Source organism: Cricetulus griseus, chromosome 2 (assembly GCF_003668045.3).
Source record: "Cricetulus griseus strain 17A/GY chromosome 2, alternate assembly CriGri-PICRH-1.0, whole genome shotgun sequence".
Classification (NCBI taxonomy): Eukaryota; Metazoa; Chordata; class Mammalia; order Rodentia; family Cricetidae; genus Cricetulus; species Cricetulus griseus.
The window spans coordinates 390,492,894-390,564,982 of NC_048595.1; positions in this window are offsets into that span (position 1 = coordinate 390,492,894).

Here is a 72,089-nt window from a genome sequence, read left to right on the forward strand (position 1 = left end):
TATCTAGCATCCTAGACTCTTAATTGTCCCGAGAAAGCATTTGGAGGCAATATATTTGCTAACTGGGAGCTCTGCTTCCTTCACATGGTTGAAACCTATCCCTAGAAAGAACTCTCCTGTGTGCCATAGTGAACTGGCAATTTTGGTGATCAATGCTGTATTGTGCTGGAAAACCCTTTAAAGAGATGGTCCAACATAAGAATACTGCACTCTGGTGTTGCCTCTAATGGCAAGCATGCTTTGGAAGCTTCACAGTGTCAAAGGAAGCCAGATGCTATATTATGGGCCAAAGGTCTTCTCATATTTAAAAGCATTTGCCAACCTAAACCCATTAACTTTTAGGCCATCACTTTGAGACAGAAGCATCTAGTAAGAAAAAATTAACTGGTCACTATAAGGTCCTTTTAAAATAAACATGCTATTTAAATGCTACATACCAAATCACAAAAGGCAGATACATATTATTGTCTCTTTTATAGATTGTGAACTGAGTCATGGGTGTTAAGTAATTGCCAACTGGGGACAGTATAGCTAAAGGTGTAGATACTTTCATGATTAGTACTCAGCCTTCCTCTTCTCTACCATTCCTGTTGAAATTTAGATAAGATATATAAATATACATACACGTATATAGTTTGGAAAGCATGAAGAGCATAAGTAAAAGACCCAAAGGAGATTGTGTCAAACTGGGAAGTTTCTGTCTACACAACCAGGGAGCTCCCTAATGGAACAGAAAGACACATTTGTGAGTGAAAAATCAGATAAGTGGTTAATATGCAAAATACGCACGGGTTTTAGAGAGGCCAATAACAAGACAGCTTACTAAAGACAAAGCTCTTGAACAAACATTTTTTTTTTCAGAAGAAGATACATAAATGGACGATAGATACATAGGAAGTCTCAGCACTGCTAATCACTAGAGAGATATAAACTAAAGCACTGGAGATACTATCTCACACTTGTTTAAATCTCCATCATCAAACTAAGACAAAATATAACAAGTGCTTGTGAGCATGCCAAAAAGAGGGGCCACATGGAAATCCTCAGTGGAAACATAGCACTGAAGGAACTGGAAACTAGTGTGAAGGCTCCTCCAAATGTCAGAAACAGAATGTGTCAGATCCAGCAATCCTGCTTCTGGCTCCATGTACAACTGTAATATGTAGCCAGAACTCCATGTATGAAAGCAGTATGTTCAAGAAATATGTGCACACCCATGCTTTTGTGGCAGCTTTAATAACAGTCAAGAAACAGGAACAACTTAAAGTGAATACATAAAGAAACTGGTGGTGTGTGTGTGTGTGTGTGTGTGTGTGTGTGTGTGTGTGTGTGTGTGTGTTTGTGTGCATGTGCGCTCACATGTGTGTAAAAATGGAATATTATTGGGCCTCTAAAAAGAAGCACAATTTCAGATAATGGAATATAAACTGGGGAAAGGTATTCTGGGAGTTGTCAACATAAAGGACAAGTCTTTCATTGGCTCTTCAGTGGGACCCATGACTCACTATTAATAGAAATATATACTATATTTTCTGTGAAATATCAATTCTGTTGTTACCTCACTGAATGACCCAGGTAGAAATCCTCTATATTTAGGCTAAAGTGAAGAATTCTGATGGAGAAAGATGAGGGAGAGTTTGCAGACTTCCCTGTCAGTCTTCATCATGGTTTAAAAATGGAAACATTGGAACTCTACATTGTCAAAGGCCACATTCACAAGTTCAGTGTCTATTACGGTCATTTTATTGATTCCAATGCCCACCCAAGAACATCGTCGTACATAAATATAAATGGTATTGTGTGAAGGTTCATTGCTTCTACCACACTGTTTTCTTTTATTGTGGAATTATCTACCTTAACACTATGGAGCTTCCCATCCCATGCTAGATCCTGTCTTTCCTAGTCAGCTGAAGGGTCCAAGAGACAGAACTCATCTCTATCTTTCTTTCTTCCGTGCCCCCTCTCTATCCTTCATCTCCTCCCATTCTTTCCACATTTTCTCCTCCACATTCCTCTTCTTTTTTCTCCATTTCTTTCTTTTTAATGAAAGTTAAAAGCCCTACTTTATGATACAGAGCAGATCCGCAGACATCTGCCATTGAAAAGGTTGCTTCTTGCTCACAGTTTCCAGGAAAAAGGTATATATGCCATGCCGCACAGGCCCTGTGGGCACACAGGTCTTGGTCAGATGTTGGGAGGAGTAAAGAAGAAGCATGGGCCAGGGCTGGGCTTGGGTTTGGTGCAGAGAGGGGAAGGATGAGGAGAAAAAAATGGGCTGAGACTGGTCCAGCTTGAACACTTTCTAGGGCTCAGCTGTGTGGGTAGTCTCCAGCTGTTCAGACCCTAATCTTTGACATAATTGGGAGCAGAAAGATAGTATTTTAGTTCGGAATATGGTAAAAGAAATGCATGCAAAGCTCGTTTCAGAGAGGGAATTTACTCATGTCTAGGAATTAGCTAACCCCAGAAGAGTCAGCCCTACCCGGGATCTCAAAGCCCTAAGGAATGAAATCACCATAAGATGTTGGGAAAAAATAGGAAACATTACAGGTACACCCTCTGCTTCTCATCATGTCTATATCTTAGTTTCAGTCAGAGTAGAGCAGTGCTCCACACATCCCTCCTTTAGAACCCATAGCACAAAAGGAATAGGGTGCCATGCATAGCCTTCAAACTAAATATCTCACTAAAATGTTTCAAAGAAGAATTTAATTCAGGAAGTGATAATTAATTTCTATGAGATTTAAACTTGTATTTCACTATGCAAAAGAATGTGAAGACAAAGGAAAACCAATGACTGACCCACTGAGAAACAAAAGGGTACCTGGCTTTTCCGGTTAAAGGAGAAAAGAGATTTCCGGTTTGATTGGTCTCTCGAGTCCAGATGGATTTTAGTTTTTTTCTTTTACAAGAACAGGTGTGCAGGGCCAGGTGCCCAATGAACAACACTGAAGCTTTCCGACCTTACCCTCCTTCCTCACCATCAACCATCTCAGGACATTTATGATCCAGCACCATTTTGGGGTGCTAACACAAGCATATAATTAAACAAAGCAGGAGGTCTGGTTTTTCAGTCTGTTGAAAAAAATCCTTGAAAATGTTCATCCAATTCGAGGCTGAATGTATCTGTGTCAGCTTTCTACTCACAGAAAATGAATAATGAATGGATAAAGTTTAATCCATTGAGAAAATAAAATTTATTCCGTTTTCCTGTATAAACCATAACTATCACTCACTGATTAGATGTCTGATTACTTAGTGCATATTTTTATCACAGGTCAAAAGAATTCAGGAGGGACTGTCCATGATGGGAATAGCAGCTGCTTATAAAAGAGGGTTAAAGGAAAGAAAAAGGCTTTATACGAAATGAAGGCTTACCAGGGAGCAGGGTGGCTAATTTTAGTGAAGCTTCACATAACACTTTCTCTGAAATTATTATAAAATAAACTATCTCACTGAGTGCTGCTCTGTGAGGCAGAATCTCCCCAGTTAGGCTGAATAGTGCTCACCGAGGGTCGACACAGTTATTGGAACCAAAATGATACTGGCATCCTGTGGCTCTCTGCACTTACATCCTCTCACCAGATTCCAGAAGAGCTGTGTCAAAAAGCTACTGTTTTTAGATTGTAGATGGTGAATTGTAGGGTCAAAGGTTTATATGACAACCCAAGTACAGTGTAAATGCTTCATTGTAATTGGCTGACCTGGGATTCAAGTTCATGACTTACTCTTGACACGTCTCATGTTCTTTCGACTACACTGTTCTACATCTGTGTCCACTGTAGATGCAGGATTTGGTGTGCTTTCCGACCTTACCCTTCTCCTTCACCAACAACAGTCTCAGGACATTTATGATCCAGCACAATTTTGAGGTGCTAATACAAGCAGATAATTAAACAAAGCAGGAGGTCTGGTTTTTCAGTTTGTTGAAAACTCCTTGAAAATGTCCGTCCAACCCAGTATTGGGTTGGGTCTCAAAATCCAAAGGCATTCCAAAGTTGCATGATTTTGTTATTTCTTTTCTTTAACTGATTTTGAATTTTAAGACACATGAGCAAAAAGAGGAGTTGGCCCCCAAACAGTTTTAAGATTTAGTCGTAATTGGGAGAATTGATTGAATTTGCTGTGATCTGGTTCTCTACTGTCGAGTGATCTGAAGATTACATCAGAGACACTCCTTTTTGTATGGAGCTTTTCTGTTTGGGACTTAACACTAGTCTTGTTGTCAGCAGAAGAAGTGACTGTCTCTCCATCATAGGGACATGAAGGAAAAAGAGACAGAACAGGTGCTCTGTTATCTGCCTTTGTGAGTACACCATTCTCACTACTGTTAGATGTGGTCAGTAGTGATCACCATGGTGTTACCACTTCATCCTTACCTAATTTCTTCATTAGGGTTTCTACTGCTGTGAAGAGATACCATGACCACACTGCAACTCTTGTAAAGAAAAACTATTTAATTGAGGTGCCTTACAGCTTCAGAAGTTTAGTCCATTATCATCATGGTGTTACATAGTGGTATGCAGGCAGACATGGTGCTAGAGAAGGAGCTGAGAGTCCTACATCTTGACCCACAGACAACAGGAAGTGGTCTGAGACACTGGGCATGGCTTGAGCATATATGACACCTAAAAGCCCATTCCCACAGTGACACACTTCCTCCAACAAGGCCATACCTACTCCAACAAAGCCACACCTCCTAATAGGGCCACTCCCTATGAGCTTATGGGGGCCAGTTACATTCAAACTACTACACTTGTCTCCTTGCACAGCTCTCCATTTGATTAAACAAACAAACCAACAAACAAACTCAGTTATTCCATTGTATTCATCAAAGTGAGACAAACCTTCCCTCCCAATTGGGCAGTGGGCAGTGGGCAGTGGGCAGTGGCTGCTTCTCTCAATCTAGTTAGTTCCTTCCTTGGAAATGACTCTGTGAGGCAAGCTCGGTCAGGGAGACCTTTCTTTCTGCAACAACAGATAATTTGTTTTTCCTAGGGGAAAATATGTTCCAGACACATATTATTTCCTTTATCAAGATTATTACATTTGAAAGGAAAGTAGTTTGTATCTTTTTTTCTTTCTGATCCCCCAGTGCCAGGAAGGTTTCTGTTCCAAGCTATGCTTACTGACTGATGAACTAAGTATTGTCAACTTTTGGATATAGATCAGTGACTTTAGGTAACTACTAAACCATATAGACTGTTTTTATTCTGGAATGTTTAAGATGTAGGTAACACTTTCCTTTGTGATGTGTTATGAATTGTCCACGGCTAGAAAGTTGTTGGGCATTTCTTTGGAGAGAGCCCACGGGACATGGCAAATCAGAAGACCAGTCTTAATATGTTTCTTGGAGATACTACACCTTCACTTCTTGCCTTCAGTGGAGATTCACTCCTCATCTATTTACTCATCTACCCATCTACAAAAGAAGGAACAGACCCTCTCAGTGCTCTTTTTGATGCTGATCATGTGGCACTCAGCATGCATCTCCTGTCAGAAACAACGTTGTACACAGCTGTTCTTGATTATGTACGAACTCCCATTGATCTTGAATTTAGAGAGAGAGAGAGAGAAAAAAAGAGCTTTTCTAGCCTGCTTTAGAAGTAGCTCAATAAGCCCAAAGGCAGATCACCTCCCTAAAGGTCAAAGGCAGCATCACAATGCATGGCTTGAGCCCTGTGGGACTTCATTGTGGCAAACATCCCTAATGCTCTTTGGAGTAAAACCTTAGAGACCCTTGTAAGGGATGGATGCTGGGTTTTATGCCCTGAGAGGAGGTGCTGTTTGTTTTCTAACCAAAAATTGAAGGCAATATTTATTAATTGGTCCAAAGGGACACAGAACTAGTCAGAGAAAATGAAAAGATTAAATATGTCTTGATGGTATTCATGTCCAAGAAGGAAGTTTGTGCAGGGAAACAAAGAGTATTCCATTTAGCACTTTCTTCCCTAAGCAGTGAAATTCAAGTCAAGTAATGAGTGTAGCCTTGTCCCTATATATGTTATTGAACCATGCCAAGTATTTTGTAAGGCAGAGTCTACTTACTCACTTTTCTAGTTTCTTTTCTTTTGCAAACAACAACCTTTGACCAACAGCGATTTAGAGGAAGAAAGGATTTCCTTGACCGACCTTTCTAGGTTATAGTTCACTACTGAGAGAAGTCAGGACAGGAACTCAAGTAGGAATTTGAAAGCAGGAACTAGAGAGGAAAACTAGCTAGCTCAGACTCATGCTTAGCTACATTTTTTTTTTTTTTTTAAAATACAGCCCAGACCCACCTGTCTAGGAATGGTATTGCCCACAATAGGCTGAGCCCTTCTACATCAATTAACAAACAAGAGGGTCCTTCATGAATATACTCAAAGGTCAATCTGATCTGGGCAATTCTTTTATTGAGACTTCCTTCTCATGTGACTCTAGGCTGCATCTAGTTGATAGTGAAAGTTAACAAACAGAAATTGCAAATTTAGATTCCTAGCCTACAGACATGTATAGTTTCTTACCTAGTATCACTACATTTTCCTGTTGCACCTGGCACATATAATTTGAAGCCTTTCCCTTTAATTATGCTGATAGCATGACCTCAGTTTGAAAACGAGTAAAATATGCTAGTTCATTAGCTGTAAATTTTAACATGCAGATCTTTACTGAAAAACATAATAAAGAAATCGTGATGATAAAGTTGGAGTAGTGGTGGGGTTTATGGAACTCGTAGGTTCAACATAATCACATGATTATTTATAGAGAAGGAATAGATCCTCAATCCTCCTGAGGAGCTAGATAGAGTGCTTGGAATGAGCTCTGTTCTTTAGCATTGAGGTGTAGCATTGGTGCCTTGGGTGAAATAATGTTGATTATTCCAACATCAAACTTTTCCAACATCATCAAAGAAATTAGTAAGGCTGGGTGTCACACTTCCAATCCGACCACAGTATGTCAACAGAGTTAAAAATTAGATCTCATTAAATATTGCACAGTGTATATTTCCCTACTAATATGCTAAACCTATGCTAAATATGTTTTAATATATCTGTTTGGAGTTCATCCCATGGCAGTTAAGAACAATACAGCAGAAATTTGAAGGACCAGAGGGAGCAGCTTATACAGTTGATTTTTGAGGTGTTGCTGCCATCTCTTCAGCTGGATAGATACTTAAGATGTGCACACGAAGTTCCTGGATAAGAAGTTATACTGAAATGAAATTTTGATTATGTCTAGTCATCCCTTCATTTGACTGTTGGCACATTATGCTGACTGTTGACATTGGGAAGAATGCTCAGAATCATTCTTTTTGTTTTCATATATGAAAATAATTGGGTGTAAGATGTGGAAACTGAGAGCAGGACACCGGAACTCCTCACACTCTTGGCTTTGGGTCCATGTATCTCAATTTTACTAAATTACTAACCCAAGATGAAAGATGGTGAACCACAGCTTCAGTAAAGAAAACTCATGTCATGCAGAGCAGGCTATGCCCAGCTGGGAAGGTGGAACCCAAAATACTTGTTTAAAACCATAAAATTCTCAATGATTATAGCTCTGGATGTCAAAGGATTCAGGGCTGATATCATGAAACCCAGAGAAGCAGGTGTTCTGAATGTTAATCTAGGATGTAATTATAGTCTCTGAAGAAATCTATGAGGTGCAGTTAATTAAGAGACTACCTGGTTAATCATGGGGTGATTTATTAAAAATTAAAAATAGACTGACAAGCTATTTAAAAAAAAAACCTCCTATTTCTCAAATCTGTATTTTGGCTAAACATAGGGCTGAGATATGTTACTACTTTGATTAAAAATATAAACAACTTAGTCACTTTTTAAGATGCTATATAATTAGTTCACTTTTCAGGATATTATATCTCATTATTGACGTAATCTGTAGGTTGTTTCTGAGGTTCCAAAACCCACAGTAAGCATAGATTATAGGGATAAATGGGAGGGCAGCCCTTTAAATTCCACTTGGATTAAAGGATTTAAAATTTAGAATAAAACAGAGATTGAGCCTTCTCCTCTCGATAATTGTGAGGACTTTGGATTTTCATATTTAAATGATTGTAATCTCTATGTGTCTACCAGTAATTTAGTCATTTCTTTAATTTTTGCAAGTTTCCACAAATAACTCACCAAAAGCTCTATAATTATGAAGAAAATTTTAATGGGTGCTGGTGTGTTGAGTTAGAGCAAGAGTCATTCAGAGAGGAGGTGACAAGGGTCGTTGATAAGAAAAACTGAAAAATTAAAGCTGGAAAGAGCTTTTATGGCATCAGAGTGTACCTTTTTTTTATACAAGTAGTAAAATTGAGGCCCAGTGAGGTCAAGTGACTATTACAGTCTGAATATGCATCCTTCCCCTATTCTCATACTTAAATTTAATGGCCAGGGTGATAGTATTTAGGTCTGGGGCCTTTAAGAGGTGACTAATGGGATTAGAGCCCTCATGGCTGGGATGTCAGCCTTTAGAAAGGGGCTTGAGGAACTGGGTTCACTCTCTGCTACCCATTTACCAAGCATGGACACAGCTTGAATAAAGGGCAGCAGCCCTTGCCAGACAGTGCATCCATTTGAACCTTCACCTTGACCTGCAGTGTCTAGAGCTAAGGAAAATAAATTCCTGCTTATTAGTTCTCCAACTTTTTTAGGTAGTACAATAGACCAAAGAATCCCAATTTGGAATATTGAATTCTTGTCAGAATCAGATCAAAATTAGTTAGTTGGCATATGCATAAGAAAGGCATAAATTAAAAAAAAAAAGAAAGGCACAGACCAAATCCTGTGGGTTTCAAGAAGAAGGAGAGGATGACCATGTTCAGCCCAAGAGGCTACAAGTTACCCATGTAAATCATTTGAATTGTTCCATTGATGACACTGGACTGATGTGTAACTTTCATTTCGAGGTTACTTTTGCTACCCCTCTATGAAGTGAGACTCATGAAAGAAAGTCAGAGCCATATGAGAGAAAGAGAGAGGGGGAAAAAGGCTGCATTTTTTTCAGAACATGAAAGCAGAAACAGTAAACAACCTGCTTTTATATAGTCACAGCATGGTAGCATGGTAGAGTAGGCGGTCAAAATGGTCAGTCTTATTATAGTGCTGATAGCTGACTAGGATTGAAAGGAGCAAAACCAAGATTCTAATCTGAATAGTACGAGATGAGAGGCATGTGGTATTGAAGGAATGAGTTCATTTGGGGCAGATGCATGCAAATGGGAGGGCTGATGAGTTCTGCACTGTGCACTAAGAGCAATGAATGCTTCAACACCAAGTGCGCCTGTTTCTAATGCTAGACAGCAGGGGGCTTGAGTGCCAGGAACTGCTTATTTATAGGAACAACATCACCAAGGCTGAAGAAAGACTAATGAACATTTTGGTGATGAGTCACAGGTTTTATTCTTTGCTTGTAATTGCTAGCTCCAGAAAAGTAGCCTATACACGATCTTCTGTTGGCTTTTCTATAAGTGACCAAGTGGTGCAACAACTCCTACTTTTCATACTTTGTGACTGGAAAATCAGTAAACGAAAGTTATAATAATTATTTTTTATTTTAGAAACCACATCTTCTATTCCCATCAATGAGGAGTGGTTGCGGAGAGGCAGGAAGGCTGTAGTGTGTAAGTATTGTGCTCTCCCATCTCACTCTCATCCCTGCCCCTTGCTTGTTCCTTAGCAACACCACCCCTTAACACCAGTGGTGGAAGAACAGTCTGCTGGAAGCTCTGTTTCATCACTGGGAGGGATTAAAACCCTTAGGAGTGAGAATGGTTTGTGCAACTGAACCTCACTTCCTCTGTTGTCATTTTTTACCCTGTTTTGAGTTGACAGGCATCTTTCTCATCCAGCAGGCTGGAAGGATTCATGAATTTAGAAAACAAAAGACAAAGTTAGAACCAGAGAAACAGAATATTTTTTAAATGTGCACATTTATTTGTTATTTATCTATTAATTATTGTTTGTTTTAAAGACAGGACCATATCATGTAGCCCAGAGTAGCCTCAAATGCATGGCAACCTACCTGCCTCAGCCTCTGGGGTTATAGGCATGTGCCATTGTGCCTGGATGTATTTTGTTTGAAATCACTTGGTATAGTAATATGCAAGTACATAAGTAAGTAAAATTACCAGATAGAACTTTTACTAAGTGATTATAAAGTTACCATATGTTTACTGTTTCTTTTTATGTTAATTTTTCAGAAGAGCATACAAACTCATGGAATTCATCATGGTATTCTTCATCACATGCATCATTTTACTTTGTTCTCATGTTTATTGTTACATGCTAAAACAAAATAGGAAGGCAAGTTTATCTCCAAGTTACAAGATACTGCCCCCTCCCCAATTCTTCCCTTCCTATTTTCTTCGCCTTTCTTCCATTTCTCTCTCTCTGAAATGAAAGACTTTAAAACAGAATATTTAAGTGGCCATAAGTTGTTTCGCTAGACAGAATTTGTGTCAGATAAACATCTGCTTAAATGCAGGGAAGTGTTTCCCATCTTCGGTGCTCCAGGCCTTAAACAGAAGGTAACGCATTGCCTTCATGTCAGCAGCCAGCAATTCCATTTGTGCTTCCTTGCCTTTTGCCCTTGGGTTGAATAATTAATTTAACATCAATCTCTAGCCCTCCCTCTTCCTTCCCTCCCGCAAGCCCTTCCACACTCCTTCAATTTCTTCTCCCTCTGTACCTCTTCTGCCATCATCCTTCTTTCTCTTAAGGAACAAACCTATCGTGTACCAGGTAATTGAACACCATCAATAAACATGGCATCTACTTGCATAATATACAGGCACATTCAAGTCTCATGAACAAATTTTGTTGAATAGCATAATTCCTTACACAGTCCTCACTCTCTCTCTCTCTCCAATTCAGCTTTCACTCCTTCCTGCCCGAAACGGTTCCTGCTCAGGTCACAGATTCTTTTTTAGGCCCAATGGGAAGAGCACTGTCCAGCCTTCCCTTTGTTTGACTGTTCCGCAGATTTCTCAACAGCCATTCTTTCTGTTCCTGGAACAACTTGTCTTTTGTCTTGTGGGAGTGAGTGACTCTCATTTTCTTCCTCCTCCACTTTCCAGGATGATTTTGTTGTCTTATTTTCTTCACCCAACCCTCAAGTTCCAGAGTCCCTTAAGACTTCTTTCTAGAACCCATTCTCTTTTCATCTTTGACTTCTGATGATTGCAATTATGACCTGTACACCCATGATTCAAATGAGGCTAAATTGAAGACCCATGTGTCTGGCTTGCTAAACATCCTCCCCTGAAGTTCCGCCAAAGACACCAATACAGCATACCCAAACCTAATTTACGGTTTCTTTGCAACATCCAATAGAAAATGAAGTCAGTCTTCATGTATGCATACCACAAATATAGACATCACTCTAGGTACCACCTGATCCTGCCCACTGTCCATCTTGTCAACATTGTATTCAAAGCTCTCGTCATCTCCTATGTGGAAGAAGGTAGCTCCTGCTCAGATAGGTCCCAGACCCTCCTTTGCTCCCTGTAATCTGCCAACCCCATGACAACAGGTAAACTGTTAAAAATGTGAGTGTTGCCATCAATCTCCTGTCTCAGGCCCTTGGTGATGACATGCTACTTATTTACCTAGAGTCCCCACATGCACCTCTCTTGTGGGATAATCCTTCTGTAAGCTGTGAATACGCATACTCTCATTGGTTACTAAAAAGCTGTTTGGCCTATAGCAAGGCAGGATAAAATTAGGTGGGACAATCAATCTGAGGCCTGGAATAAAGAAGGGTAGAGTAAAGAGAAACAGAGCCAGTTGCTGGGGAAGCAAGATGCTAGAGGACAGGTAAAGCCATGAGCCATGTGGCAATATATAGATTAATAAAAATGGGTTAATTTAAAAGTAAAAGCTAGTTAGTAATGAGCCTAAGGTATTGGCCAAGCATTTTGTAATTAATATAAGCTTTTATGTGTTTATTTGGGACCTGGGGTTGGGACAAAATACTCTGTTTACACACCTCTCTTCCTTCTTTGTAGCCCTTTCCTCTCTGTTTGCTACTGAATTGATTTCTCCATCACCACCAAGTCTGCAGTACTGCAACCATCCTAAAGAGACCCCTCTCTGATGGCAATGCTGCAATGCCCCCAAATCCTGCTCTTCATCTTTGGGGAATCCACCACAGTTCACAAATCCATATGGAATTATTTGGCACCCTGTATTTCCCTCTCTAGACCACAAGACATATGTTCAAGTTCTCTAAGACTATTTCTGTTCTGCCTATTATTATATATTTGGCAATATTGAGGTGTTTGGTTTATAATATATGCCTAATATTGTTGAACCAAAGGAGGGGCTATTTTCTGTTTTATTTGTGACTTATGCCAGAGAAAACAAGCTGTGTAAATTATATTACAAAGTCTTTATACTCAAACAACTTTGTAAAAATGAAAACTTGTTAGGACATGTTGAAGCTGGGCATAGTGGTGCACACCTTTAATCCCAGCACTCAGGAAGCAGAGGCTGGTGGATGTCTGTGAGCTCTAGGGCACCGTGGTCTATGGAGTGAGTTCCAGGACAGCTAGGACTAGACAGAGAAACCCTGTCTAAAACAATAATCAATCAATCAATCAACACATACATAAAAGACATGTGCTGATATTCTTACCTCATGAAACAACACAGAACCTAGGTAGCTCCTATTCTAAACTTTTCTCTGAGACACAAGAAACTGACTATATCCTGTGCTCTGCGTTTTTGCCAATGACTGACTGCCTTGTGGGTGAAAGGGCTTTGACGGTTTGATCAGGGTAAGGGTATGAGCCATCACTGCATGACAGTTGTGTTCTCTATGTAGTGGCCACAAGAGCCATCTCCACAGAGGTGCCAGTGGCGAGTTCAGACCGGGAACTTGCTGGTGCTGGCAGTGACAGAAGGCTGAGTTGCTGCCGCTAGCGGAAAAGAACAGGTGGCTATTTAAAAAGCACTTCACAATTACGCTTTCACCCAAGCTGAAATGAAACTGTCCAAACTCCAGGTTTTGGATCGTATTTCCAGAGAAGTCAAAGACTCCAAGTCAGAATCTGCAGGTGTTTCCTTTCAGATTTTTGCCTTCAGGAAGAAACTAAAAGTAAATAAAAATTATGGCCATCTCACTGCACCAGAATATCATGTATGTATTTTTAGATTGTTGCAGTTTTAGTTAAAGCTATATGAGATACGAGCAAGAACAAAAACTGTTCTATAAGAGAACTCTCCTTTCTGCATTCCTGGCTTATTTTAATAGCTGTCTGTAATGTGCATTTAGGATTCAGGATTCTAATTCTTGTAACAGAAGTTGAGTGAAGAGGGAATAGACTCTAGTATTTCCGATAGATCTGCCATAACTAGACTTGAAATTCAGTATGATTCTTTCTTCTGTAAGAGATCTGTTTTATTCTGTTTATTTTGTTTTACTCATGCCATGAGGAAATGAGGTATATAAGTTAATTATTTTAATCCCAATAAAATAATAATGAGCTGGAACCACATGATGCCTATCCCAACTGTCAGTTATTTAAGCAGCATAGAAACTTGATGCTTTTTGTAAGCTGTAAATGAATAGCCTAAGATGTTGCTCATGGAATTAAATTATTTAAAAAAATCACACTATCCAAGAAAATATCTGAGTAAGACACAAAATCCCATTTTAAACTTTCCCGGAAGGCTTATGCACGTTACTATGATTTCAAAGATTTAAAACAGTTGCTGACACACAGAGAAATCTAAGCTACAGTATTCCCAGTATTACTCCTCAAGTTCTGCTCTTCACAAGCCTCACGTCTGCTTTCAAACCACTGGCGGTGTTAGAGAATACCTGTGAAATACTGTTGTCCTTTGGTAAAGTGGATACATATGAGGGAAGAGATGGGAGCCCCACCTAAGGTGAAGAGTCAGTTCATGTTTCAGGTGTGAAATGAATTCATGTCAAAAGAAGCTCAGAATGTGACCTTATTTATTAGAAGGGTATTTGCAGATGCAACCAGGTTATGATAAAGTCACAACATGCTACAGAAAGTGCTATACCCAGGAGCTGATGTGTTTGTGAGAGAAACCACCTATGATTCAGACCCAGTCACAGGCCCAGAGAAAGGCAGGTCATGGGGGCAGAGATGGACATGATTTTTCTCTGAGCTAAATGCCATTGTTTGGGTGCACTTTTCTCTCTAAAGAGTCATATGTTGGAGATTTGGACCTCAGTGTGGTGATGTAAGAGGTTGGATATATCATGATTCTCTAGAGAAATAGAACCCATAGACTGATATATGTGTGTATTATATATATATAATATATATATATATATATATATATATATATATATATAACAAAGGGTATTTTTAGGTTGGCTGACACAATAGGATCTAAGTAGTTCAATAATGGCTATTTCACAATGGAAAGGATGAAAGCCAGGAGGCAGAGAAGGAGGGCAGACAATACAGAGGGAAAAAAAGGAAGAAAGAAGGATAAATGACAGCTGAGGATGTTTGAAAATATCATAGAGAAACATTTTATATTTAATTAAAACATAATTTATGTATGTATGTGTATATATGAATGTATATGTTTTTTAGAAAGATAAAGCTATGTCAGTTGGGATGATGATTATCCCCTCAAGAACTATAAACTAATTTACAAGATCCTCAGTACCATGTTTGGAAAATTTCCCTTTGAATTGTTGGTCATGATTGTTCAAGAGAACCACAAAACAACATGAACTATTGTTATTGCCCTTGTTTACCTCTCAGAATTTGGAGGTAAAATGCCATATGTTTCAAATACAGGACTTGAAGGAATTCACCTGAATCTGACCTGGGAGGAGCCTTCCTAAGGACCCAGTTCTCATAGTATGGGAGGGTCTTATGCAAGCTGCCAAGGAAGAAAAGCAATCAGTAGTCCTACTCACTTGCAAAATGCAATAATGACCAGCACAAGATATCCCCAAAGGTATACCAATGGCACATATATCTTGGAGACAACCAATAGACAACCAATCTGACTTAAGAGCTGCTCAATAGGAGCGCATTCATGCCTAGTACTGTGAATCTAGCCAACCATCTGTCCCTGGTGAGGTCATGGATTCAAGAGGACAGCCTACTACTGTCACTGTTGGATACCAATATGGTTTCTGACAGCATTCTACATATACGCATAGGTAAGTATATCTTTCACCCTTCATCAAAGAAACTTCTTATAGCAGATGGAGACTGCTACAGAAATCACAACCCATTAAGATACATAGAGTTGATTGTGAATAACATCACAAATCCTACAGCAAAGGCTCAACATGGAACAGCGTAGAAGAGAGAGCAGAAAGATTGTAAGAGCTAGAGGACCAGGATGTCTGCTGAGAGATAGTGTCTCCTGTAGATGAGAGGAAAGCTGCACTAATGAAATCTCAACAATATGGTTTCCCAAATAAGATGTGAACAATGACAGCATCAGCTGACATGCTGATGTGGATAAGGAAAATCTCATAAGGCCCCACCTCTAGATGAAGAGCTATAGGCAATTGATGGCCTCTGAGAGGGGGAGAATCGGTCTTCTCCAGGCATGAGCCCCAAATAGGTTTTCCAAACCTAAGTGGTTAGTCCTAAATACAGTTACATACAAGCAACACTAAGTGGACTCTCTGAAGATCTTTATAAATTTACACACACACACACACACACACACACACACACACACACAACACACACACACACACACACACACACTCCACAAACCATATTCATTAATTACTATCGTTAAATACATATACATACACATACATACATATGCATACAAAATACATACATGTGTGTATATGTATTTAACAATAGTAACTAATGAATAGGAGAGGAAATGGGAGAAGGCATGGGAGGAATTGATGATGGAAAGGGAGAGATGGAGATGATATAAATACCGATTTCTCATAGGAAACTCAAAAATTTACATAAAAAGAGGCGAGGCATAGAGAGAGGGTCTTGGGTCCTTGGAGGGGACCTTATGCTCTTGGAAGGGATTGTGGAACCTCAATCTTTCTGACTTCCTGTTTTAAGACACGTGCTCTTCTTTCCACATCTACTTTTGTCATTACTAATCTGCTGGAAGGTGACACAGCCTAGGGGGCCCTCATCATGCTATTTGGATCTTCAGCCTCCATTAGCTTTTCTTCCTCACTTGGTGCCAGTCACTTCTTCACCAGCATCCTGAGCTCTTCCCATCATTCCTTAGATGGCACTTGGGTTGAGTTTACCAACAGCCCACCCTAATTGATTCTAGAAGATGTTTCTCAGCCTTTGTAGTATTTTATCCTCCACAGTTTTTACCTGCCGCATTTTGACTAGGGTTCTTGATTTCATACATCCCAGATCATGTGATCTCAGTGCACATCTCGAACTCATCCCTTCAATATTGACACTTGTCAGGATGCTGCCGTGAATCTTCTTTTGTTTCTTAGAGCTGGGCATGGTCTGGTTCACACACATCTATTTCACAATGTCCTCAAAGTCTGCCAGATCTCTATGCTGAACTTCAGACTTAGTATCAGCTCTTCAAGTTAAAAGAAATTTATCAAATGAAATGTCTCAAAATTAGTATATTCCAAAGGAAAAATATCAACAGTTTCTCTCATATCTGCTCCTCTTTTTCTGTCTGTCTCAGCTCCAGGTACCACATTTCTCCCAGTTATTAAACCAGAAACTTGGGAAGCATTTGCTTGTTTGTTTCTTTTCCATTTTTTTTCTGTATTTCTTTTATTTAAAGAAGTTTTTTTCATACAATGTTATGATTACAGTTTCTATTCCCCCAACTTTTCTCAGATCCTTCCTACCTCTCCTCCCTTTCATACCCACATTCTTTCTGTCTCTTCTTAGAAAACAAACAGGCACCTAAAGAATAGTAACATAACATAACATAACATAACATAACATAAAAAATGGCATAGGACAAAACAAACAAACAGATGAAAAGAACCAAAAGAAAAAGTACAAAAAACACACAGATGCAGAGACACATGCATTTGCACACACAGGAATTCCATAAAAATACAAAACTGGAAGCCATAATATATAAACAAAAGACCTGTAAAATTTAAAAAAAAAATACCCTGACAAAACATTATGATACAAAGAACCTCCAAAGATGCCAATGAGTTCATTTTGTGTTGAGCCATCTACTTCAGGGCACAGGGCTTGCCCTCAATAGTGGTTTGTATCCTCAGTAAGACTGTTTCAGAAAACAAATTCTTCATTTACAAGTGATTATCAGTTGGAGATAGCTTTTGGATAAGGGATGGGCACTGTGTTCACTTCCTCTCTCATTATTGGAACCTCATCTGGTACAGAACCAGGCAGGCCCTGTGTATGCTGCCCCAGTCTCTCTGTTATTATGTGTCTCTGTCTTGCTGTGTTTAGAAGACCTATTTTCCTTGGAGTCATTTATCATCTCTGGCTCTTATAGTCTCTCAGCCCCTTCTGCAGAGTTCTCTGAGCTCTAAGACAAGGGATTTGGTGGAGACATCATATTTAGAGTGTTGCAAGGTCTCTTACTCTCTGTACATTGTCTGTTGTGAGTCTCTGTGTTTGTTCCCTCTACCTCAGGAGGAAGCTTCTTGGATGATGGCAGAGCAAGGCACTAAACCATGAATACAGAAGAAAGTTGTCATGAGTCATTTTATTCCTATGTTCCTTTAGTAGAAGAGTGAGTAGTATTTGGTTTTCTCCTGGGTCCCTGGCCTATCTGGTCTCAAGTTCTTGGCTACCTGAACAGTGTCCAATATGGATTGCATCTCACGGAACGGGCCTTAAATTCAATCAGGTATTGCCAGAAAGCATATTTGATTCTCTTTCTTATCATGTTCAGAATTCCGTCTGTCCCTTTTTCCTCACAGACAAGACTGTCTGCCTCTTAGCCTGCCTGTCAGATTGCCATCATCCTTCCATCATCATTCTTCCTCACATACCTGCAATTATTTTGTTAAACTTAATTTTCCTCATGTGACACTCTTGGGCCTAACCTCCCCCACCCTCAAATACACAGGGTACACCTTGAACACAGATGTGATGCTACCCTGAGCCACCTCTGCCACCCCAGCTGCTCCTTTATCATGAGGCACCCTCAGCACACTGCCTTGTGCTTCCTCTTGTGTTCTTGTTTTTCAAAACACAGTTTCTCTTTGTTGTTATAGCCTTGGCTGTCCTGGAATGCATTCTGTAGACCAGGCTGGCTTCAGACTCACAAAGTTCCACCTGTCTCTGCCTTTGGGTGTTTGGATTAAAGGCATGTGCCACCACTGCCTGGCTCCTTTTGCGTTCATATAAATCTCCAAAACAAAACAAAACAAAACACCCCAAACCTTGCAGTATATAAAATTAGATCATAATCATTAAAAAAACTACTAAATTACCACATCTAAACTTTATTTAGAACAAAGGATTTTTCAAATGCTATCCTTTGTTAAGTTTCTTCTCATCACTCTTGCAGGGTTTGACTGTCCATCTTCAGCTTCTTCTGAGCTGTGGCTTAGACCACAGATGCCAGAGACTGCCTCTCCCCCTCTGTTCTCACTCTGAATTGGTGCCCCCAGATGCCCCCTGCTTATTCTCAGCTTAATCCACTCATTTGTGAGCTCAGACTGAGCTCTGAACTCTCACTCACCTCCCTTACCTCAGAGCTGCCTTTGAAGGGAAATGTGTGTCATGGTGCTGACTCTGGCCCAGCTGCTCCCAATTCTTTCATTCCTAAATGGCTCCTTCGGCAGAGCTGAGCCATACTGCTTCTCAAATGGAGAGCTGTGTTGGGGAGAAGAAAGCTCCTACACCCTCTCTCAGCCTGGATGTCTCTCCATCTGGTCCTCAGTGTGTAGCCTAATAATGCAATGGGTGTCTTTGCTTTGAGATTTGTTTCATCAAAGTAAAAAGTAGTCATGTGCGTTAAGGAAAATTTGACAATAGAAAACAGAAAAAAATCCAAAGCACATGTTGTTTGGTGACCACCTGAAGCTCCCTGTTGCTATTGCTTTTACTGAAACTGCGTTTGTCTTTTCACAATTAACTCACACCTTTCATTTCCACTCCATTATCATCTATTCTGAATGAGGTTTCATGAAATGGATATACCAGAGAACAGTGTTTGTAGTTATACTTCCAAGGGGTTTTCAGAGTCATTTTGAAAATAACTATGATTTAAGCAGACAGCAGAAAAACAAAACAAAAGCAAAAAAGAAATCTTCGAAGAATACCTTTAATCCTGGTATGTTTGTTTTTTTTCTTTTATTGAAGGAAGATTTTTTTCATACAATGTATTACAATTACAGTTTCTACTCCCCCAATTCTTCCCAGATCCTCCCCACCCTCCCTCCCCTTCAAATCCACACTCTTTCTGTCAGTTCTTAGAAAACAAACAGGCAACTAAAGAATAACAACATAACATAATAAAATAACATAACTTCTTAACATAAGAAGTCAAAGCCATTAGTGAACGGGAGTATTTCCCCAAGTTGTTTCCAGATATGTGCCATTCACACCACAGTACCTTGGTGTAGGCTCCATCCTTTCTGCCCACTATGCTGATGTCTTTCCTTTGATTTCATAGGCCATACTTCAAATCATTTCTACAATTCTTGGATAAGCATTTTCTCCCAACATCTATCTGTGTCTCTCCCTTCCCTTTCTTTTCATTTGCTCTGATCACTAATATGTTTGGGACTAAAAAGAAAAAAAAACATGATTTGCTGAAGGAGTTAAACTTGTATTTATTGCAAATGTTTCAACTTTGTTTGCTTAATGAGTTTTTAACCTAAAGATTTGAAGATTTTTTGTAACTGAATTGCTTACTTTTGAGATCAAAAAGGCCACGCATGGGTCAATAGAACACAAGAAATAATCCAACAATATATTTGAAAATTGATAATACAATTAACAAACAAGTCCTGGTAGTACAGGCTGTAATACCAATTATTTGGAATCTGAGGCAGGACGATGCAGAAGTCCAAGAGTAAATTCAAGGCCAAGCTGAGTCACTTTAGCTAGACTCTGTCTCAAACAAGAGCTGGGGCACTAGTTTGGTGTCATTGAGTACTTGGTTTGGATCTTTGGCACAAAGGAAAACAAACAAAACAAAACAAAACCCACATTGTTCTAGAAACTTAGTTAACTTGATTAAAAATTTAGGGAAAATACAGATTCTCACCTTAGTCCATATATCAAAATACATCTAAAATGCATTAAGGAGTTGTATGTAAAATCACTAAAGTTCAAGCCTTAGAGTCTAGAACAGAATATCATTAAATGTTTGGATAGAGTGGTGTGTGCATAAAAAACAAAAATGAGATTTTTTGTTTTTTGTTTTTGTTTTGTTTTTTTTCGAGACAGGGTTTCTCTGTGACTTTGGAGGCTGCCCTGGAACTAGCTCTTGTTTACCAGGCTGGTCTCAAACTCACAGAGATCCGCCTGCCTCTGCCTCCCGAGTGCTGGGATTAAAGGTGTGCGCCACCAACGCCCGGCCACGAGAGGAGATTTTTTAATGCTTCAACATAATAATAGTAACAGAGCTAGCTAGTCTTTGCCACCATAACGATATCTTTACTCATCTTTCCCATTCTTAATTTTTTTTTAAGCTCTACCTCCACTGAAGGTATACTCCAACTTTGTTCATTAATTGATTAGTTAAGTATAGCATGTCTGCTACACACCAACTTTGTGTTAGGCAATAAGGTGAAATTATATACAAAGCCCCTGTTGTATGTAATTTATGTTGGAGAAAAGTGAAAGCAGACATTCCAAATATATGGCACATCAAAATATGTTCAGAGACGTGGAATAGAATGTGTTGCTGGGAGTAGGGAGTGCAGAGTTGGGGTTATGGGTTACTGTTTTATTCGGAGGAGTGTCTGGGGCATCTTTCCTGAGGAAAGGACGTTTATTTGATTGATTTTAAAATTTCTTTAACTGATATTTAAAACATAAACTGTGCATATTTATGGGACATGGTGTGATGTTTTAACACCTGTGCTGTGTTTAATGTTTAAAATGGATTGAATGCCTATCTCCTCACCTATTATTTCTTTATGGTAAAACATTCAAAGTTCTTCTAGCTTTCCAAAAAAAATTACAATATATCATATTGTCCGTAGTCACTTTACTGTACAGTAGCACACCAGACCTTCTTACCTTTAAGTACCCATAACATACTAACCATGCATCAATATCTCCCTGCCTATCTCTTCTGCTCTTTCAGCTTCTAGTAGCCATGATGCTGCTGTGGGCATTTTAAGATTCCTGCTTTTAGATTTCACATATCAGCGAGCTCACCTGACATTTGTCTTTTTGAGCCTGACTTATTTCACTTAACATAATGATTTCCAATTTGATATATGTGGTCAGAAATGATAAGATTTCATTTATTTGGGGGCATGTATATGTATCATGCTTTCTTTGTTCATTGGTTGAGGAACATTCACATTGTCTCTATTTCTTGGCTTTTGTGACAAGTGTCACTACAGATGTGCAGAAACAGTTATCTTTTCAACATACTGATTTTATTACCTTTGTTATACATAAGCAGTAGGAGAATGGCTGGACCCTTTGTTCTATTTTTAGTTATTGGCACCCCTTTCATATTGTTTTCAATAATAGCTGTACTAAGTTAAACTAGAGCCCACCTTGTGCAAGAGTCCCTTGTTCTCTATGTCCTCAGTAGCACTTATTATGGTTGTTGGCCATTTCTATGCCTTGTTTAGAAAACTATCCATTTAGATCCATTGTTTAAGAGAGTGTTTTAGGGCATTTGAATTTATTAAATATTCTGGTGACATTCAAACAGAGACTCCAGAAGAAAGAGCCTCACTCAGCTATCCAGGAGGTGTGTCTCAGGAAGGCGAGAAACATATAAAGCTCCTGTGTGCCTGTGTTTTAATGCAGCAAGAAGATAACAAAAAAGCTGGCAGCTGTGTCCCTGGATTACATGGGGAGGTGAAAGCATGAAGGACTCGGAGGTGTTGTTGAAGTTCTTGTTGAGCAACTGAATGATCCAGTCACCATTTACAGAGGTGAAGGAGACTTTCTGTTTTTGTTTTAGGTATGCAATGGGGTGTGTCATTGACTTGTTTTGTGTACACACTCCTGGAATGTATTTCATCATTCACTTTGGATCCCTTAGAATGCATTCTTACCCAGTCCCCATCAGCCTAATTCTTGTGGCTTGTTCTGTCCTCAGCATAAGCACCTTCTCCTCCAAGTGCACCCCCATTTCTAACATCCTATGTTCTTCCTACCTATAGAACAGAAGGTTAGAGAAGACAGAAGTTATGTTCTATTTTTCTCCATACATCCTAGTCTAATATACTACTAGCTGCCAAGTGATAATAAAACTAAAAGGCAGAACGGCTGGATACATGGATGGAGTACATTGAATGATGGTGATAAAGTGAAGACTAAAGCAACTTTCCAGGGCTGAATGAATGATGGACTTGGTGAACGGAAGCGGTTAAAAATTGATGCAATGTGGGAGCAGGCCACTGTGTCAGGTTGTGAGAAGGTGGGAAGGCAAGATGGTGAGAGGAGGATGAGCCAGAAGGGTTGCACTCTGTGGTTGACTACTGTGCTGGGTCACTACCGGGCTGAGGATAGATGGTTCATCATGTTCCCAGGGCATAGCCTCTGGCTCTCACTAAGGAATAGTAGTTTTTCCCTATGTAAGTTATTTAAGAGGAAATCTTTCCACAGGTCTGCAGGTATTCCCTACATAGTTTGCTTGTGTATGGAATTTATTCGTTTGCTTCTATCATTTTGTGGTTGATTTTTATCATTAGAGAAGAAGGGCCAGGCTGTGGAAGTGCCTAACATTCATTTACTGTCCACCAGATTCCTAAGGAGAATAAAAATACTTAATAGTCACTTGAATATTTTCTATTTTTAAATTTTATTTTACATTCCAACCAAAGTTCTCCCTCACACCCTCCTCCCATGTCCCCCTTGCCTCCCACCACTTGAATTTTTAATGCCATTTAAAAAAAATATTGGTTCAGTTTTTTATGTCTGTGCTTATCATTCATTGATTACCAGATTTTTTTTCTGCATTAGGAGGGAAAGTTGCTTAGGTGCAATGACACATCATACATGTAATCTCAGCACACAGGAAGAGTCTAAATTCACGGCCAGTGTGAGCTACACAATCACACCTCATATCAAAGGAAAAAATGAAGCAAAGAAAAAAACCTGTAAAGGTATCTTTTTTGTGATTACATGTGACTGAATTACTTCTTTCATTATAGTCTCTGCTAAATTATCTGTTTTGCATATCATTATTCACTGTCTCCATCAAAGCTGTTGCCAGCACAGGTAAATCTTTTGGGACAATGAGATTTACATTTTTTCTGATAATTCTACTACTATGCTCTTATTTTTTTTCTAGAAAAGCCAGGGTATATGCAAATGTAATTGCTAGAGGTGAATGCTAGAGTGATCAGTGCAGTTCTCTTGCTCACCTTTTCACACTGACAACATTTTAAATGAGAAAGATCAAGTTGTAAAATAAATCCCTTCCTGTGGATTTCTTAGTGAAGCCCCATTGTATAGAATGCTACATGAGGATAGTTTAGTAAATAATGCACATTGAGAATTACAAACCATACTCTAGTCTTCAAGTTCGGTTTCTACATAAATGTTATCTCTTCCTGATAGCATGGATCTATTTGATAGGATAATCATGGAAATGATCCTCTAATGTAGGCATCCTTGTCCTTTCTTCTTTTTGTTTTCATTTTCCTATCTTCTCATGAAATAGATGTATATGCAATTACATTCTGGGATGCAGGGCCCTTTTGTCTTTGAACTATTTGTGTAAAGATAAGCACATGACCGAAAGAGCCATTGCTTTTAGTAACATTGAGCTTGCAATTAAATCTCAACAAATAGGATGCAGTAAGTCAGGGCAAGACCATTTGTTTCTAGGGATTCCAAAGGACAAATACATATACAAATCTGGCCTTTAGAATTTTTCACAATGTGCTATTGAAGCTGAGCGGTTGCCATGGACAAGTACAATCAGATGTGTACGTCGGGTGTGATGGGAGCTACTTCAGCTGCAAGTGTCCTGTGAGGCATCAGGTGACCTGGACCCTCTCCTATCAGCCGGCAAATCGAGGATGAAGGAATTGTTTTTGGAATTTTTCAGGGCCCCTAGTGGAGCAGGACGTACTGGGTGTGGCTACAGTGTCAGATCCAAAGTATGCAATGGATTATAATGATGAAGATAATGCAGATGAAAATAACATGGGTAGCAGAACTAATTCAGATGCAAAATGACAAAAACCAACATCTTAGCGATAGTTATCACAAAATTAAGACTGTTACTAAGTTGAGTGAGATGTTGTACACTTGTAATCCCAGCTACTTCAGAGGCTGAAGCAGGAGGATTGAAAAATTGGATGCTAGGTTGAGCTATACGTCAAGACCTTGCCTCAAAAAACAAACAAATAAAAAAACAAACACAAAAGAGCAGGAGCATTGGCATTTCATGATCATTCATTAGAACTTGCAGAAGACCTGGGCTTTAGTTAGTGAGCTCATTTATTTTCTTTCATTGGAACAAGTTTGTCCTTGCTTCTAACAAAGAAAAGTACAATGAACATTTGGGAACTAAGTCTTTTTTTTCCCTCATCCTAAAATAAAATGGAACCATTCATAATGGACAAAATCCAAGTTGCCAAATGAATTTTTGTGTTTGCTTTCTCTTTTAAAATGATCATTGAATCAAATGGTGTGTGTCTACATCTTTTAGCTTCTATAAAAACTACTTTTGATGGTTCATAGGCAGTTCTATTTGAAAGAATTGATAAGAGCAGTTTGATACTCTGTGACTATATGTATACATCTGTCCAAGTATACATGTGTGGAAGCCCAAGTCAATGTATTGATGGTGGAATCGGTCCCTGAGGACCCTGACTCTGCTGAGATCGCTGGACTATTCCGGCCCCCACAGAGTGCAGAGAGTACAGAGGTGAGCTGCTTCAGCCTCTGCCTTGGGCCCAACTTCTGCCTGCCCACCCTGGTAAATCCCGTCCAGGGATCTGCAGGCAGACTGAATTGGTCCCTGAGGACCCTGGGATCCTGACTCTGCTGAGATTGCTGGGCTATTTCAGGCCCCACAGAGTGCAGAGAATAGAGAGGTGAGCTGCTTCACCCCCTGCCTTGGGCCCAACTTCCGTCTGCCCACTCTGGGAACTCCTGCCCAAGGGTCTGTGACAAGACGACTTGACCCCTGAGGACCAAGCAACCCAGAGTCTGCTGACATCTCTATGCCAGTTCTGCTCTCATCCACCCAGAGAATGAGTGCCTCAGACCTGCCTGCACCAAACTTGAGACCCATCAGATATCAAAGTCAATTGCACACACCTGAAGAGAACACCGGACACCATACACACCAGGAAAGGAAGTGACACCAACAGTACCCACTGGAAGAAGAGATGGGAAGACGACAATATAAGAACACATCCAACAACAGGAAAACCAATATGACACCACCAGAGTCTAGGGACCATACACCAGCAAGACATGAACATCCCAACACAGAAGAAGCAGGAGAGAACAACCTTAAAAACAACTTCATGTAGTTGATAGAGAACCTAAGAGAGGAAATCAGAAAATCCTTCAGAGAAATGGAAGAAAAGATGAACCAAAAGATGCAAGAAATCAAGGAAAGCCAAAAAAGCCAAGGAAATACAATTAAACAGCTGAAGGAAACAGTTCAGGACCTGAAAACTGAATTAGAGACAATAAAGAAAACACAAACTGAGGGAATGCTGGAAGAAGAAAAGCTGAGTAAACAACCAAGAACCACAGATGCAAGCATAACCAACAGAATATAAGAGATGGAAGACAGAATCTCAGATGCTGAAGACAAACTAGAGGAATTAAACTCATCAAGCAAAGAAAATCTGAAGTCTAACAAATCCATAACACAAAATATCCAGGAAATATGGGACACCGTGAAAAGACCAAACCTAAGGATAATAGGTATAGAAGAAGGTGAAGAAACCCAACTCAAAGGTGCAGAAAACATATTCAACAAAATCACAGAAGAAAACTTTCCCAAGCTAAGAAAGACATGCCAATGAAAGTACAAGAAGCCTACAGAACGCCAAATAGAGTGGACCACAAAAGAAAGTCCCCTCATCACATAACAATTAAAACACCAAACGTACAGAATAAAGAAAAATATATTAAGAGCAGCAAGGGAAAAAGGCCAAGTAACATATAAAGGCAAAACTATCAGAATTACACCAGACTTCTCCATGGAAACTCTGAAAGATAGAAGGACCTGCATAGATATTCTACTAACTCTGAGAGAACTCCAATGCCAGACTACTATACCCAGCAAAGCTTTCAATCACTATAAATGGAGAAAACAAGATATTCCACGACAAAACCAGATTTAAACAATATGTAACCGCTAATCCAGCCCTACAGAAAGTACTGGAAGGAAAACTCCAACCTAAGGAAATTAACTACACTCACATAAACATAGGCAATAGATAATCCCACTCTACAAAAACATAAAATAAAAGACAGGGTAAATCCACATACAATACCAGTACCAACAACAAATCAAAAACAAACAAAAATAAACACTCAATGGACCTTAATTTCCCTCAATATTAATGATTTTAACTCGCCTATAGAAAGACACAGGCGAACAGATTGGATACGAAGACAGACTCCATCCTTCTGCTGCATACAAGAAACACACTTTGAATTCAAAGACAGACATTACCTCAGAGTAAAGGGTTGGGATAAGATCAATCAAATGGACCCAAGAAACAAGTTGGGGTAGCTATCCTAGTATCTAACAAGTTAGACTTCAAACGAAAATCAATCAAAAGATATTAAGAAGGTCATTTCATATTCATCACAGGAAAAATCCATCAGGAAGAAGTCTCAATTCTAAACATCTATGCCCCAAATACAAAGGCACCAACATTTGTAAAAGAAACATTATTAAAACTCAATTCACAAATAAAGCCTCACACAATTATAGTGGGAGACTTCAACACCCCACTCTCACCACCAGACAGAAACTTTACAAAGAGACAAAGGAACTAACAGAATTATGATCCAATTGGGATCAACAGACATTTATAGAACTTTCTATCCAAACAAAAAAGAATATACCTTCTTTTCAGCATCACATGGACCTTCTCAAAAATTGACCACATTCTCGGCAACATAGCAAACCTCAACAGGTACAAAAAATTGGAATAATCTCCTGCATCTTATCAGACCACCATACTTTAAAGTTAGAAATCAAAAACAAATCAAAGTGCAGAAAACCTACCAACTTATGGAAATTGAAGGACACGCAATTGCAACATTCCTGGGTCAATTGCAACATTCCTGGGTCAAGGAAGAAATAAAGAAAGAAATAAAAGACTTTCTAGAATTCAATGAAAATGTTGACACAAGATACCCAAACTTAGGGACGCTTTGAAAGCAGTACTAAGAGGAAAGTTCATAGCTCTAAGTGCTCACATGAAGAAACAAGAGAATAGGCACACCAGAGAGTTGACGTCGCAGCTGAAAGCTCTAGAACAAATGGAAGCAAATTCACCCTGGAGAAGCAGATGCCAGGAAATAATCAAGCTGAGGGCAGAAATCAATAAAGTCGAAACAAAGAAAACAATTCAAAGAATCAATGTAACAAAGAGTTGTTTCTTTGAGAAAATCAACAATATAGACAAACCGTTATGCAAACTAACCAAAAGGCAGAGAGAGATCATGCAAATTAACAAAATCAGAAATGAAAAGGGGGACATAACAACGGACACTGAGGAAATCCAGAGAATCTTCAGGTCATACTTTGAAAACCTGTACTTCATTGAAAATTAAAAGGAAATGGACAATTTTCTGGACAGTTATCACATACCAAAATTGAATCAAGAACAGATAAGCAACTTAAACAGACCTGTAACCTCTAAGGAAATAGAAGCAGTCATCAAAAGTCTCCCAACCAAAAAAAGGCCAGGGCCAGATGGATTCACTGCAGAATTCTATCAGAAATTCAAAGAAGTGCTAATACCGATACTCCTCAAATTGTTCCACACAATAGATGCAGAAGGGACATTGCCAAACTCTTTTTATGAGGCTACAATAACCTTGATACCCAAGCCACACAAAGACACAACTAAGAAAGAGAACTACAGACCAATATCCCTCATGAACATTGATGCAAAAATTCTCAATAAAATACTGGCAAATAGAATCCAAGAACACATAGAGAAATCATCCACCATGATCAAGTAGGCTTCATCCCAGGGATGAAAGGATGGTTCAACATACGAAAATCTATCAATGGAATCCACCATATAAACAGACTGAGGAAAAAAACCCACATGATCATCTCACTAGATGCTGAAAAAACCTTTGACAAAATCCAACACCCCTTCATGATAAAGGTCTTGGAGAAATCAGGGATAGCAGGAACATACCTCAACATAATAAAAGCAATATACAGCAAGCCAACAGCCAACATCAAATTAAATGGAGAGAAACTTGATCCAATTCCTCTAAAACTGGGGACAAGACAAGGCTGTCCACTCTCCCCATACCTCTTCAATATTGTCCTTGAAGTTCTAGTTAGAGCAATAAGACAACAAAAGGAGATTAAGGGACTACAAATCGGAATGGAAGAAGTCAAACTCTCACTATTTTCAGTTGATATGATAGTCTACATAGGTGACCCGAAAAACTCAACCAGAGAACTCCTACAGCTGATAAACACCTTCAGCAAAGTGGCAGGATACAAGATTAACTCAAAAAATTCCATAGCCCTACTACCCTACTATATACTGATGACACATTGGTGGAGAAAGAAATCAGAGAAACATCACCCTTTACAATTGCCACAAACAATATAAAACACCTTTGGGTAACACTAACCAAAATACATGAAAGACCTGTACCATATGAATTTTGAGTCTCTAAAGAAAGAAATTAAAGAAGATACCAGAAAATGGAACGATCTCCCATGCTCTTGGATAGGTAGGATCAACATAGTAAAAATGGCAATCTTGCCAAAAGCAATCTACAGATTCAATGCAATCCCCATCAAAATCCCAACACAATTCTTCACAGACTTTGAAAGAACAATTCTCAACTTTATATGGAGAAACAAAAGACCCAGGATAGCCAAAACATCCCTGTACCATAAAGGAACTTCTGGAGGCATCACCGTCCCTGACTTCAAGCTCTATTATAGAGCCATAGTCCTGAAAACAGCTTGGTATTGGCACAAAAATAGACAGGTAACCAATGGAATAGAGTTGAGAACCCTGATATTAACCCACACACCTATGAACACCTGATTTTTGACAAACAATACGAATTTATATGCTGGAACAAAGAGAACATCTTTAACAAATGGTGCTGGCATAATTGGTTGCAGATATGTAGAAGACTGCAGTTAGACCCAAGCCTATTGCCTTGCACAAAACTTAAGTCAAAATGGATCAAAGATCTCAACATAAATCCAGCTATACCATTATAGAACCCATTAGAAGACAAAGTGGGAAATACCCTTGAATTAATCGGTACAGGAGACTGCTTCCTGAACATTACACCAGTAGCACAGACACTGAGGTCAACAATTGATAAATGGGACCTCCTGAAACTGAGAAGTTTCTGTAAGGCAAAGGACACAGTCAGCAAGACAAAACAGCAGCCCACAGACTGGGAAAAGATATTCACCAACCCCACATCTGACAGAGGGCTGATCTCCAAAATATACAAAGAACTCAAGAAGCTAGTCTCCAAAACACCAAACAATCCAATTAAAAAGTGGGGTACAGAACTAAATAGACAATTCTCAATAGAGGAATCTAAAATGGCTGAAAGACACATAAGAAAGTGTTCAACATCCTTAGCCATCAGGGAAATGCAAATCAAAACAACTCTGAGATACCATCTTACTCCTGTCAGAATGGCCAAAATAAAAAACACCAATAACAATTCATGTTGGAGAGGATGAGGAGAAAGGGGAACACTTCTCCACTGCTGGTGGGAGTGTCAACTTGTACAGTCACTTTGGAAATCAGTATGGCAACTCCTCATAAAATGGGAATCAGTGTACTACAAAATCCAGCAATTCCACTCTTAGGCATATACCCAAAAGAAGCACATTCATATAACAAGGGCATCTGTTCAACGATGTTCATAGCAGCACTATTTGCAATAGCCAGAAACTGGAAGCAGCCTAGATGCCCCTCAAAGAATGGATAGAGAAAATGTGGTACATTTACACAACGGAGTACTACTCAGCAGAAAAAAACAATGGAATCTTGAAATTTGCAGGAAAATGGATGGATCTAGAAGAAACCATTCTGAGCGAGGTAACCCAATCGCAAAAAGACAAACATGGTATGTAGTCACTCATATGCGGATTTTAGACATCGAGTAAGATTACCAGCCTACAATCCACACTGCCAAAGAAGCTAATAAACAAGGAGGACTGTAAGAGAAACATACATGGTCCCCTGGAGAAGGGGAGAGGGTCAAGATCTGCTGAGCAAATTGGGAGCACCAGAAGACGGGGGAGGGAGCTAGGAGAATGAGAAGGGGAGAAGAAGAGGGATGCAGAGGACATGAGGGAGCAGAAAGTTTCAATCAGGGGAAGAATAGACGATAACAAGAATGGAGATATCATAATAGAGGGAGACATTTTTGGTTTACAGAGAAATCGGGCACTAGGGAAATGTCTGGAGATCTACAAAAATGACACCAGCTAACAATCTAAGCAACAGAAGAGAGGCTACCTTAAATGCCCTCCCTGATAATGAGATTGATGACTGACTTATATGCCATCCTATAGCCTTCATCCAGCAGCTGGTGGAAGTAGAAGGAGACACCCACAGCTAATCACCGAACTCAACTGGAACCCAGAGGCAGAGAAGGACAATAGAAGAGCACAGAGGTCCAGACCAGGCTGGTGAAACACACAGAAACAGCTGACCTGAACATCGGGGAACTCTTGCTCCCCAGACTGATAGCTGGGATACCAGTATGGCACTGATCCAGACCCCACAAACATGGGTTTCTGTGAGGAAACCTGGGAAATTACAGGACCTCCTGTAGAAGTTCAGTACTTATCCCTAGCATAGGTGTGGACTTTGAGCCAAGACACACAGGGGTTGGCCTAGGCCCTATCCCAAAGGATACAATAGACTCTGATGACACCCTATAGAAAGCCTCACCATCCAGGGGGAGCAGAAAGGATATGTGATAGATAGGGTTTTAGTTGGGGGGGGCAGTAGGGGAGGACAGGTGGGAGAAGGGAACTGGGATTGTCATATAAAACAATCCTGTTTCTAATTCAAATAAAAAAGTTGGAAAAAATATATATTTATGGCAACTTAAAAAAAAAAAAAACAACCGGGCTTCAGCTGTGGGTTTTTATTAATTGCTTTTTAAGAAAGGCACTCTTCATTTGTGCTGCTGTAACAGAGCACCTGAAGCTGTATAGTTTATGAATGGCATGTTTTCTCACACTTCTTCAGACTGAAAGAATCATAATGGAAGCCCAGGCAGGCTTGGTGGGTAAGGGCTATTTTTGACACCTTGGGGATGTGTACTGAGAGAACAGAAACACTATATCCTCATAGGCAGAGAATCAGAAAGAATTACCTTCCTCAAACTTCCTCCTGTCTACAAGGCATCTAGTTCTATTCAGAGAAGAGACACTGCACTGTTCTCACGCCCCTTGGGACCACCACATTGAACACAGAATTCTCAGCTTCTTTATTCTGAAGGGCACATATCAAACTGTGGTTCCTTGCAGGGGCTTGAGTCAGAAGGAACAGTGCAGCTTCAAATCCAAACCTTCTTACTGTCATCTTAGAAACTAATTTATCATAATACATTGAAATTGGTATAAAATTAAGCACTTTAGAGAAAAAATGAATGACATAAATCAAGTTAGAGTTGTTCCCCAGGAATTTGGTTTCCAAGAGAGATGTGATTTTTTTGTTTCTGCTGTGGCTTACATTGGAGCTTCCTTTTGGAATCCTGGAAAGCATGTGCTGGGACCCTTGAATTTCTGTGGTGGGCCAGCTTATGTGTCCTTTCTTATGGCACTCCCAACCTCATGAAGTTTTGAGAGAAAGAATAACAAGTCATACAGGAATGACTTTGACTTCCCCACAAAGTCCTGTCAGTACTCAAGCCAGTTTCACCAATACAAAGTCTTCACATTGTTTAGTTGAGTCTGAAACATTGGCAAGACCTCCTACCACAGAAATGAACACTTGCAATAGGGTGAGAGAGCATAGGGAGATAATTTGCCACAATGTGAGTCTTTATCACTGTTTACTTAGCTAATACCTTTTTTTTTTTTTTTTTTTTTTTTTTTTTTTTTTTTTTGCTCTAAGATTGCTTCTATGTGGGACACTTACTAAGCAGCGTGAGGGATGTAAAGATGAAGAAGAGATTGGTTGCCTTTCTACTTAGTGCTTTGTTTGCTCTTTCTGGACACCCTGAGAAGTGTGCCCAACTTTCATCATTATGGTTTTTGGAACACAGGGGAATCAGCAGGACTGGAGAGGAAATCATTGATTTGGCCACAGTCAAATAGCTAGTGAAGTCAAATAGCCAGTGTCTAGCCTAGGTATGTCCCACTGTCCCTGGCACTTGCCCTCTCTGGTCCTTGTGGGAATTAGCATCCATGAAGATAAGTACGTGTGCCACTGTATACAGTATAAGTGACTCTGTGAAGTCACTAAGGAGTCCTTTGAGAACTTTTATCTGGGGTAAATGAAGACACCTAATGTAGACCTTAAAAGTTCTTTTAAAATAATTTTTATTTGATGTGTATGGATGTTTTATCTACATGTGTCTGTTATTCTTTTGTTTAAAAAGAAGAAAAGAGAAATTTCCAAATGTTATTCTTTTGTTTAAAAAGAAGAAAAGAGAAATTTCTGAGACAGACATAAGATTATAAGTTTATTATAAGGCCCGGTAGAATGGGGAGACTAAGAAGAGGAACAGGGGTAAATGGCTGACTGCCATGGCCGGTCGCCATAGAGAGACAGCGGGGAAACAGAGAGAGGGGACAGAGAGCAGGAACAGGGGGAGAGAGAGAGAGAGAGAGGGCAGGGGCCTATCTTTTAAAGGGGTCCTCTGCACCTGCGTACAGACTTCTTTCCCATGGAACCTTGGGCTGACCAGGGTATTGCCTGAGTGGATTCCACCAGGTAACAGGGGCAGGCCAGCATAATGCCTGAACCTTTCAGTGTCTATATACCACATGTGTGCCTGGTGCTCGAGGACTGGAATTTTAGACAGTTAGGAGTCATGAAGACTGTGTTAAGAACTGACCAGAATTCTCTGCAAGAGCAACAAGTGCTCTTACCACTAGGCCATCCTTATAGCCCCCAAATTGCAAAGATACAGCATTTCAAACAGAAGTGTTTGAGAGAACACAAGGTTTTGTGAAAAGCAGGAGGTTGTTTGGGCGGGTCTTGACAAATGTATCTATAACGACTTCCAAGGCAATGGGGAACTGCTGCAGAATACCTTTACAAGCCTGGCATTTTCATTGTTTGACTCAGCAGGTATGCAAGTTCTAAGCTAAAGAACCATTCAAATTTCCAAGCACTTGATTCCTTGTTACTTGGTCATGTGCTTAAGGTGTTCACGCTGGTTTTACAGCCTTCTGTAGAGTGATGTGTGCTGCAGTAGTTCTGTGACAGCTCTTGTTCTCCGACTGAGATGCCTAGGATCAAAACTCAGTTCTTGCTCTCACCCCTTGTTTGTTCTTGCATTTTACCTGCCCTGTGGGTTTCTTCAAGAGAGAGAGAGAGAGAGAGAGAGAGAGAGAGAGAGAGAGAGAGAGAGAGAGAGAAAGTTTCCACTCCTAGTCATGGCATTAATGGAGGTGTATGAGATGTAGAAGTTGGTGTGAGGGCCAGTGAGGACCAGACCCGAGGTACCCAAGGTACCTCTTGTGAAAAATGTCAGATTTCAAGTACTATGAAACCTTCTATAGGTGAGGAAAAAGTGAAATATATGTTTTTTAGTGTCCCCAGAGGAAAGCTTCTCTTTCTTCATCCTTTGGCTTTAAAGGTCAAATTCGCAATGGTTTGTTCCACTCTAAAATTCTATAAATACACCAGATAATTCTGTCCTTTGCACCTGTCCAAACAGCAAGGAAGATAAAAGGGCCTAGTGGAGAGTCCAACCCTTTCCTTCCTTAATGAGGCTCTATTGATTTTTGAAAACAACTGAAAGACAGTAAATTGCCCCCAATGCTGCTTTTTCTGAGGCCAGGCTTGTCACTGGCCTGTGTGTTCCCAGCAGACTCAAGGTGCTAAGTTCACAGCTGGACCGTAAAATGCTTTGGCAGCTCTAAGAATATATATGGCCAATTTCCTTTGTTCCCACCGGAGCCTTGGGTGTTTGGGGTTATAGGCTGTTGGCTTCGGGACTAATTTGGTTTATTTATTTTGTAGGTAAATGATCAAAACTTCTAAACATTCACAAGGGTGCCCATGAGGAGGTCAGAAGCTGTCCACAGGCCTTAGGCTTAAGATAGGCCTGGGCTGGGGGAATTTTCAGGGGCTGGCTATTACCTCCAGCCTTACCGACTCAAGGAGAGTTGGCTTCCCTCCAGGGGCTTTTCTTCTCTGTGCTAGATTTTGCCCAGATCACCACAAGTTTCTGAAGATTGCTGATTGCTGCATTGTCTGCTGTGGGGCCCACAAGTGACTGCGGAGGGCTTGAAATGTGGCTAAAACTGAAAAGTGCCATAGATACAAAGCACTAGGTTTTCAAAGACATAATGCTAAAAAGAAGAAAGAAATGTGTCAACATTTAAAGTGTTGGTTGCAATTTGAAATGACAAGATTCATATGTACTAGGTTTAATTCAGATTAAGGGGCCAGGGAGTTGGCTCATTGGTCAAAAGCACATAGTGCTCTTCCAGGGGACCTGAGCTTGGTTCCCACTATCCATGTCAGGTGGCTCACAGCTGCTTGTGACTCCTGCATATCAGAGGACACCCCACACTCCCCTACACACAGATGCACACTTTATACATTTAATTGAGAGTGAAATAAATCATTAAAATAATCCAGGTTATTTAAAATAATAGGATTAAAACTGATTATTTCTGTTGGGATCCTCAAGTATGCTGACTGAATGACTTAAAATTCCATAGTTGACTCATGTTGTATTTTTATTGGGAAGCTTCAGAAAGAGACCTTCAATACACTTTCTTTCTCTCCTCTTCTTCTGTTTATCGTGAAGGTCTTGCCAGCCTGGCAAACCTTTAAGTCTATTGCCTCAGCCTTTCTAGTGCTGAGATTATAGGATTCTTCATGGCACTTGGACTCTCTTAACATCCATTACACTCCCCAAACCCACTCAAGGATACTGTTACTTCAGAAAACTTTTCCTCGAGGACTAATATACATGCTCTTGCTTAGGATAGACTCTAAGAGAATACTCAAGGAATTTGGGATCATGATTTACTGATGCTGGTTGGTGTAGCAAGGAAAAATTAAAGACCCAGAGACAGATATTGGGGTTCAAGCTTCAAGCTGAAGATCAGAGAAGTAAAGCAGCCATGCCAGTAGATCTTACCTCCACCCAGTTGAAATCCTATCTCCACAAATCCTCAGGGGCAAAAGCTTTCTGTTTCTGTCTCCTCCTGCCTTTTATTCCTTTCTACACCCAGCCATATCACTCCTGTCTCTACCACCCCAGTGCTGGGATTAAAGGTGCATGATCCCAGGTGCTGAGATAACTTTTGTGTGAGCTGTTTCTTTTAGGATTGGAACAATTTTATGTAGTCACTGTAGCCTCGAACTAACAGGGATCGGTCTACCTCTTAATTCTGAGTCCTGGGATTAAAGGTGTTTGCCACCTCTGCTCAGCTTCTATACCTAACTAGTACGGCTGGTGGGGTTAAAGGTGTGTATTACCACTGCCTGACCTCTATAGCTTGTGGTTGATTTTGCTTTCTGTACTCTCAGGCAAGCTTTAATAAATCAAAAGTAGTATATCACCACAGGTTGGCTACCACGGACTAGGATAGTTTCTCATTTCAACATTTAAATCTAAAGTTAAGAAGGAAGATGGTGATGCAGGGATAGAATTGAAAGCTTGCCATTTGTTGGTTAAGATATGACAGGAAATTGGTGGTGTGTGCAGGTGTTGGGGAGCTAAGCTGAAGTCAGGGCTCTTAGGCTCAGAGCTCTCCATCTAGGCAAACTGGCTCTCAGTATAGGAATGGGGACATTGTCTTAGTGGGTATTAACAATCAAAGAGGACAAAATGGCAGGGAAGCGCAGGACACCACTTGCTATGCATTTTACTGACCTATACTAAAACACATCTTCTCTTTTCCAAAATTAACCCAGGCAAAGATAGAATGTGATCAAATGACTATTCTTCAGTTCGATTTCTTTAATTTTAATTGCCACAAATTTTGGAATCTAAAATCTCATTATAGTCCTGTTTATGATATTGATGTGATATTTGTTTTAAATTAACACTCACACACACACACACACACACACACACACACACACACACACACAACCTTTTGTGTGTATCTTAATTGAACATTAACACACACAAATTAATTGTTAATTGTGTGTTAATAGAACATTGACCTGGAAATATTTTGAAACAAATTTATTTCATTATAAAGAGTTTAATCTTTAGAACTGAATTACTTACAGGTTCTTTTGTGGATTAAGTATGAGAGAATTTGACACAAGTTAGAATCATCGGGGAACAGGAACCTCAATTTAGAAAATGAATTCATCAGATTGACCTGTCAGCAAGTCTTCATGGTGTTTGCTTAATTAATGATCAATGTCAGAGAGCCCAGCTCACTGTGGGCTCTGCCAACTCTGGGCAGGTAGTCCTGGGTAGTATAAGAAAACAGGCTAAGGAAGTCAATGATGAAACCTTGTCAGTGGTACTCACTCCTCCATGGTCTCTGCTTCTGTTCCTGCCTCCAGTTTCTTGCTTTGATTTCCTGTTCTGATTTCCCCTCATGCTGGGACTGTTATCTAAATCTAAATAAAACAAACCCTTTCATCCCCAAGCTGTTTTTAGTCATGGTCTTTATCACAACAGTAGAAATTGAAGGAGCAAATATTTAATCTTTATAGTCATTGACTCCAAAGTGACAATCATGCAGAGGGTGATACCAGACTTTATAGGAAAATATTGAAGTACATCACCTGAGCCTGTAGCTACAGAACATCAACAAATCAACACTTTCTGCATTGTAGAGAAAATGTGAAAAAAAATATTCTCTAAGCTTTTTGGTCTCCAAATGTTTCATGGTGGTCTTAAAAGATAATAGAGCAGCTAAACTGTTATTTTTTAAATTTTCATATTAAGGCAAAAAAGTCTAATTCAATAGTTTTAAACGTGGTCTCTGAATTAAACCTTAATTCTTTAATTCAGAAAATATCATCAAGTGTTTGTACTGTTTCTAGACTCACAGTCAGCCATGCATGCCAAGTTTATAGATTTCCATGGCAAGAGAATGACCAGTCGGTGTGTACTAAGAATTCTTTCCCACTGCAGTTTTGCTAGCTAAGGCATATCATGTATTAGTTAGCAGGAAGGCATAAACAGAAAAGCTCTCAAGCACAAACTGTCCCCAAAATGAACTGGTTTTGCTACACATCTGCTATTTTAGTTGTGGCAATTTCAGCTACAAGTGATATATATTTAATTAAGGCTGGTTTTAGCAATGAAGATAATTTACAGTTTCACCAGACATGAGCTTTCCAGAAACTAAATTATGTTAATTCTTCATACTTCTCAGAAAACATGTGACCAAATTCTCCAAGGCACACATTTCAACTGCCTGGCTGGATGAATTTGATAAGAATGGATGTATTTGAGTTATTTTTGAAAAATTTAAGGCCAAATTTTCCTAACTATTTGAAAATGTTTGTGATTTTTATAATTGAGTTTGCTTATATATTCAGTAAAAAACTGATTCTTTTTGAGAGAATGTCTATTGTAATTTTTAAAAATATTTTGATCAAGAGATTCATTATGTGTCAAAATGATAAGCAAAAATTTCAAGATTATAGTAAATCATATTGTTTATTTATTATACACATGTAATATATAAATATATACATAATTACACACACACACACACACATATATATATATATATATATATATATATATATATATATATGTATATGCTTGGAGAATCAAAATGTAACAAAATTGTATTCAACAGATTATTGTCAGACATTTTACCTTTGTTGTTGGCCATAGAACACTTAATAGTCTTAATGCAAACTCTTATTAATATTACTAAATATTACCACATGCCAAAATGTAAAACATCAGTTAGCACTGTATTTAACTATAGGAATGCTGTATTAACTAACTCTATCCATAAGCTAAAGTATCATTTCAGGGGAATCATAACCCTAGGCATTGTTGGCATTAGTAACCTGCCAAATGCTAAATTGCCAACAAACTTTGCTGACTTGTAAATCTGGTTTGAATGATGCCAAATGCACAATGTTATGTATAGTATCAGAGAAACCTCATGGAGCTTCTGGGAAATGTCAAGACAACTCGAGAGATGTTTACAGTGATATAAACCTATACTAAAAAAAAGGAGACATCTCAAATTAACCCTGTATCTCAAGATACTAGAAAAGGAAAAAACTAAATCCAACATTTTAGAAAGAGGAAAGAAATAATGAAGATTAAGTTAGAACATAAATAGGAAAAAAATCAATCAAGCATGGCTAACAACCTCAAGTTTATGTGATATGCTACTTCAACTGAATTCAGGAGAACACCAAGTAATTGTCTCAATAAATGTAAAACAATATTTGACAGAATTTGACAACTTGTCATGAGAATAAAGACCCAGTGAAAATATAGATAGAAGTTACTTCAACAAAATAAAGACCAGACATGAAAAGAAAACACCAAACTAACAACATACTACATAATAAAAAGCTGATAGATTTTCTATGGAGACCAGTAAAAAGACAGGGATTTCCATTCTTCCAGTCTATGTAACACTAAAAGTCTTAGCTAAAACTAATACGTAAGAGAAAAAAATAAAATCCATCTGAGTTAGAAAGGAAGTAAAATGGCCCCTGTTAACACTCAGTATAGCATAAAGAAATTGCTAGAGTCCACAATATCTGTTAGAATTTAAAAATCATCAGATACACATACAGAATTAACACATGAAACCAGCTGCATTTCTATTCCCAAACAATGAATATTCAAATAAGAAATTAGTCATCTCATTATGGCCAAGTGTTGTTATGCATACCTGTAATACCAGCACTCTAGAGGCTGAGGCAAAAGGATGACAGATTAGCAGACAGTCTGAACTACATAATACATAACTGTGCCATATATGTGGGTGTATACACATATCTATGATAAATTCGTATATGTGTATAACACATATATATGCTTACAATTATATCAAAAATAACAGGACAAGAAAAAATTAAGAAAGTAAAATATTTACACATTGAAGCTGTATTGTGAAAAAGATGCTCATGAATGAATGCATGCATAGAGAAACATATATAATGCAATATAAACATATAAGATACAATATTATTCAAGCTCAAAAGGTAAATCTTGTCAGAGGTATCAATGTGGACATTCATTGACTACATGAAGAAGCCAGTCATAGAAGGACAAACACAGTAAAATTCCACCATGTAGAGTATTTAAGACTCAAATTTGTAGAAACAGAAAGTGTAATGTTGGTTTCCAAGGACTGGAGGGAGGAATGGGGAGTTGCTGCTCCATATCTTCTCTGTATATAAAGCTAGGGTGTTCCCAGGTCACTCTGCTTCCCCATAAACCCAGCCACCACCAGAACCCAGATCCCTTACTTCTGTGTTTTGCCTATTAGTAGGGACATTCATGGCTACATATCCACAGCTGATTGATTCCCAGCATTTGGTGTTCTTGCTATAAGCCATCACCTAAATTACCACATAAATCTTATTGTAAATTTACCTTATTGAAAAAATGTAATTTTGTAATAATGATAGAAGAATACACCAGGGTATGCAGATTTCCTTTGCCATAAATTTGGCCATCTAGAAATCCAGCTGCACAGTTCTGCACTCCTGGACTATAACTTCATTTCCAGTGTGTATCATCTCCTATTAGGAGATATCGAAGTATGTCTTCCATTAGGGAATATTGGGGTGCATTTTTAGAAAAATGTTTGTTCCTCCATCAGCTATTGACATAGTATAAGGAAAGAACATTTATCTCACTCATCCTTTTGAGGACAAAGGAACAATTCCTCCCTGGTCCTGATTTAAAGAAACAAAGCTGTGTCTTCTCTACCCATTGGTTGACTTATATTTTGTGAACCCATGTGTCACATTGTGGGACTCCCTCTTTGTTTTGGTTTCTACAGATCTGAGGCTGAATTTGAGCTAACTTCTAGCAAACATGCAAGGCTTTGAATGTCTTTACTATGCTTGAATTTTTTTTTCTACCGTTGTTACTCTTACCCCAAATCCTTACATCTAGCTCACAAGTTTGTAGTATGGTTCTAGTTTTTTACATTATTTTAATGCTACTTCAAATCCTTTTGTGGAAGGAAGGGTGTCTTATTTGCATACCTAAGCAATTAGACTACTGACCAGAGATAATTGTTATATGGAGACAGGATAGTGCTGAATTAAGGGGATGTGTTATTTATTTATAAACAAGTTCCAACCAGTTAATTATAGATGTGGTTCTTTTATTTCTTTAATTTTTAGTTAAAATAACTTAGTGACTTCTATACCCTCCCTTTCCTCCTTCCAGCCCTATCTACGTCCTCACCCTCTCTTTTACCCCTCCCATACCCCTCAGATTGATAACCTATTTTTTATTACTATTGTTTTACACACACACACACACACACACACACACACACACACACACACACACACACTCATGCATTCACCCACCGACACACATGAACTGGGTCCATTTTTATTGTTTATGTGTTACAGGGCTGACCAATTTGTACTAGATAACTAATGGGGGTTTATCCCAGGCAGAGAGGCTAATTCTCCCTCTTTTGACCATCATTAATGGCCTGTAGTTATTCATTTGGGAGTGGAATTCCATGAGGATTCCTCCTGTACAGTATGTCTATTGATATCTTGATTTGTTTATACGAACTTTCTGAAAGAGGCAGTTCCTAGTATTCTGACTTTTAGAATCTTTCTTCTCCCTCTTCCACAATGTGTCTTGTTGCTCCTTATTGCTGTGAGTATGGCTTTTAACACTGTGTTGAAAAGCAGTAAGGATTGTGGGAATCCTTGTCTCATGATTTTAATGGGATTGCTTTGAGTTTTTCTCCATGTAGAATAATATTGACTGGGATTGTCATATATGCCTTTATTATATTGAGGTACTGTCTTAAGGTTCCTATTACTGTGAAGAAACACCATAACCATGGCAATTCTTATAAAGGAAAACATTTAATTGAGGTATGCTTACAGGTTCAGCAGTTTAGTCCATTGTGGTCATGGTGGGGGGTTATGCAGGCAGACATAGTGCTGGAGAAGTAGTTGAGAGTTCTACATCTGGATCTGCAGACAGCATGAAGAGAGAGACTCTCTGGGCTTGGAATGGGCTTTTTGAAACCTCAAAGCTCACCTCCAGTGGCACACTTCCTCTAACAAGGCTACACCTCCTATTCTTCTAAATAGTGCAGCACCCTGGTGACCAAGTACTGGACAATGAGCCAATGGGGCAATTCTTATTCAAACAACCACAGCCTTTCACCCCATCTTTGTTCCTTCTTCTGTTTTTCCTTTCAGGATGCATGAGACCAGATACCATGCCATTTCCAAAACACAGACTGTTTTTAATCTCCCCTTTTCCTTACCCCTCCCCAACCTGTCCAGACACACACACAGTCCTGGGGACAGATTTCTTGTGTCTCTTACATCACTGCCACTGAACCATACATAACCCACCAGCAGACATTTCTCTCCTGTTTACCTTGACTTTCCTGTGCATTGCCCATTGCAAGAGATACCACATTTGATAAAAAATAAAATGGTTTCTGAATGGAAAAACATAGTTTTGAAAGGTGGAGAAACATAAAGAGAAATGTAGACTTTTTAAAGCCTTCATATTATTATCACACATTAAGAAACTGAATCCAATAAGTTTTTCCACATTGTTTTCTGGAAAGTTTGTATGAAAACATACAAAGAAATGTACTTTTAATTACATTTTTCCATAATTCATGTGATGAAATGTATCATGATTTAGTCATATGAACCTTTGGCCTCAATTAACCTATACACACTTAACCCAAAAGCAAAATAAGGAAGCTGCACATAAAGTAAAGGCCAGTACAGTGAAAGCCTGGTTGCTGTTGCTTCTTGCGAAGCATGATCCATACTTCTGAGAATCTAGAAGCGAGGGGAGAGGGGCTCCATGATGTATTGCAATTACAAAGAGAAGCTTAATTCCACATTAGTGATTAAATTCTAATTATCCCAATCCATGTGTGCATAATGAGGAAGCAAAGAATGTGGATGATTGGGTAGTTCTGTTGAAAATCAAATCCTCACCATCTCCTTAACTGCTAACTAGCAAGTGTATGCCTCATTGTCCCAAGGCACAGCTTTTACAGGGTTGGCTGAAGGCTTTACAAGCAGTGCTTTCGGCTCACCATACATCTTCTCTGTCCATTCAACACTACAAGCCTGTAAAAACAGCAACACAAACATTTTTTATTATTGTCTTATGTGCATGAGGTTTGGCCTATATATATGTTTGCCCATCATGTGGATGTCTGGTGCTTGCAGAGGCCAGAAGAGTGTTGGAGCCCCTGTAACTGTAATTATGAATGATTGTGAGCTGTCATGTGGATACTGGGAGTTGAACCCAAGTCTTCTAGAAGAGTACCCACTGCTCTTAACTCCTGGGCTGTCTCTCCAGTTCTGCAACACTGCACAGCTTTAAGTAATTGAAAGAGAAGAATATTGCTTCTGGTTCTGGGGGTGGGCTGCACAACAAAAGTAGAATTGCTTCTTAGAGTTGTGGTCACACTAGGCCTGCATATGATTTACCTGGTTGATTAAGAGGGCCTATAGTTAGGGGATAGAACATTTTTAGGGAGGTGAGTGGGAGGCTTTTAAACTTGGATGTTGCTTGTACTTTGGATTGTAAGTGTCCCTCCCCAAAGAGTCAAGTGTAAAGGCTTGATTCCAAGGATGGCATTGTTGGGGGATGGTAGACTTTAGAGTCTAGTGGAAGGCCTTTGGGTCAGTGAAGGTGTGACCTGAAAATGATTCTGGGACCCCTACCTGTGTGCCTCTTTCTCTTGTATGCCCCAACAGTGAGATGAATGCCTTGCCTCCAGTGTGCTCTCACCATGGTGCATGGCTTCCTAGACAAGGTCTAATGTACCAGGTTCTTCTTCCATACACAGAAGGCTCTAAAGCTGTGAGCTCCAAGTTAGCTTTCCCTCTTGATGAGCTGTTCATTTTAGTACTCATTCTAACCCAAGGCTGGTCATCTCAGTACTTGACCTAGTCACGCAGGACAGATCATCTCAGCACTCATTCTATCCTAAGACTGGTCATCTCAGCACTGGTTCCAATCCAAGGCTGGTCATCTCAGTGAAGACAGAGTTTCTGTCTAGCCTGGTCTACAGACCGGTTCCACCGCTCTTCAGTCCCAAATAAACACACAGAGGCTTCTATTAATTATAAACTGTTTGGCTGGTGGCTCAAGCTTCTTATTGGCTAGCTCTCTCTTAATGATTAACCCATTTCTATTAAACTATGCATTGCCACGAAGCTGTGGTTTACCTGTAATGCTCCAGCATGTTACTCCTTTGGCAGCTATATGGCATCTTCTCTTGATTCCTCTCTGACTTCCTCTTCCCAAAATTCTCCTTGTCTGGTAGTCCTGCCTTTACTTCCTGCCAGCATTTATTCATCCACCAATAAGAAAAACATATATTCACAGCATATAGAAGGACATCCTCCATCATCTCAGCACTTGTTCTAACCCAAGACTGACCATCCCAGCACTCATTCTAACTCAAGACTATTCATCTCAGCACTGGATCCTATCAAAGGCTGATCATCCCAACAACACTCATTCTACCCCAAAGCTGCTCATCCCAGCACTCATCCTAGTCACCTAAGGATGATATCCCAGCACTCTAACCCAAGGCTGACCATCATCCTAGCACTTGTCCTTATCACCCAAGGCTAGCACAGCTGCTATTTTGAGGTCTGTTTTTATACACTGATCACCCCTGTAGATTCTCTGAGAAAAGAACAAAAGAGAAGATATCAGCAAAGCTCTACTCAGTTAAGATATTTAATAAGGAAGTTACAGCTCCTGACCATTGGCACTCTGACCTTGACTTGGTAATGAACTGAATGAACTCATTAACCTCAGGCTGTGATTATTTAGAGACAGGACAGGCAAGTGGCCAGGGCTCCACTGGACATTTGCATTTTTTATTTGCTAGAGATTCTTGGGACATTGGTGGAAGCCAAAAGGGAGGAAATAGCATTTAAGAAGGCAGAATTTAAAATGAAAAACACATGACATTGGAATTCCCTGTGGAATGAAAGCAGGCAACACCATGCAGGAATGTGCTGGTGTTTGCCCTTGCACAGTTTGGCCTCATTGCTCAAATGGCCTCATGTTAGATTGTCCATGAGCAATGAGCAAGTCAGGACTTGTAAGGAAAATTCTCTGTATTTGCCCAAAATATAAACATTTTGAAATCGCATGTGTGTGTCTGAAGTGTTCCATGAATTTGTTAATGGCTGTTGAGTTCACACATGTCTTTCATTTTGTCTGTTTCAAGATGTCAACTTAAAAGGCCATTGGTTGCTATGATCCTTCCATCTCCTACAGGGGAAAGCTTGCAGAGTACACTGCATGTATTTCTAATTCAGATGTGGAAGGTTTGCTGCAGATGGCTTCTGACTTCTCTTCAGCAGATGCTATTGTTTTATTAAAATTATTTATATCGTTAACTAACATTTATTATCTCATATAATGACAGAAATAGAATTTTAACAGAAAATAAGTCAATTATCTATATAAAAATTAACTTGTTGAAACTATTTTAGAAATAAATTTTAAAAAATTGACACTCTGAAAGTAGAACATGAATTGCTATATTAGTTTACAAATTAATTAAAACAGTTTGTAACTAGTAAAGTTTTCTTTATCATAAATATATTATGACCTTGTCTGCTGATATTTTTGCCTTGAAGTTTTCAATCAAATAATATGACTTTTATAATAATACTGCAAAGCTAGATTCATTTCCTATTATGAAATATGTATAACTGGACAACTGAACTCTGGGATCTTATTAAAATATAAATCAACTCTGCTTATACAAGCAAAAAGATAGTTCTTTCATCTTTGGGCTCCACCTCAGCCAAGAACAGTGAGAAAAATTAAAACTAATTCCTATGCCTTACTTACCCACCCTCATTGCTGGTTGTTCTTCTCTGACTAGTCCATGCTTTACAAAATGCTAACCATCTTTCAAAGGTGGATGCAAATGTCATCTCTCCCAGCCAGCCTCTTTGCTTAAGAAATTAATGTTTCTTCCTCTGTCCTCCCCTTGCCCTAGGCCATATAGCATGGTAGCATCTGTGACAAAGATACTCTGTCTGCCATTTATAATGAAGGTGGGCATGGTGCATTACCATATTTGTGGCCTATTGAGTGATATAGTACACACCACACAGATACAATGTTGAATTAAATAATGATACATAAAACAAATTGATGGTCTTTGGATGTGTTTCAAATGAAAATACCACTATTTCCCTTCTAACTCAAGAAAATAAAAATTTTATTTCAGAGAAATAAACATTTATTATCTTCATGTCCCAAGTGATGAGATGCAGGCCTGGAGCTTGCATTTGATTTTGGTTCTCTTCCTGTCTTGGCTTTGTGACATATAAAAGACCACAACTCAAAATACCAGCACCATCCATTTTAAATCCCTATGCAAGCTCTAGTGTTACTTAGGGATGGTCACTAGTTATGTGGCCCCAGATGCAGAACTGGCCAAAGCAAATGCAGTCAGCAAGGAATGATCTCTAATATGAAGCATTTAAGATGAACCTTATAAAAGTATTCATGTGAAAATGTTTTAGTGTGGGGTTTGTTATATTTTTGGTTTTGGTATAAAAGATAATAGACATGAAGAAGCTATTGAAACAAAAGCTATTCATAATAATCTCTAATACAATTATTTCTCAATACTTTTCCTCTTGTTTTTATGGATGTTTCCTATCATTTCAATATGGTCTTCATTATTTTAATTGTAAGGAATATATTTTGGTTAATTTATTTTGATTGGCAAATAATCATGTATATTTATAAGGTATAATATCATGTTTTGATATGACCAGATTGTAGAAATACTCAATTAAGCTAATATGTGACATCAATAGTTGACTACTTTTTGTCATGCAATATTTTAAAAAGTCTTTTCTTTTAGCAATTTTGCCTTATACACCATTATTAACTACAGATCACTAAATCTCATTGCCTCTCTTTGTACCTTGGTCCACAAGTCCTCTCTCCTCATCCTGTCTCCTTCTCCAAGCATTTTTCATATTATGTTTATGATGCTCTGCCTCCATGTATAACTGTGCCCCACATTTTGAGATTAGGTCTTACTAAGTTGCCCAAGCTTGCCTTGAACTCCCCATGTATCTTCCTTCTTCAACCTCTCGAGTAGCTGAGATTATAGGCTGTAGATCCTGGACTATGTCAGTCTAACATACACTCACTCTGCTCCCTGATTGTGGATGCAAAATGATCAGCTGCTTGAAACGCCTGTGTCCTTCACTCTCCACCATGGTGTACTTTATACTTGAACCATGAGCGAGAAGAAACCCTTTCTCCATTAAATTCATTTTTTCAGAGTATATTTACCACAGCATCATGAAAAAATTACTAAGACATCCATTCATAGGTATTTCAGCTACATTTATGCATTGTATAATTTTACCTTCATCATTGTGCATATATATGCACATTAAAGTTATTTCTGTTATGGAAATAAATATTAATCAGTGATTGTCAGTATTTATTATCAACTTTACTAGGTTGAGAATCACCTTGCAGAAATACTTCTGAATATCTGAATAGCTATAGAGATTTAACTGAGAAGGGAAAGTCTTACCCTGAATGCGGGAGACAACATTCCCAAGGGCTAGGACCCTGGCTGGATATAAAAGGGAGGAAGGAGGAATGGAGCTGAGCAACAGCATTCATCTCTCTCAGCTTTCTGACTATGATACAATATGTTCAGATACTTCATAGTTCCACCAACAGGCTTTCTTGCCATGATGGATGTAATCTATCTTAAATTGTAAACCAAGACAAATCCTTCCTCCCTAAGTTTTTTGTTCAGGTATTTTGTCACAGCAATTCAAGGAGGACTAAATAATACCATGTCTTAGTATCATTTATTGTTAATGTCATAAAATATCTTGGTAAATGCAATTTATGGGAGAAAGGGTTTATTTAAGCTCACAGTTCCAGGTTTCAGAGTCCTTCTTTGTTGGGAAGTCACAGCAGCAGAGAGACTTGGATTAATATGGGCTTGTAACAGAGAGCTGCGGATTTACTCATGTTTACTTGTGTTCAGTTCAATTTCTCTACTTATATACAGTACAGAATCTCCCGTATAGGGGATAATACTGCCTATAGTGAGCATGTCTTTCTGTCTCAATTACACAATCCTGGTTAAGACCCCATGGACATCATGTACAGGTGAATCTAATCAATGAAAGCCATGATAAAGATCTTTTCAGGTGACTCTAGATTTAGTCAAGTTGGAAATTAAAACTAATCATCATTTACAGTATCTATTACTTATCTATCGTCTATCTACCATCTATCTACCTATCTACTTTAATCTATCTAAATCCAAAATCAGTATTTGATCTTCCTAAATGAACTTTTTATGGTTTAATATTTTTGTTGAGCTTTCCAAAGATCCAAGACAAAATTAGAATTCTAACTATTGGCTGGGGATGTGGGGAATAGAAATATTAAGGGCTGGCATCTCACCACTCTCATAAAAAATGAACTTGACTCACATGATCAACAACTCCCACCCTTTATATACTAGTGAAGGTAAGAAACAACATCAAATCAGCAGACAAGGGAATAAAATGCTCACAAACTTGTGACATTATTCCTGGGAAGATGTGAACAAATGTCTACTCACCCCAGATAGGGAACTGACAAAAGGACAATGCACAGATACCACCTAAGTCCAACTTTGTGAAACTATGAGTTTTATTGGGGTTACTAATAGGACTATGGGTTAGGGGTACTTACAGGAGCAGAAATGAATCAAAGATATATGTATAAACAGTTACCCACCATAGCATGGGTAGAAGCCTGGAGCACATTGAACAGCCTTAACAGGTTGGGAGTGTCCTTTCCAGGGAGTTCAATTGGTCTGAGCCTCTTCCAGGCAGTTGGGCTAGTCTCTGCATTCTCCATGTTGCCAGAATGGGCTGAATTTTCTAGGCAGCTCAGTTTTTCTAGGGGTGTCTTTCAGCAGTCCTTACCTGGGAGGGAAGAGGCCTAGTAACTCTAATCAGATTCAGGGGCTTCCTGAAGCTATTGAGTTGTTTACTTCCCCAGCTTAATGAGCTTCCCCCTAAGTACTTCACCACCTCTTAGTACATCCTGTAGTTTCACCTCCCTGTGTACATCCTGCATCTTAATGAGAGAACTCCAAGATGGGAGGTTTTAATCTCTGAGGAGATTGCTACATAATGAACATGGCAAAGAGTCAAAGTTTTATGAAAAAGCCTCTACGTAGGAAATGTAGAGTGGAATGAACTGTTGCTGCCAGAGATGTTAGCATGTTAGTATTTGTTAAAAGAGCACCAGGTAGCAGAAAGGTGGGAGGTAAGGAATGAGGAAAGGAAGAGTCGTTGGAATCTAGATGTTGGAATTGGGGAGCACATGCCTCAGACACTGGGGCTTGAGAATAGTGGCTTGAGACAAGATTGAAGCAATCAATAGTGAGAGGCCATATAAGATTGGATTTTTTTTTTTTTTTGGACTAGGATAAGTCATGAAATTCCTCTGTGAAGTTTTACAGAAACCCTGGAATGGCTAGCTAACTGTAACCTAGCACCATAATTCAGCTCAGCTTCAGTGATAAAAATTTTCTTTACATACAATGTGGGGAATAAATTACAGGTCAAGAATAGATGAAAGACATGGGATACTTGCTATTATCATATTCTAGGAAGGTAGACATTACACCTAGAAGAACAGTGAGCAACATGAGTATGTGGGGTGAAAGATGTTGTGGCATAGGATAACATTAGACATGGGGGTTTGAAGAATGGAGGGAGAGTTAAATAGGTAACAACAGCAACTGGGTAGCTGGTGGTAGAATTTAGAGATGCTGAAGGACAGATGTGACTGAAGTGGGTAGTGTTGGCCATGCAAAGTAGTTAGGACATAATTGATGTGGGACCTTAGACACAGTGGCTGGCCCAGAGAGGGTAGTGGGCTCATTTAGGGAGGTAAAAGCCCTTTAGCCATTTGTGTCTTCACCCTGACTCTCTCCTTAAATTTACTTTGCTATGAACTTGGAGTCAGCAGTATTTTAAGCTTGTGTAGAGTTGGAGAAACTGGCAAAGAAGATTTGATCCAGGTACAATCAGCTCTAATTTGTGGATTCATCTCTAACATATGTTGAACAAAAGTTAGGAAACACATCACCAAATGCAATGACAGATAGAGGCGTGTTTTGTCTATTTTATACTTTTAAATACTTTAATTAAAATTTGCAACACTATCAAAAATCACTCATAATGTAGTGCCAAATAAAACAAACTTCACAGATTTATATATTTATTGCTTTATTGATGGACTCAAACCACTACTAGAATTGCTGGAATTCATGACGGCAATGAAACCTATGGATGCTGAATCACACAATATGCAAGCTTTCGAGAATAGCACACAGTGTGCAAGCTTGCTTTCCAGCTAACCCTTGATGTGACCTGAAACGTACACCTTCAGTTTACTTTCCCTAGTTCATATAAATTACAGTTTTCCCAACAGGAAGAGAGACTGTGTCATCTGAACCAACACATCACATATCATGAAGACACTGACTCTCAGACATCCTCAGGGCTTTTCAGGGTCTCAGTCAGGTCTTTGAAATCTTAGCTGAAGATGCCATGTGTGATTTCTTGTAAGGACACATTTAGATGACATGTATCCAAGGATGACTTCATGCTGCTCAGAAGTCCATGTTTTAGGCAATAGTCTGGGTTACATGAAGTCAAGGGAAGTTCATAGAAGTCACTTTATAACATAAGCTTTGATGTTGACTCATCTCTGTGGTTTTAGGTCTCTGGGTAGAATGTGAAAAAAATTTCTGCAATACAAGAAATAAATCCAGGAGACTATTTGATTTAAGTAAGCCGATTAAAGAACAAGTACAATAGACTTAAAAGACAAAGGTAATTGCACATATTGCAAAATAAATGCTTGCATTGTATAAGTATGCCTGATGCTATTAGCTTAAATGTCAAGATCTCCCACACAGAAATGGCAAGTAGTCACAGTCGTGTGTCTAATCTCTAATTGACTAGTTATGGCTGCCTGGAGGAAGCATTAAGGAAAGACTACATCTGGGCTAATTGGTATGTTAGTCAGAAGTGAGAGTTCTTCAGAAATAGCAGGACACACACACACGCACACACATATCCCTAAATCACAAGACCATGAAGCAAATTCTTAAAATGCATCTCTTTAGTATACTTATGTTTATTCATAGTCTTATAAGTATATTCTCTAAGAGCTTTATGACTCATTTTTAAATTGTATGTTTGTATTTTTAGATAGAAATATTCACTTTGAGAAAGTGGCTCCTGTAACCAAGGGCACTGGAATGTCTGACATCAGTGAGGGAGACAGGTTATTCAGGAAGAGTTGCTGTTGAGCATTGACTCCAAGAGCTGCTTGGAAATCCCAGATTTCCAGGGTTGTGTGGTTGTGATCTTGAGTGCTTGTGCTTCTAGTTTGGGGGACCCCAATCAGATCCTAAGGTCTTTGATTGCAGAAGCTCATATCATGAGATTGTATCTTTGTACCACAAAGAGAATGTATTCTATTCAAAGTCAGTTTATTGGTTGCAAATATTAATCATGTACAAACAATACCTTTACAAAAATGTCCCAGGTGGTTTGACTAAACCTCTGGTGGCACATTAGCCAACTGACTACCTCATGATGGGAAGAGAACCATACTAGTGGAGGAGTGGGCAAATGGCATTATTCTTGCCTCATGTCTGCCATCCTTATTCTGACTGTATTTTAATGCTCTTTTAGTGTAACAAAATCCCTTTTATGGACAAACTTCAAGAAGATTGTTGTACAAATGATATAGCTCATACCCAAGAGTTTTTGAAATACAAGAAGATAATGACATATCTCATCACGTGTTTCCAGTAAATATACATTTCACTTTGTTGTTGCAATATTTCCTAAAGATACGTTTTCCAACCTCCCTTTAAATTCCACTCCTTACACAATCCAGTTCCCATGAAAATTCACTGCTCACCCCCTAAACCCAGATCTGAGCTGCATGGAAATCTCAAGCAGGAATATTTTCACTTAGATAAATTAGCGTTCCGGAGTTTTCATAAATTGACCACCACTTATAGTACTCAACATTCCAAATTGTCAAAAGACTTAACAGCCATTTGGTGTATCTCTCTCAGTCTGTAGTGTTAGTTTTAATCCTGCATGTGCTTCAACTCAGTATAAACTTTAGTTAACTCCCTGCCTGTCTACTCTCATCCAGGTCACCTGCTGTCTGTCAAACAATTGGGCTATTGTATCAAACAATGTGCAATTAAAAAGGCTGTAGGAAGAATCAAGAGTGGAGAAACAGGTTCAGCCCTGTGTTTGAGTTAGAGAAGATTTCAAATAAGCCAAAAAACAATAACCTCTGTATAAAAACATCTTAATGTAACAGCATTCCAAAAACCTCAGGAAAGATCCTAGGAACAAAACAATGGTTGATAAAGGCATGGATGGTACCTAGAGAATGTTTGCTGGGACACAAAATCCGATGAGTATTTCAATTCAATGTACCTTCCCTCTGCGCCGCTCAGCAGAGCCATTTTGTATTATTGAGCATCATGTATCTTCCTGGATTTCTGCTCCCGTTGAGAACCTGTGAACAGCCCCAGTCTGGAGTAAATGTTGAGTGGTGCTATAAGCTGTGAGAGGGTCTGGGGGAGTTAATGTTGCCAAATAAGTCAGCTTAATGGTACCATCACCAAAAGTTTGGCTCCTGTTATCCTCTGAGAGTATGAACCAGGAAATTAGAAAAACAGATCTTGTAAAGACCTGTCACCTTTTCTGTTTGAATGTCGGTGTCAACTTACTCTCTGACACATGCTAAGTCTTGTTAAGTTTTTAGCACAAAGAAATGTCATGTGTGTTAGATCCCAGAGGGTTCTAGTGGTAGAAGTTTCTACCGGTAGAAAATTTGAGAGGTTGAGGCTTATTACCCAGGAAATGATGATGTCCACTGAGGAATTTAAAAAAACAAACAAACAAACTAAAAAACAAACAAACAAACAAATTCGAAAACCTGGGTCCATTTGTGAAATCCCTAAGTCTGGGACTGGTGTCTTCGTAGAGCTGTGACAGATTTTAGCAGCAAATGGACTTCAAAGACAATCAAAGCAAGGTGGATATGAACAATTGCCCAATGAACCAGGATCCAAACGTGCTGCTGGAATTCAGTTCATTAAGTCCTCTGCTCTCTACTTTGCTGGGACTGTGATAACAGGGCCTTTCTTTCCTTGACATATTGTAAATTTTAACTATCAGAGAACAAAATGCACCAATGCTTTGCCTGTTTGTGACCACCTCAGGACATCACTGAGGCACAATAAACTGGGCAGTGGAGTTAGTTAACCCAGAGGTCAGGGCCCACTAAACAGGAAGGTATGGGTGATTTACCTGGGCTCACCTTAAAGCTGACTGTATATTTTATCCCATGCTAGGATGCAGCTGGAAACCCACCTGCATAGAATCCAAACTGGTTTCTATGGAGGAGACATCGAGTATATGCTTCTGTCCAAAACTAATAATTCTAGACTCCTGACTAACATGACATTGTTTCCAAACTTTTTTCTCCTTTTACTTTGTTGTGTTTTTGTTACTAAACCCAGTCTTACACATTTTGAGCTTGCTAACCTACTTGTTCTATTAGAAAAAGAGTTAAACTCTACTGACCAGTTAGTTGATGTTTACTATTTTACCAGCTTCTAAAAGCAGGGAGGGTATCAAAGCATTTGTATTCTTATAGCATCAGCTCACAAAACTGAAGCAAGTCGGGTTCCCCAGTAGCCCAGATAAAAATCCTTTGCTCCGAATTGATTGGTTGTGGTGAAGGTTTGAAATTGGTAGTTATTCAAAATTCAGGGCAGATGGTCTTTAGTGCTTTTTGGTACCCCTGGGTATTTATCAATTAGGATTCAGCCATATTGGCCTGTTCTCATTAGGTAATTACATTAAAAATATTCCTTATCACAGGAAAGAAAAACCTAATTACTAGATCATGATTAAACCTTGTGCTACAGGCTGACCTCTTGACCAGTGGCATATGACCATGATAAAAGAAAAGCAAGCCAGGAAATTCATTAGGGGCTGACAGTGATGAGTGATCACCCAGGAACCCACAGAGGAATTACGCTTGCCCCTTTGTCCCTTTCTTCCCTTTCCTCATGATCACAAGTAGTGTTAGTAGCATGGAGACAATGGGAATTGGCTACAACTTAACTTTGATAAATGTATAACTTGATTTTTCTTAAAACTTCATTACTAGGCATGCTGTATTTATGTGCCAGGTCATATTTATAACATAACCAGAGGGCTTGATGTGGTAGTTTTTTTTTAAGTACTCTTCCATTTTTACAAGAATTCGAGGCTCAGAAGGTAAGGGAAATTTCCCTAATTCTTAACCAGACAATTTCTAGCATTTGATTCATTTCCATGACTTAAAATTTGCACATCTGTGCTATACTTATTTATTTAAACCTGTCAAAACCTCCAAAGTAAATTCTGGTAGAAGTTGCCCTACTTTCATTTCTGGAGCTGTGCTAGAATACTATGACAAAAAGTAATACTGGGGAGAAAGGGTTGGTTTCTTTGACTTATAATATCAGGGTATCCTTTCAGGACAGTCATGGCAGGACTTGAAGCAGCTGGCCATATGCATGGTCAAGAGTATATGGTGTGATCATCTCACTTTCTCTCCTATTACATAGTGCAGGACTCCAAAACAGGGAATGATGCCATCTCCGCTGGGTGGGCCTTTCTACTTCATGACTCAGGTCACTTGTGACACTTGTGATGATGTCATCATACCAAAAGGAATGTGCCATTCTGCACCCAGGAATATCAATAGACTTCTCACTGATACTGTAGCACTTCCTCTCATTGAACTCATTCAGTTCACCAGACACAGGGCCACATGTTTGTTTTGTTTAGTCCTGTCTCCAGTTCTGGATAGATTGGAGCAGGCCTCATGAAGAAGGCAATTTCTAAGGAGAGCTGCCTGAAAGGTCAAATAAAAGGAGCAAAGATTGAGCTGGTAGCAGGTGATTCAGGCATGTTACACTGTTTGCATTTAACAGACTTAGACTTCCATTGGTTTTATATCTCCTTGGAGAAGTAGTCTTACCTATTTTCCCATTTGAAATGGGGTCTAGATGATGTAAGGTGGAAACTCATTGTCCTGTAATAAAGTCCTTGCTCAGAGCACCCTTGCTCATGTCAGAGGAACTGGGCAATAACACTTGAACTAACATTTTAGGTGGAAGAGGGGAGAGGCAGGTCTTTGAAATCTAGAAAAGTCTACCAAGGGATTTATGTAAATTACACTGGGTGCTGATCGGCTGATAGCCCTGGGTGATATATAATATAGCATCTGTGGTAAGAATCAGATTCAGTGAGTACAATAATGAGAAATATATGTGAATTATAATAGAAAGCCATTTTTTCCGAGCATTTTATATAAGCCTTACCATGTCCCATCTCTCTTCTCATACACAACAATGTACAAGTGCAGGAGGAAAGCCAGTTGCTTCTGGTAAGAGGTAAATTTTGAAATGCTAGATAGGGTGACTTGATCCAGTTGACTGTATCCCAACTGTAAGAAGCAGCCTGTCTTTGAGTATAATCTTGATGCTTGAAGTATGTGAATATACCATTCTAAAAATCATTATATAAATTGATCACATTTTTGTTGTTGTCTAAATGCTCTTGTTTGGAAGCATCAGACTAATGGATGTTTTCTGTCTCCAGAACTAATTTACCTGTAAGTTCTATGCACACTTAGTTTGAAAAAAAAAAAAAAAAAACAGTGGTTAATGAGATCAAGACTGGGGGACCTATCAAACTTCATCCTGGTCTTGTAACTTCATATTTAAATACTTTGAAATTTCAAAGCAGTTTCTCAAGTGAGTAGAAAGGATAAAAAGAATAAGGAGGAATAGACATTGAAAATAGAGGAAAGCAGACATGTGGGAGCAGGAAGATTGAGTCAGGTGAAGAACAGAGGAGAGCAAGAAAAGAGATACCATAAAAGAGGGAGCCATTATAGGTTGAAAAAGAAATCCAGCACTAGGAAAATGCCCAGAGATCTACAAGTTTGACCCCAACTAACAATCTAAGCAATAGTGGAGAGGCTACCTTCAATGCCCTTCTCTGATAATGAGATCGATGACTACCTTATATCCCATCCTGGAGCCTTCATCTAGTAGCTGATGGAAGCAGAAGCAGACACCCACAGCTAAACACTGAGCAGAACTCCTGGAATCCAATTGCAGAGAGGGAGGATTGATGAGTAAAGGGGTCAAGACCAGGCTGGAGCAACTCACAAAAACAGCTGACCTGAACAAGGGGGAGCTCAAGGACCCCAGACTGATAGCTGGAAAAGTAGCATAGGACTGATCCAGACCCCCTGAAGGTCGGTGTCAGTTTGGAGGCCTAGGCAATCTATGGGGCCTCTGGTAGTGGATCAGTATTTATCTCTAGCACATGAATGGACTTTGGGAGCCCATTCCACATAGAGGGATACTTTCTCAGCCTAGACACACAGGGGAGGGCCTAGGCCCTGTTCCAAATGATAAGACAGACTTTGAAGATCCCCATGGTAGGGCTCACCTCCCTTGGGGAGCAGAAAGGGGATGGGATAGGAGGTCGGTGGGGGACAGGGGAGGAGGGGAGGGAGAGGGAACTGGGATTGACATGTAAAACAAGCTTGTTTCTAATTTATCTTAAAAAAAGAGAGATGTAGAAAAGAAAAAGAAAATAGAGGAAAACAAAAGAGTAAGAACCATGGCCACAGAAGACTTGCCTGGGTTAGGATTTGTTTTGTGTTCTGCATTACAGGCCACAGTTTGATCTCATTTAGGCTCAGATCCAGAGGGTGGCTGTGTGATACACTGTCTACCTCCAAATCATTTAATAGGAAATGTTTGGTAAATATTTGATCTTTGTGCACGAGCATGTGTATGAACAGAAGGTATGTGTACATTCATGTTAATGTGGAAAGTGTACCTCTGTGTGTATGTGTGAATAGGCCAGAGGTCCCATGTTCCTTGATTTATACATTATTTATTATTATTATTATTATTATTATTATTATTATTATTACTGTGTTTGCTTGTGTGTGTCCTAGTTTCATTTATGTTTCTATGGTAAAAAACAAAAAGTAGTCTGACAAAAAGGAACTTTTCAGAGAAAAGAATTTACAATTCCAGGTTGCAGTCCATCACTGGGGAAATCAAAGCAGGAACTTCTAAGAGCTGTTCATAACATATCCACAGTAAAGAGCAAAGAGGAATGAATGCATTTATCTCCATTACTTCTATGCACTTTACTTTTATGTACCACCAAGAAAGGGCTCTGTTTTCCTACATAAATTAACTTAATATAACCTCCTTAGACATGCCCACAGCACCAACCCAAAGTAGACAGTCCCTCACTGAGACTTTCTGTTTTGACTCAGGGCATTTGATTCTACTGCTTCTGCTTTGCCCTCTACTCTATGCTAGCTGACCAATGAGCTTCTAGGAGAACTCTGCTATCTTTCCCTCCCATCTTACCTTAAAAGCATGAGACTACAAATGCATATTGCTGCATCCAGCTTGTTATGTGGGTTTCAGGGAACCAAATTCAAGCTGTCAGACTTGTGTAGCAGACACTTTACCCCTGGAGCTAACTAGTCCTATTGTTACTGTTTGAGTTCAAGATCTCTCATAAACTGAAGCTCATAGATTCAGCAAGACTGGATGGCCAGTGAGCCTGTCTCTGCCCTGCCCTAGTTGGCATTATAGATACACAATGTTATAGACTGCTTTATTATGTGCATGCTGGGGCTCTGAATTATATCAACACACTTGACAGCAGCCAATTTGCCAACTGAGACATCGCCCCTGCCTTTGCCCTTTTGATGCATCAAATTAATACCTGGAAATTTAATTTAAAAATTAACTTATGAATCAAAAAACTGTATGTGCAAAGTGGAATAGCTAAGCTTCTTCAATAGTTATGAACAAGTGGACATAATTTACCACAAGTCCGCACATGACTTCCAACCCACCAAGCTGGAACCATTCTTTCACTGTCTGTTATAACCTGACCCTCTGCCAATTCCTCTCATCTTATGTACCTTGTTGCTATCTTACTATATTTGGGCTGCCCTGTCATACAATATTTGCCCCAAGGTGTCTTCTAATTTGTCTCATAACTCCTTAGGCTAACTTGTCCACACCGGGGTGTCTATTGTCTTAATCAACACCCTTATCCCTCTTGGACCCTTAGCTTGGAATTCAAGGTCCAATTATTCAATTGTCTACCTATCTCCACATCTAGGAATCATCATTGACACCCCCTTCTGCCTTACCTAAATATTTATCAGTGCATAGTTTTCATGGTTCAGGGTGGCTCTCTCCATTACCTCTTGGTAAATGAATGTTACTTTCCTCTTGGGGATTTGGAATTTGCACATCAGTCTGTTGAATATTGCTATTTCCATTTGCAGGCTATATTTAATCTTCTCTGGGAACTATTTCCTGGACACCAGGAAACAATGGTGTCACAATGAAAACTCAACGACACACAAAGACACTGATTAATATAGTTTTTTTTTTCTTTAGTTACTGAATGATTCATCAGCTACTTGCTGAGCTTCAGAGAGAGGCTCACAAAAGTGGAAAATAACAATTAAATTCCCTGGAGGATTATTAATTGCCAACAGATTCTCTTGAACCTTTTGCCTTATATAATGAAAACTATTCCTGCACAGTGGGCCTCCCCATGTTCTGTGTGAATGTACACGCGTACAAACACAATTATCTTTTCTAAGTCATGGCTTTATGTTTTTATTCTATTATTATCTTCAAAAATAGGGCTGAGAGCAGGAAGCTACAATTCTTAATTATTTTTCCACAAAACCATGTATAAGCCTCTTTGTGTAGATACTATTTGTATTTAATTATCACTGTTTGTTTCCTGTGGAAAATATAAAATGTTACAAACATTTCTTCAGATGAAAGTACTTTCATTCTCTCATATTTGAATTAAGTATTTGCACAAACATTTTTATTAGCACAGCATCTGGTGTGTGTGTGTGTGTGTGTGTGTGTGTGTGTGTGTGTGTGTGTGTGTACCTTTTCCACAGTTAGAACTGTGTAATTTCCTCTTCTTGGAGTGTGTCCAGTGTGTTTTCCCTGTGAAGGGATTATTCTTTAAAGTTTAGTTTTGTGCTCTATTCTTAGGATGAAAGTAGTTTATCTTTCTCCCATTCCGAATTATCAGGAGGCTTATCTTAGCATAATTCCTGCATCTGGTGCTCATGACATGAGGACACAAGCAACATTCGGATTATTTTTTATTAATAGTTTAGTGGACATTCCTGTCACTTCAACATCAGTTACCTAGACTTTCTACACACAGCAACAATGCCAATTTATTTAAATGACATAGTCCACAGTAGTCTGAATCAGTAATCCACGCCAGTTAACTTGTGTCCTAGTGGTGGTTTCCCATTCAGTTAGGTTGGGGACAGCCATTTAAGGCAACTGGCCTAAGGTGGTAGTTCTGATACACACAGATAATCTGAGGGTCTCAGAAAGGCAGACCCTAGAGCCAGCTCTGGAAGAACAGTGCACGTGGAGTTCTGGAGTCGCCCGTGTCTTGGCAAATGTAGTTATCATTTCACTACTCACCCAAGCACTCACAATAGTTCACAACTGGTCCTTAAAACAAAACAAAATGATAATTACTTTTAAATGGACACATAGCATCTGAACATATTTGTAAGGTACAATTTTATAATCCAACATATGGATACAGTGCATAATAATCGGATCAATGTAGTGGACATGTCCACATCCTCAAGCATGATCATTTGTCTATGTCAGAAACTCTTAAACTCATGCATTTATTTTTAAATGATAGATATAGTAGCAGTCCTCCTCATCTGCATTAACACTGTGTTGAGGATCCCATTATCCACTCTCTCCCCATTCCCTTTCCCCTACTCTCTTCTTGGCCTCTCATAAACTCTATTCTACTCTCCACCTCTCTGTGATTTGAATTTTTAGCTTCTAAAAATGAGAAAATGCAGCATTTATCTTTCCATTCTGACTTACTTCACTTAGCACTCTTTCTACTCCAGGCCTCTGCAGAAGGCACTCTTTGGGGATCACCTAATTCTCTCCCACACAGCTAATTCCTCCTCTGAGATATGGTACAATGACCCTCTGGCATCTCTATCTCAATTACTGTTCACGAGGACGTTTGCCCACTAGTTGATTTATCATCAGTGCATTCTAATCTTTTATTGAAAATATATTAGGTTCAGACATCCAAGGAGACATCATGAAGAAACACTTCTTTTGGGGAAAGAAACCATGTGAGTGAATAAAGAACTCTAAGACACCAGAATGAAAGAGACAACAGAAGTTAAGAGCTGTGAAGTCACAGGGAAAATAGATGTTTGTAAACCTCTTAGTGGAAGGGGGAGTTGTGTTGACACTGAAGGATGGGCCATGTTTAAGTGGGGGTGGGTGGGGCTAACATCTAACTTTTATTTTACAACTAGGGAGTCATAGAAGAATTTTAATATCATGTCTCACACTTTGTCTAGAAGAAAGGAACACTTTAATACATAACTATCGATTAAGTAGGCAAGACTAGATTTAAATAGTTCATTAAACTTAAGGATATTGAATGATAAATTTTAAGGGATTCCGTTTCTAAGTAAAATATATATATATATAAATGATAAATTTAGGAATGTTTTCTAAAAGGCCAAAACTACAAAAAATATTAAAATAAAATCCAAGGTCAAAGTAAATAGAAAACCATGGGAAAACCATGAATGATTTAGCCAAAGAGAAATGGGATTTTGTTCTATAATGGCAACAAAATATCATAGGTATAGTTGCTATATTATTAGCAATCATAGAACTGGACAGGCAGGAAAATGACTGCTGAACTTGCAAAACAAGATGGACAGTCATGAAGGGTTCCTGCTTTATGGAAGAGTCTGTCAGACATTCTTCAGGGCACAGAAAAGTGGCTGACAAACTGCCAATGCATACCAACAGTTTAAAATTTCCTGCTTTGCTGAGAAGTCTGCCAGACATATATGGCCTATGGGCTAAAAATGAATGCTCCGACATTACAGAAGAACTTCGGGTGACTGTCCAGGTAGTGAGATATCTCTGTCAATTCTAGAGTTCATATACTGTCCTTCTGTGGTCTTTGATGGAGATGAAAACAGTTATGGTTATAGTTTTCATTAGTTATGATAATAGATAAGTTACATCTAAGACTTTAGACTCACAAAGATAGGATAGATGATAGAATATTTTCTTTAAACTTTGCTAAATATATGGAATAAATTTTATTCTTAGTTGGTAAAAAAGAAAGAAAGAAAGAAAGAAAGAAAAAGAGGTTGGCTATCACCCATAGAGTTGCTTGTATCTTTAATCTTGTGATTTTGTAGACAAAAGTTTCTGTCCAGCCTGGTCCTGAAGCTGCTTCATCCCCAAATAAACACACAGATGCTATTTTAATTATAAAACTGTTGACTGATGATGAGGGCTTCTTACTGGCTAGCTCTCTCTTTATTATTAACCCATAACTACTAATCTATGTATTTCTACATGGTCTTATCTTACCAGAGAATGCCTGGAACATCCTATCTTCCTGATCTCTACATGGTGTCCCCTGTGGCAGCTTCTCTCTTTCTTCCTCTCCCCATCATTCTCCTCATCTCCTAGCCCCACCTATATTCCTGCTTCTATTGGCCAATCAGTGTTTTATTCATCAACCAATAAGAGAAACATATATACAGAAGGATATGCCCCATCATGACTTTTATTATATATAGTATCTGTGTGTGATGTAGCACATAGCACATTCTGTTATCACTATGGTGGCCCTTGGGTGTCTAGCAGTAGAGGGGAGGAAAAGCAATAGATAAAAATTAAAAGAAGAGGGGCAAATTATGGGACAGAAAGATTAGTAGGTATAAAAATCATCACCCGTCTTTCTAAGAAACCACATTGGCTTCAGCCAACTCACCATCATCTTCAATAACATTTATGTAATAAAATCAAATAACCCACAACTACTCAGGACCTATTTCAGACACAAAAGGAATTCACTTAAAATGCCTCAGATACTCTGTGGATACAGACTATCTTGACTCAACTTCAGAGCTCTTGTAATCTAGAAGGGAAATGAACACAGTCTTTATGCCAACAAGCCAACATAGGGAAGGATAGAGGAGAAAGGCTATTTTCCTCATATTTTATAATAGCAAAGCATATGTGCCATTTCCAGTTTATGCATCACTGAGTCACCTGTCCAAATGACAAGGATGTTTTGCAGTAAGAACAGAGCCTCCTCCCAAATAAACACTTTGGATTTTGAGATTTCTTTCAATCATAAACCCCTTCCTTTAATTTCACACTCTTGTCTGACATTTCTTCATGTTGCTTCTTTACTGATGCAACATTTTAAAGGGGAGGTAGGATCTTCTCCCACATTGTGTAAATGTCATCTAGGCCACAACAACCTGCAAACTAGCTGCCATATTTCAAGATTCTCAGTACCAGACACAAATTGAATTTTTTTAAGTATCACACATATTTTCCACATTTAAGTCTCGATTTCTTTTTCTTGAGTTGTGCCTTCCTAACCTTTGTATACTGGTAATTGCCAGTCCATCCATCTCTATTGCTTTAGATGGCCTCAACGTGCTGACTTTTTAGTTGAGGACAAAGCAAGCATAGAAATCAAGGGCACTGAGAAGGACATGTCTAAGAAAAGTAGTGATAGCCAACTAAACAGACTTAAACAAATAAGTAATGTGCATCATTAATTTGAGGGAGATTACATTTTCAGAAATAACCAGCTTCTACTGTTATTGTTTCACAAAACAACTCTCAGTAGAGAGGGATCATTGCCACTAAAAAGGCGGATACAAGCCAAAGTCTACTTCAGAGTTGACCATGGAAGACAATAGACAAGAAAAATCTTCCGGAAGTTGAGCCACAAACCACCAGGAGGATTTATTGTAAAGCATTGGCTCATGGGATTATCAAGGCTGTCAGATCACACCTGCTGTGTAGACTGGCAGTGTTGAGGCTCAAGACAAGGAGTGGTGCAGTTGCAGTCTAAACCTTGTCGGATAAAATCCCCAAAGAGTGGGCAATGAGGGTGAAATCCAAAGGCAGTTTTCTGGAAACATCCTCTGTGGCTCAGGAAGTCTGGTATCTTCATGGTTCTCAGACATTCAACTTATTAGATGAGTTGGACTCAAACTAGAGAGAGAAACTCAAAAAGCATGCAAATATTTAATTTTGTTGAGATAGTTTCTATTATTGGTTTATTGATTATATATTTTGTTAAAAGATGCTGAATTTTAAAATGATTTTCTGAATCAGTTGAGTTTCTCATGTGCTTTTCCTTTTACTCTTTTTATTCTTTTAATGTGATACATTGCATTGATTAACTTTTCTATATGAAACCATCCTGGTATTCCAGGAATAAATTCCAGCTGGACATGTACACATTGCTGCTGATTATTTGGATGCCAAAGACTTTCATTACAGAAGTAATGTATGACTATTTAGCAGCTATCTTTGAGGAAGCATAAAACTAGTCTAAGGACTGGAAATTCTGATATGCTTAATTTTTAACCTAAAAGCTTATCTCATAGAAATGAGGATAAAAGTAGTAGGTAGGAAGCATAAACAATGAAATATGATTATCTATGGAATTCTGTTTTCCTAGTATCTTAAGAATTTTGCCTTCTATCTATAAAGTCCATTGTTTAATAGTGCCTTTTTCTAGCTTTAGTAGTTGGGTAATTCTTACTTCACAGAACGAGGTAGAAAGTGTTCCTATTTAATTTGTTAGATGCTTGCCAGTTGTTAGGCATTCTCCCTCTCCCACACCAAAACAAACCCTTTATTTTAATATTTATTTATTTTCATTTTGCTTATATAGGTACATGTGCATAGGTGCCACAGCGTGCTTATGGAGGTCAGAGAACAACCTGCTCTAAGAGTTGTTCTCTCTTTCTACCATGTGCACTCTAGGGGTGAAACTCAGACTCAACAGTCAGCATGTTTATCTTCTAGGCAACTTGCCAGCCTCTTCATTCCTGTAAAAGCTCTTTTTACTTATCAGGCACTGAGATTTTGTTGTTTTTGTTGTTGTTGGGATATTTTTTGACTAGTGATCCAATATCCTTACTGGTTATAGTCTTAATCAGATTTCTATTTTTTTTTGTAGTTTAATCTTGATAAATTCTTTCCAAAATTTTTCTATTTTATCTATTATCAATTTTTTGGAGTACAATTATTCATTGTAAAGCTTTGTTTGTTTCAGCAGAATTATGCCCACTTTCAATTCTGATTTTTATAGTTTATTTTGTTCTTTTTTCTTCTCTCTCTCTCTCTCTCTCTCTCTCTCTCTCTCTCTTTCTTTCTTTCTCTAATCCAGATTAAAATATTTTTGAAGAATTAACCAACCAACTTTAAATTTATGAAGTTTCTTTGTTGTTTTGCCGTTTTTATTCCATTAATTTCTTCTTTAATGTTTAATATTTCTTTCTTTCTGCTATCTTGGGTTTAGTTTGTTGCTTTTCTAGTTTCCTTGGTTCTAAACTGACAGTCTTGATCGACATCTTCCTTACTTTTAATGCATTTGTTTCTAGATTTGCGTTTCCCTCCTCTGTTATCACTTTATCACCTGCATTTTAGTATGTTGTTTTTTACTTCATTCCCCTCTAAGAAATTTGTGATTTTTCTTAGTGTCTCCTCTGGTCTATTTTATAGTCTTAAGATTTTTAATGTTGAATTACTATTTTGGAATTCAATCCCAATGCCTTAAAAAAGTATTAGATTTATTTACCTTATTTCATGTGTACGTGTGCCTGCCTGCCTATGTGTATATTATGACATGTGTGCTTGGTGCCTTCATTTTAGAGATTCTCTGTCCATGTCATTCCTCTTGAACTAATCTGAGTTTTTGGAAGACAAGTACTGTGTTTGTGCTCATTAATATTTATGAGCTGCCAGTGACAGAGCAAAAATTAAGGGCTAGAGATACTATCAAGATCTTGCTTCAGAGATGTGAGTTCAAAAATAGTAAATAGAAAACACATAATTGAGAGACTGAAAAAAAATCTGTGAAGAAAATAGCAGTGTGATGTGAAAAAAATGGGAAAAACTGAGATACCGTGCATAGGATTTTCAGGGAGGGGGCATCATTTTGAGCTGTGGTACTTGAACTAAGACTGGCAAGTATTCAGGAATACTGGGCATGTGAAGAAGTGGGTAAGGGTGTTCCGGAATGAAGGACTGGGCTTGAACAAGTGAGTAGAAGAACTCACTACAAGGTGGTTGGAGAGAAGAGACTGAATCATTTCTATTCAAGGGGTTTGGAATCCATAGTATTCATTGCCAGTGACAGCTACTGCTGATTTAAAAACTATAGTAAATCACATTCTTTCTGCTTTTAAATTCCTGCCTGATCACCCTCTCCAACGTTTCAGGAGCCCCTTTGTTGGAGAGTTGAGGAGGACTGAACTGTGCTTTTCCTTAGTGCTTGGGTTGTTGCATGATTATGTCTGTAAAGAAGGAAGAGCAAAATTAATAGGGGAGGGACAAGGAAAAGACGTTGTGGTTGCATGATTCCTGTCCTGAAATGGCCAGAGAAGTCTGACACTCAGTTAAAATTGACCACATTTCTGCAATGGAAACCCTTCCACCAAATCATCACTCATTTCCAGCTGTTGGTAAGGAAGCCTTATGAAAATGTTTGCTGTTGATTTACTTTCCAGTCTATCTTTATTTAAAAATGAAAGTCAGAATAAAGTGTTGAGTTCAATCCTGGCTTAGGGCAAAACAAAGGGATGCTACAAGTCATTGAGTAGAAAACAAGAATCTGGAGGACTCTGAGCATCACCACACAACTCTCCAGCCCCTGCACAGACTTAACTGGAATCCAAAGAGGAGACTTTTGATGAGATGGGAGTCTTGAAGTTTCCACTTCTTACTCACCTTGATCAGGTCTTAGGGAACAAAGTGATCTCTTGACATCTGGATTGCACAAAACGTCACTTATGTTTTAACAGTGTTTAGGGATGAAATTTCTTTCCTTTAATTTGAAGCATAACTCTTGATGATTTGGGTTATATCTTTTGGGGGGTGGGAGGTACATCTAGAGGGATTGAACTAGAGAATAAAATCCTGAAAGTCTTTGTGTGGGGTCACTAGACAGAGGAGAAGGTGGCTGAGGAAACCGAGTATTCAAAGCCAATTTCATGTCTGCTGCTTTTCCATACATGCCCTTCCAGATCTATACCTGTCTGTCTCTATGCTTCTTATGCTTCTTTCCTATATCTTTGGCATTGTCACAGCCTTCCCTAGTGCCTAGGGACTGCTGCTGTTACTGGCGTCATAGCCCCTCATCCTTCCTAAGGTACCTTTCCTAGGGTTCTTGCATTCGTTTCTGATCTGGGCACCTGAGCTGGTAGAGTGGTGACAAGGCAGCACAAGGCACTTCCAAACTTGGCTGCAACATCCCCACTCCCTTTCCAACTTCATGGAGAGACCAGGAAGCTGAACAGAGGCTGCCTAGAGTACCCTTTGATGTTACGGAAAACTCTTCTATTAGGTTGCTGATAGCTTGTTGTGGTTTTTCAGTAGTTATCCCGATTCTGTTATAGACTAGCCAGTGCTAACTCTTTCCAGACTTTCTACCTTCAACACATTACCTCTAGCTCCCCGTTTTCCCTCTAGTCAAATGATATTTTCTGTTTAGTGTGCCTTCCAACTTAGTGCATGTGACATTTGGAGGAGAGAGATCATTTTTTCTCTGACACTTGATAATTTGGGCTGTATATGATATCATTGCCACAAACCATTACTTTTAGGTATACCAAATTACATTGCTTTCGTTATATAACAAGTGCTTTAGGGAAAAACCCTTGGATCTAGTGGCTCCATTGGCTCCATTCAGTCACCATCTCTACATGCCAATTTAAAAGAGAAATGCATGAGGGAGCCAACAGGAGAATCAGTGAATGCGCATTGCAAAGGGAAGCAGATAAAAGGCTCCAGTAGCTCCACATCCACTTTTGTGGTACTGACATGAGCTTTGGATAGAAACAGAAGAACTGGGGCAGACACAAAAGCTATGAATCATTCAGCAGTCTCGGTCAGATCATGGGCTGTTTAATCATTGCTTCAGCTCTAGGTCTTCTAGATGGTTCACAGAAGTCCCTGTTGCTTACCATGAAAAGCCCCAGATTCTCAAGTGACAGTTTCTTGTCTGTAGTGCAGCCTTGCCATCACAGATAATTGCCTTCAGTGGGAGTCGGGGGATCCCAGGGCACTTTTGTTCTTGGAATCCAAGGTGATTGCATGTTTAGAGTTATGACTATCGACCTTCGGGTGCCTGGGGTGGGGACTGTCATAATATCTGAAGCAGGACATTATAAAGAGCTATAGGAAGATGCCTCACTTCCTCTAATCTTTGTCCTTCTGTCCAGAAGGGGAAGGAAAGGTACTACTGGTTTCTAGAAAGACACTCCTCACATAACCAACATGCCAGTGTGGAGAGGTAAGTGGTGTCTCACAGTAAAGGAGACAGACGCAAAACAATGTTGGGGTGCCAGGCTGTCCATTTCCTTTCTTTGAAGGCCCAAGTGAGGAGTCAATGCCATTTTAGTCAAGCAGCTTCCAAGTGCCTGTTATAATTACAGGGTTGCAGAAGACTTGGAACATTTGATTTTAAGCTAATTGAGGACAGGGATTACATCGCTTTGTAGCTTTATACTTTCTTAATTAAATAAAAGCTAAAGAATAGAATATGTAACTTGACAGGCTTAATGAAATTAAGGTAAGCCCTGGATTTGCCTCCAACATACTGATTAAAAAAATACTTAAATTGAATCATCGAAGAAAGACTAATACATTTTTATCCTATTATGAGCACATTAGAAAAATGTACTTGTACTTTCCAAGGTCAAAACCACCCACTTTGTGCAAAAGGTCTTGATGTCAGCTGTCCCCACCAAGGCCAGACAGGCTTCCTTGAGCAACTTTTTTGTATCAAGGGGGAGATGCATAAGACATTGTTTTATGATCAGAAGCTATTTTTTCAGAGCACTTGCAAACACAAGATTTATTTTAAATACTTTAGCACATTTCTTTATATGGATGTTACTGCCATGGTCCCTTGTGAGGACATGTGTTGCTTCAGTTAGAATAAGACTTCAAGTAGGAATTTTTTTTCTCAACTGATTTAGAACATTTTCACTCTCAACACGAAAACCCTTATTAGGTGAATAAAAACTGAGATCCCATTAAATTATGTGAAAATGAGACAGGGGAGCTTTGCCTGTGCTTTGCCTTTATACAAGGTGAAATCTCTTTTCCTCTATTTCCTAGTTAACTGCCTGTGGGAGCCCATAGTGACTCCACTTGTGCCTTGATTCCATCTTGACTTAAGGCTAGAGAGTTCAAGCTTGTTTTCACTCCTTCAAGGTCAAACAAGAAGATGTTTGGTCTACAGTATAGCTGCTATATATCTCCCTTAGATAACAGGATGGCTGGTTAAGGGGTGACTGCTGGATTTTTTTGCTCCTTGAGATCTAATGACAGGATGTTTGAGATCTTAGATGTTTTGAGTGTTCTTCAAATCATGGAAAAGAAGACTTTTGCCCTCCCCTTTGGCTTGGGGTATAAAAGGGCTTTGAAAATTAAACCTGGGATGGATCCTGTATTCACTGGAATGCCCTGACTCTATCCTATATCTCTGTCTTTTCTTTGGTATCTTTAATTTTCTACCTGCCATCTCTCAATCCACACTCCTCTTTTCAAGCAGGAACCAACACCTGCCATCGTATGGTGGCCACATATAGGTAAAAGGATTCTTCCATGGGAAATGAAAACAGGGTGGTGGGCCAGAAGTCCCAGAAGAAGAGTACAGAAACAAAATCCCAGGACCCGCTCCTGTAACCAGAAGAGAGATGCAAAGAGGCTAAATGATGTTGAAACAAGAGTTAGCTCACTTAAAAGTAATTTCCCCTGCACCCCTCAAAGACGTCACTAAATCAAACTTCTTGCTTGCTTGCATTTTTCCCTCTGTAAACTGTCCTCTAACTGACTTGCTGCAATCATGCCTATAAATTCATAATACAATTTGGTATGTACAATCCTCTTCCTCATCTTTTCCCTAAAACACAGTGTGAAATTCTTGGTGCAAGACTGGCTTCATCACTCAGGAAGCCAAGGTATGCAGGCTTATGTGAATGTCTTAACAACCAGAGAGTCTCAAGTTGGGGTCATTTGTTTCTATGATTGATGGATTCCTAAGATATGTTGCTCACAAGCTTGCAAGTCTTTTCCTGACCTGGCCCCACTTTCCCTCTTGGATCTCACCACTTTCATTTTGCAATCTGTTGTTCACATGGCGCATCCTCCCAACCTCAGTTTTGCCATCTTGCTGCCTTCTGAGATTTTGCTTTGGCCTTTAATATTCTGTTTACTGGTTTGTCCTACCTCCTGGGAGTTCTTCACATTTCATCACATGAAGAATGTCTTTCAGAAACCTACACCAGGCAGTTGCTCCACCACACAGAGAGACACACCTTCAGCTTACCAGCTCTCTGAAGTACCCCAGGCTGCCTTCTGTGCTCTCATCTCTGTATTGTCACACATAATGTGTGGTAATTGTCTTCCTACTGATTTGTGAGCCTTATAAGGACAGCAGACTGCATCCTTTTCATTCCCAGAGTCTGGTTCAGGAGAGGAGTTCAGTATTTATTTATTTTTTTTCTTGGCTGGCCCTAAGGGTTCACAGGGAAGGACGTCCCTCACTGAAAGCCTTTCTTCTAGGCAATCTCCACATCTCCTTTATTACTTCCTTAAATATTTTAGCCAAATTACACTTAATTCGACTTAAAAGTATGGCCTATATTTAGAAATAAAAAGGCTCTCTAGTGAGTTGGTGGCCTTGGGAGACCAAAGCAAAGGCTGAATGTCACTTTCAGTCCAAGAAAAAGGATAAATCAAAGATCCCACGATGCTACCCTCCTGGTTGCATTTTTTTTTTCTACTATCTCCTTTCCAGTCTCAGATTCCAGTCAGTTCTATCTTTAGTTCATCTATCAAGATTCCTGATACATTTCTGTGAACCATTTGTTATCTCTAGAGAGCCAACTCGCAGGTCAAAACAACAATAAAAATGCAAATTTGTAAGAGTCTCTCACTATGTAGACAAGGTTATTTGCTCTCTTGGTCCAAGTATGTTGCAATCCTGGACTCTTGCTGAAAATCAATTCCTGAATGTTTCTCCATCCATTAATTTCGTAATGTCTTCCTAAAATTCTTTGTTCAATTTCTCTATCTTAACTCGTAACTTTGAGAAATTGGGTACATTCTGGTAAGAATTGCTTAATCCAAGGGAATGAAGCTTCTTAAAGGTTATGTGCCTTGAATTACATCCAAGTTCTCCACGAATGAGCTGTGTAAATCTTGCCATATGTTCTTGCCATATTGGTGCATTGGAATAGATTAAGATATTTATAAAATGATCCGGGTATATTCATTTATTGAGGAAACCTGTTTTCTTAATATTGAGATAATTCAGTATCTGGCCCTGCTTAATTTACCTAGATAAAAGGAATTGGTGAAAACAAATCTATAAGGCCTTACTTTATTCTGTCATGGAGTCTTTTTTTTTTTTTTTTTTTTTTTTTTTTTTTTGGTGTGGAAAAGGTCTGGGGAGCAGCTGGCCACCAGCTGGAGCTCGTGCTGTTTTACTGAAGTGAAATTGGGACTTTAACAAGCTTAATTATAACAAGATTTCACCTGCCTCTCAGAACTAGTAACGCTTGCTCCCTCCTCCCCTCCAAACTCCCTACTGTTGGTTGTTTGGGGGGCCTGCTTTCAATATTTCTACTCAGACCATATATGATCTGAAGGCTTTATAGTCATACCCTGGATTTAATTACAAGGACAAAAATGTGTAAATTAAACCTAGCTTCTTTTGTAAAGGTAAGATTGGGACCATCGGTGGGTGAGCTCCGAGGAAGTGGTTGGTGATAATTTAAGCTCTCAGAGGTTATCTACAGACTGAATTCAAGTGATGAATCTGGCTAGATTTACGTTTCAATTGATGGGAGCCATATGTTCAAACCATTAGTCTTTATTTCACTTTATGATTCTCTTAAGCACAGTACATAGCAGAAACTTCACATTTGGCTATCAGTGCTGCAACATACTTCCAACATAGCTACACAGTTCCCACCATAAAATTGACCCTTAGAAAATATCACTGGCTCCTTGATTTATTAAAAGTCCATTTGGATTTGCAACAAAGATTACTAATCACACATTTAAACACATTGATTTTCCCTACAATTTTTTTTAGCATGAACTGTTAAAGGCTGTGTTTAACTACAGCCTTTAACAGTGTGGTTTTGGTTCATGAATAAATGTTGGCTGCCTCTTTAAGACAATGACAGTCAGAAGTGGCTAGAGAGAAATTTAAAATTATCTTTTAACAGGAAGAGGAAAACGTGATGAGACTCTCTGGTTGGTGGCAATAGGAATAAGACAATGTGAAAGCTTTGACAAAAAGTAAATCCCTTGTTGCTTTTTCTTTTCTTTTCTTTTCTTTTCTTTCTTTCTTTCTTTCTTTCTTTCTTTCTTTCTTTCTTTCTTTCTTTTTTTTTTTTTTTTGGTGTGTGTGTGTGTTAAAAGACTTAGGACCCCAGCCCCCAGAGAAGTTCAACATTATGAGAATACATTAGATATTGGAAAAAAAGAAGCAGTGTGACCCTTTTGGGTTTGTGCCTGCAGCTTTCTTCTTGTGGATACAATACTTATATATTTATTTACCTATTTCCCTTGGGATCAGAGGTAGTTATAAATATTGGGAAAGTATTTTTGGACAGTTGGCTCAGTTCAGCATTGTAATAGATAGGGTTTTCTGCACTGAAAACAAGGCAGAATGTTCTATGGTTTTCAATGTGGCTTTCGTTTTAAGAACTAAAGCAAACATATGATGTTTAATGAAAGATAGACACATGCCACATTGGACCATCACACATGGAAGCTGTGGTAAGAGAAGAAATGTTTCTTGCAAATATACACATTATACTACATGACTCTTAGTCCATTTTTTTTTTTCAAATGTCCTAATGGTTAAGTTGAGAATTTCTCAAGCACTCAGATTTAGCCTCAAACTCAAATCTACTTCTTTGTAGCCTCCTTTGACTGTCCCTCCTGCCCACCCCCACCTTCCCACTTCAGCAGGGTTACCACTGCCTTCATCTCTACTGGCATCTCTGTTAACAGTGCATTCCTCCACTCTATAGCTCTTCTCAAATGGCATTGTAATTATTTGTTTACATGTCTGTCTCCCTCACCAGACTTCCAGCTCTT